The sequence below is a fragment of the Triticum aestivum genome, chromosome 6B (genome assembly GCF_018294505.1).
Source record: "Triticum aestivum cultivar Chinese Spring chromosome 6B, IWGSC CS RefSeq v2.1, whole genome shotgun sequence".
NCBI classification, from domain to species: domain Eukaryota; kingdom Viridiplantae; phylum Streptophyta; class Magnoliopsida; order Poales; family Poaceae; genus Triticum; species Triticum aestivum.
Window position 1 is genome coordinate 380,084,160 of NC_057810.1, and position 63,522 is coordinate 380,147,681.

At 45.4% G+C, this 63,522-nt stretch overlaps 1 long non-coding RNA gene across 1 annotated transcript; it reads left to right on the forward strand.

Annotated features, from left to right (window-relative positions):
• The first annotated feature begins 41,145 nt into the window (after nucleotides 1-41,145).
• LOC123134154 (uncharacterized) lies at nucleotides 41,146-41,759 on the forward strand. The gene is made up of 3 exons (XR_006465541.1): nucleotides 41,146-41,295; nucleotides 41,374-41,470; nucleotides 41,553-41,759. It is a non-coding gene; the product is annotated as an uncharacterized lncRNA (long non-coding RNA).
• Nucleotides 41,760-63,522: the final 21,763 nt, after the last annotated feature.

The window sequence follows — 63,522 nt, forward strand, 5'->3', positions numbered from 1 at the left end:
GTTAGCAGTCGTAGTGCATGCATTGAAGACATGGAGACATTTTCTCATCGGAAACCATTTTGAGGTGTACACGGATCACAAGAGTTTGAAGTACATCTTCACACAGAAGGAGTTGAGTCTCAGGCAAAGGAGATGGCTGGAGCTCATCAAGGATTATGATATGAGATTGCATTATCACAATGGAAAGGCTAACGTAGTAGCTGATGCTTGAGTCGCAAGATCCATGTGAACACACTCATGACCGGAGGGTTACCAAAGGAGTTAGCTGAGGATCTTCACAAACTATGTTTGGAGATAGTTCTGAGAGGCTATGTAGCAGCATTGGAGATTCAGTCTACTTTGATGGATAAGATCAGAGAAGCCCAGAAGACTGACAAGGAGATTGCCGAGATAAAGGTGAAGATGAGCAAGGGAAAAGCTAAGGGATTTCGTGAGGATGAGCACGATACCTTATGGTTTGAGGACCGCATTTATGTGCCTAATGACCCGGAGATCAGGAAGTTGGTTCTGCAAGAGGCCCATGACTCACCGTATTCGATTCACCCAGGAAATACCAAGATGTATCTGGATTTGAAGGACACTTTCTGGTGGACCGGAATGAAGAAGGATATTGCAGAATATGTAGCAGTATGTGATGTATGTTAGAGAGTGAAGGCAGAGCATTAGAAGCCAGCAGGATTGCTACAGCCATTGCTGATACCCGAATGGAAGTGGGATAAGCTAGGCATGGATTTTATCACCAGATTGCCCAGGACTCGTTCAGGCTATGACTCGATATGGGTTGTAGTCGATCGTTTGACAAAGGTAGCTCATTTCATCCCAGTGAAGACCACTTACACCAGTGCTAAGTTGGCAAAGATTGACATGACCAGGATCGTATGTATGCATGGAGTTCCGAGGAGCATTGTATCAGACAGAGGAACCCAGTTTACCTTAAAGTTCTGGAATCAGTTGCACGAAACTTTGGGTACCAGGCTAGAGTTCAGTACAGCCTTTCATCTGCAGATAGATGGACAGATCGAGAGAGTCAATCAGATTCTGGAGGACATGCTGAGAGCTTGTGCGCTAGATAATGGATCTAGTTGGGACGACAATTTGCCATATGCGGAGTTCTTGTACAACAATACTTATCAAACCAGTTTGAAGATGGCCCCTTTCGAAGCTCTCTATGGGAGAAGGTGCAGGACACCATTGTTGTGGGACGAAGTTGGAGACCGTCAGTTGTTTGGACCAGATTTGATTAAGGAGTCTGAACAGAAGGTGAAGTTGATTCTCGATAGGCTCAAGGTAGCCCTGTCCAGGTAGAAGAGCTACGTGGATTCTAAACGTAAGGAGACTATTTATGAAATCGGAGACAGAGTTTATCTTCGTGTATCTCCACTTCGAGGAGTTAAGCGATTTGGAGTTAAGTGGAAATTAGCGCCACGTTTTGTGGGACCATACAAAGTTTTGGACCGTATGGGAGAAGTTGCTTACAAGTTGGAATTGCCAGAAGGATTGTCAGGAGTTCATGATGTGTTCCACGTTTCCCAGTTGAAGAAGTGCCACGCAGAGATGGCTGATATACCGCTGAGAGATACAGTGACGCTGGAAGCGATTCAGTTGGATAGTGATTTGATCTACGAGAAGAAGCCAGACAAGATTCTCGAGTATGCCAGCCGAGTCACCCGCATCAAGGTTATCAAGTTTTGCAAAGTTTGGTGGAGCCACCATACCGAGGATGAAGCCACCTGGGAGTGAGAGCAAGATCTACTGAAGGACCACCCTCACCTATTTTATAGCCAACCCGAATCTCGAGGACGAGATTCATCTTAAGGGGGGTAGGTTTGTAACATCCCAAATTTTCAATTTGGAATGTTATACATTAGATCATCATGCATATCATATTTATTGCATTTTGGCTCGATCCTAGAAATTCTACGCAACTCGAGGACCCACGGAGAGAGTTGGGGATTTCGTTATTTTCATATTTGAGTTTCCTCAAATTTTGAAAATAGGATCATTTGATTTTATTTATTTTATCTTCAATTATTTATATTATAAAAATATGAGAGAGGGAATAAAGTGACTTTCCCAAAATAAAGAAATATTGAGGATTTTATAATAAAATCAAATAAGGTTTTATTTTGGAGTTTATTGCTATTTTATTTGAATTTAGGAAAAATGCGTGTTTTTCCAAAATTGCATTTAGGCCCCAAATAAATGTTCATCTTGTCCGTCTTGATTTTAGAAGCCGGGGAAAATTTATTTCAGGATTTTTGGAGTCCGTTTAGTATTTCTTTTAATTGTTTTTCTGTGCGTAATGTTTTAAAAAAAAAGAGGAAACCGACTTTGTGCCATGTCCGAGCGGGACTCCGCCCGGGGGGCTCTATAAGCTGCCACCCCAGCGCCCGCCAGCCCAACCCGCCATCCCAAACCGCCACCGCCACTGAAACCCTAGCCGCCGCCGCGGCCGTCGCACGCCGCAGCCGCTGCTGCCGACGCCGCCGCCCTCGCCGCCGGACCCCGCCGCCGCCAACCGCCGCCGCCCCGCCGCCCCTCGCCGGAGTAGCCGCCGCCGCTGGAGCCGACCCGCACCCCAAGGTAGCCGCCGGTTTTTCTTTTAAAACCGATCGGTTTTTTTTGAAACCCTAGATCAGTTTTTTTAGATCTGGTTCGGTTTATTTTTTTTGGTTTAGTCTATTTAGCCGACGTTCGTCCGTACGTTCGTTTCAACGAACGGTTTTCATCGTTTAGCCGCAGACAGTGAACGTTCGTTCGTTAGCATGTTCGTCCTTTTTTCTTTTTCTCGGATTTTCCGCGATTATTTCTGATCGCGATTTCTGATCCAATTTTCGTTTTAGTATAACTTTTCGCTCGTTTATCGGAATCAGGAGATTCAAGAGCCTAGAGTTTCGTCTGGAAACCCTCTTTCCGTTAACCAACTCAAATAAGTTTTTGCTACTGTAAAATTTGACTTAGGTCTAGATTAGCAAACGAAGCTTGTTTCTTTTGCCGTTTGAGTTTCGTTGCTTTGTTTGATTTGATTCTTTTTGGAAACCGGAGTTCTTAAGTTGAACTTTCTGGTTAGACCTCTTATTTGAGTTTTACCTGTGCATTAGATGAGTGATTATTGTATGCTTGTTTTTTGCGATAGAGTACTCGGAGTGCGCCGCTTGCTACTTCGAACCTCTAGGTTTCACGGATCATCAGCAAGGCAAGTAACACTTTGATCATACCTCTTTATTACCCAGTTTTATTGCATTAGATTAAACCTCAAACAATTTCATGATTAGGATTTGATTAATATGTGGGTTTTGGGAAGTAGATGAGGTAGAACCTATTACCTGTTTATTATCAAACCTTTGGGAGTTACTTCTACGTTTGCTTATATTGCCATGCTATGCTAGTAGACGTGGATTGGGTGAGTGTTTCCATGATAGATGTGAGATTGTTCAATTAATGGTTTACTTAAGGTGGCAACTTAAATTCACATCTGGGTGGATTGAGGCACCTGGGGAAACCAGTGTTGCCTGTACTTTTGGAAATCCTGGGGTACCGTGTGATTCTCCTATGGACCGCCATCCAGGCTCAAAGGGATCATGAGATTATTTCATCCTAGGACCTTCTGTGTGCAGCCGCAAGATACTATGGGCTCTAGCATAGTTTATTAAGTTGCGTGAGCTCTTGAAGAGGTAGACTAGCAGATGTAGGGGATGTAGGTTGGTGCTATCTACCCGGAGTAGAGAGTTAATGTTTCTGAAAGACTATGTCTCGGTCATCCATTTCTCAAACACCATGTAGTGCGAGAAATCAAGCGGAGGAGATCGAGTCTGGCGGGGAAAAGTGTGCAAACCTCTGCAGAGTGTATACACTAATCACGGTTAGCTGTGTCCCCGGTTATGGACGTTTTGAGTATCTAGTACCTAGATTATCATGTGAATCTCATCATGTTACTCTAATTAAATTTTGTTGGGTTTAATGATGATGCTTAATTGGTATTGAGTTGGAGTACCCTTCTCAACGTTTAACAACCACCATGATAGTTAAATAAAATTTATTCCTTTGTAGTAGGGAAAAATTGGCTTTATGCAAAACTGTAACCATAGAGCTTTATACCACCCATATATGCATGTAGTATAGCATTATTCTTTCATTACTCTGTATGTGTTACATTGCAGGCATATTCCATGTGCTGACCCATTTTCGGGCTGCAATGTTCATGTTGCAGACTTTTCAGACGACGAGTAAGGTGCCTTAGGTTGTGATCTTATACTTAGTGATGCCGTTGGAGTTGATGGACTCGCTTATCTTCCAAGCCTTCCGCTGTTATCGTTATTAGATGGCCTTAAGCCATATTTATTGTAATAAGTTCTCATTTGAGACATTCGATGTAGTAAGTGTGTGATTGCTACTTTGTTATAAATCCTTCGAGTACTGTGCGTGTCAGCATTACCGATCCAGGGATGACACTAATGCACAGAGATCGGACTGTTTGAGGTCTGGTCGCTACACCCTCTGGTTGACCTAGCCCGACTCCTTCCTCGATATCTCTCCCCTTCCCTCGATCCCTTCCTTCGAGCGCCGCCAGGAGCCTCGATCCCCATCCCCCCCTCTCGATCCTCCACGCGCACCACGAGTCCCCCTCCATCGTTCCGTCCATAGCTCTCGACTCCATGGCCTCTTCCCCGACCGACCCCAAGCCCTCCTACGTGAGGCCCGAGCGCTCCTGCTTTGCTCTCCTGCACCACCCGATCTCCTTTCCTCTGCTCCGTTCGAGCCTCTGCCGCCCGTCGACCCCCCCTGCATCCACCTCCAGTGCCCCTCGCCTCGTCGGCTTAAGCCCCGACCAGATGCGCCCGAGGAGCTCCCCGAGCGAGCTTGCCCATGACCCCGGCATCATCCCACAACACCATCACCATGACGACCGTGTATCTCCACCATCACCTTTTGTTGCCACAAGTCATCACACCGACGCCCACTTGTTTTGCCCTGCTCGTAATCGATCAGGTAGAGTCCCTCACCTCCTCTGTTCACATCGTCGCGCCTGGACCCGCCCCGCATCTCGCCTGCTTCCTCCGGCGCCCGTTCCAAGCCACCATGGTTCGGCCGACCTCGCAGGCCACTCCATGCTCCTCTTGGATGCCCTTGTTTCCTCCTATGTTTGGCCACAAGTGCATCCATCATCGTCCATAGCACCAGGCATTGGTTGCCTCTATTTGCGAGTGCTTCATTTTGGGCTTCATTGAAACGTTGCCAAGTACCTCTATGTTCGCCTATCGCCAAGTACCATGACGCCTGGAGCCCTTAGATCCGTCAAGTTCCCCGACAACCATATCAAGTTCCCCTACAACCATATACAACCTCGGGGATTCACCAAGTACCCTTCGGATGCGCCAAGGTTGACTACATGGACCGCCAAGTTCCTCTACCGATGACTCGAATGTCTACGAACCATGTATGTCTACCGTCGCCGTGTACCACTACTTCCACTACGACCGTTCCGAGAACGCCTACTTCCTCTACGCCGCTTCGATCCTGATCCGCTCCAAAAATGCACGCTTCAAAGGTACAACCAATGAGACGATCACCCGTGGACGGAATGCATGTGTGTTGTATGAGGTGCTCGTGTTTGCACCGTGTCCGAGTTGATCCTTGCAAGTTCCTCCTCGTTGCCATGTCGTCGACCCGTGGGACACCCAGTAGCGGGATCACTCCCCATCATATTTTGCATGACATGCTCGCGCCCACACTTTCTTTTGCACCGGTATCTCAACGAGTTGCCGGATCATCAAAATGTTGCCGTGGCACCATTTTCATAGTCGTTGTTGTGGCACCCCTTTTGTTTCGCCATGGTGACCAAATGCTTCATAACATGTTATGTCAACATTTTCATAAAATTGCATATAACTTGCATATGTCATCCACATCATGATAGCAACTTTTAAATACTTAAAATTGTTGTTTGCCTTAAAACTACTAAATGACATGGGGACTTTCCGGAATTTTTGTTTGTTATTTTCGGCCTCATTTAAATTGCCTAGCTAGGTAGTTTTATTATGCTTCACCTCTTTCCATGTTAATTAACATTTAATAATTGTTGAGTATCTTAACCAAGAGTGAACTGAATAATTGCATGTGGTGTTTTGTCAATATGCAACTCATTGCATATTCGGCTCCACTTAATTTGTAGTTTGGCTTGTTGCACTTTGCCATGTCATGCATATTTAAACCGGACAAGCATCATACTTGATTGTGCATCATGCCATGTTTATGTGGTGGTTGTTTACTATGTTGTTTGCTTCCTTCCGGTTGTTCCTCTTGATAGTTCCGGTTACGTTGTGTTTGTGAGGATCCATTTGACTATGTTGGTTCTTCTACTTCATGGACTCATTCTTCTTCCTAGCGGGATTTAAGGCAAGATGACCATTACCCTCGATATCACTTGTATCTTTGCTTGCTAGTTGTTCGTTCTATCGCTATGTCGCGCGACCTACCACCTGTTTATCATGCCTCCCACATTGCCATGTTAAGCCTCTAACCCACTGCTACCTCTTAAGCACTGCGTTGGTTTTTCCCTTGAAGAGGAAATGATGATGCGGCAAAGTAGCGTAAGTATTTCCCTCAGTTTTTGAGAACCAAGGTATCAATCCAGTAGGAGGATCCTCAAAAGTCCCACGCTCCTACACAAACAAACAGGAACCTCACAACCAACGCGATAAAGGGGTTATCAATCCCTTCACGGTAACTTGCGAAAAGTGAGATCTGATAGAGATAATAAGATAAGATAAGTATTTTTGGTATTTTTAGGATATAGATTGGAGAGTAAAAATGCAAATAAAAGTAGATGGGGAACTTATATGATAAAAGATAGACCTGGGGGCCATAGGTTTCACTAGTGGCTTCTCTCAAGATAGCATAAGTATTACGGTGGGTGAACAAATTACAGTCGAGCAATTGATAGAAAAGTGCATAGTTATGAGATTATCTAGGCATGATCATGTATATAGGCATCACGTCCGTGACAAGTAGATGGAAACGATTCTGCATCTACTACTATTACTCGACACATCCACCGACTCCTGCTTGCATCTAGAGTATTAAGTTGATGAAGAACAGAGTAACGCATTAAGAAAGATGACATGATGTAGAGGGATAAACTCATGCAATAAGATATAAACCCCATCTTTTTATCCTCGATGGCAATAATACAATACGTGCCTTGCTGCCCCTGCCGTCACTGGGAAAGCACACCGCAAGATTGAACCCAAAGCTAAGCAGTTCTCCCATTGCAAGAAAGATCAATCTAGTAGGCCAAACCAAACTCGTAATTCGAAGAGACTTACAAAATAACCAATCATACATAAAAGAATTCAGAGGAGATTCAAATATTTTTCATAGATAAACTTGATTATAAACCCACAATTCATCAAATCTCGAAAAACACACCGCAAAAAGAGTTACATCGAATAAATCTCCAAGAAGATCGAGGAGAACTTTGTTTTGAGATTCAAAGAGAGAGAGGAAGCCATCTAGCTAATAACTATGGACCCGAAGGTCTATGGTAAACTACTCACAACTTATAGGAGAGGCCTTGGAGATGATGTAGAGGCCCTCCATGGTCGATTCCCCCTCCGGTGGAGCGCCAGCGAAGGCTCCAAGATGGGATCTCGCGGATACAGAAGGTTGCGGTGGTGGAAAGAGTTTTTCGTGCTGCCCTCCGATGGTTTCAGGGTACGAGAGTATATATAGGAGGAATAAGTAGGTCGGTTGACGCACGAGGGGCCCATGAGGGTGGGGGCGCGCCCACACCCAAGGGGCGGGCCGGGCACCCTTGTGGCCGCCTGGTTTGTTGCTTGACGTCCACTCCAAGTCTCCTGGATTGCGTTTGTTCCAAAAAGATCGCTGCCGAAGGTTTCATTCCGTTTGGACTCCGTTTGATATTCCTTTTCTTCGGAACACTGAAATAGGCAAAAAAATAGCAATTCGGGCTGGGCCTCCGGTTAGTAGGTCAGTCCCAAAAATGATATAAAAGTGTAAAGTAAAGCCCGTAAACATCCAAAACAGGTAATATAATAGCATGGAACAATCAAAAATTATAGATACGTTAGAGACGTATCAAGCGTCCCCAAGCTTAATTCCCGCTCGTCCTCGAGTAGGTAAATGATAAAAACAGAATTTTTGATGTGGAATGCTACCTAGCATAATTCTCAATGTAATTTTCTTTATTGTGGCATGAATGTTCAGATCCAAATGATTCAAAATAAAAGTTCATATTGACATGAGAAATAGTAATACTTCAAGCATACTAACAAAGCAATCATGTCTTCTTAAAATAGCATGGCTAAAGAAAGTTATCCCTACGAAATCATATAGTCTGGTTATGCTCTATCTTCATCACACAAAGTATTTAATCATGCACAAACCCAATGACAAGCCAAGCAATTGTTTCATACTTTAGTATTCTCAAACTTTTTCAACTTTCACGCAATACATGAGTGTGAGCCATGGGCATAGTACTATATGTGGAATAGAATGGTGGTTATGGAGAAGACAAAAAAGGAGAAGATAGTCTCACATCAACTAGTTGTATCAGTGGGCTATGGAGATGCCCATTAATAGATATCAATGTGAGTGAGTAGGGATTGCCATGCAACGGATGCACTAGAGCTATAAATGTATGAAAGATCAACAAAAGAAACTAAGTGGGTGTGCATCCGACTTGCTTGCTCATGAAGACCTAGGGCGTTTTGAGGAAGCCCATCATTGGAATATGCAAGCCAACTTCTATAATGAAAAATTCCCACTAGTATATGAAAGTGACAACATAGGAGACTCTCTATCATGAAGATCATGGTGCTACTTTGAAGCACAAGAGTGGTAAAAGGATAGTAGCATTGTCCCTTCTCTCTTTTTCTCTCATCTTTTTTTGGTGGGATTCTTTGGCCTCTCTTTTTTATGGGCTTCTTTGGCCTATTTTTTTTGTAAAGTCTGAAGTTTCATCCCAACTTATGGGGGAATGATTGTCTCCATCATCCTTTCCTCACTTGGGACAATGCTCTAATAATGAAGATCATCACACTTTTATTACTTACAACTCAAGATTACAACTTGATATTTAGAACAAGATGTGACTCTATATGAATGCCTCCTACGGTGTACCGGGATATGCAATGAATCAAGAGCGACATGTATGGAATTATGAAGGTGGCTTTTCCACAAATATGATGTCAACTACATGATCATGAAAGAGCAATATGAAAATGATGATGCATGTCATAATAAACGGAACGGTGGAAAGTTGCATGGCAATATATCTCGGAATGGCTATGGAAATGCCATAATAGGTTGGTATGGTGGATGTTCTGAGGAAGGTAAATGATGGATGTATGGTACCGGCGAAAGTTGCGCGACACAAGAGAGGCTAGCAATGGTGGAAGGTTGAGAGTGTGTATAATCCATGGACTCAACATTAGTCATAAAGAACTCATATACTTATTGCAAAAATCTACAAGTCTTTGAAAACAAAGTACTACACGCATGCTCCTAGGTTGGTAGATTGGTAGGAAAAGACCATCGCTCATCCCCGACCGCCACTCATAAGGAATACAATCAATAAATAAATTGTGCTCTAACTTCATCACAAAGCGGTTCACCATACGTGCATGCTACGGGAATCACAAACTTCAACACAAGTATTCCTCAAATTCATAATTACCCCACTAGCATGACTCCAATATCACCATCCTCATCTCAAAACAATTATCAAGCATCAAATTGATCATAGCATCCAATTCACTTTCTATGATAGTTTTTATTATACCCAACTTGGATGCCCATCATTCTAGGACAAATTTTATAACCACAGAAAATACCATGCTGTTCTAAAAGTCTCTCAAAATAATATAAGTGAAGCATGAGATATCAACAATTTCTACAAAATAAAACCACCGCCGTGCTCTAAACGATATAAGTGAAGCACTAGAGCAAAAGTTATCTAGCTCAAAAGATATAAGGGAAGCACATAGAGTATTCTAATAAATTGAAATCAAGTGGGTCTCTCCCAAAAGGTGTGCACAGCAAGGATGATTGTGGTAATCTAAAAAGCAAAGATGCATATCATACAAGACGCTCCAAGCAAAACACATATCATGTGGCGAATAAAAATATAGCTCCAAGTAAAGTTACCGATAGACGAAGACGAAAGAGGGGATGCTTTCCGGGGCATCCCCAAGCTTAGGATTTTTATTATCCTTGAATATCTTGGGGTGCCATGGGCATCCCCAAGCTTAGGCTCTTGCCACTCCTTATTCCATAGTCCATCAAATCTTTACCCAAAACTTGAAAATTTCACCACACAAAACTCAACAGGAAATCTCATAAGCTCCGTTAGTGCAAGAAAAAAACCACCACATAAGGTACTGTAATGAACTCATTCTTTATTTATATGGGTGTTAAACCTAATGTATTCCAACTTCTCTATGGTTCATACCCCCCGATACTAGCCATAGATGCATCAAAATAAGCAAACAACACACGAAAAACAGAATCTGTCAAAAACAGAATAGTCCGTAGCAATCTGTAACTTTCGAATACTTATGGAACTCTAAAAATCCTGACAAAATAGGATGTCCTGGGAAATTTGTCAACTGATCTATAACAAAAATAATCAACGCAAAATCACGTTTCTGTGATTTACTAAAATTATTCTCGTGCGTGCAAAATTTCTGTTTCTCAGCAGAATCAAATTAACTATCACCGTAGGTTATCCTATTGGTTCAACTTGGCACAAACTCTAATTAAAACATAAAACTACAGTTAAACAGAAGCTAGATGAAATATTTATTACTAAACATAAGCAAAAATCAAGGAACAAGAATAAAATTGGGTTGCCTCCCAACAAGCGCTATCGTTTAACGCCCCTAGCTAGGCTTAAAAGCGAGAATAGATCTAAGTAGTGCCATCTTTGGCATTCAATTCATAAGTAGCTTGCATGATAGATTCATAAGTTAATTTAAATTTCTTTCTTGGAAAGTGTTCCATGTCTTTCCTTAATGGAAATTGGAATCTAATATTCCCTTCCTTCATATCAATAATTGCACCAGTCGTTCTAAGGAAAGGTCTACCATGTATAATAGGACATGAAAGATTGCAATCTATATCAAGAACGATAAAATCTACGGGCACATAATTCCTATTTGCAACAATAAGAACATCATTGATCCTTCCCATAGGTTTCTTAATGGTGGAATCCGCAAGATGCATGTTTAAGGAGCAATCATCAAAATCATGGAAACCTAGCACATCACATAAAGTTTTCGGAATCGTGGAAACACTAGCACCCAAATCACACAAAGCATAGCATTCATGGTCTTTATTTTTAATCTTTATAGTAGGTTCCCACTCATCATAAAGTTTCCTAGGTATAGAAACTTCCAAATTAAGTTTTTCTTCATAAGATTGCATCAAGGCATCAACAATATGTTTGGTCAAAGCTTTATTTTGACTATAAACATGAGGAGAATTCAACACGGATTGCAACAAGGAAATACAATCTATTAAAGAACAATTATCATAATTAAATTCCTTGAAATCCATAATAGTGGGTTCAATGCTATGTAAAGTCTTGACCTCTCCAATCCCACTTTTACCAAATTTAGCATCAAGATCTAAAAACTCTGAATCATTGGGACGCCTTTTCACTAAAGTTGACTCATCTCTAGTCCCATTATTATCAAGATTCGTATTGCAAAACAAAGATTTAATAGGGAACACATCAATAACTTTTAGATCTTCATCATTATTTTCAGGCAAACTAGAAGAACATGCTTTTATAAAGCAATCTTTGTTAGCAGGCATCCTAGCGGTTCTTTCTTTGCACTCATCAATGGAAATTCTCATCGCTTTGAGAGACTCATTGATATCATGCTTAGGTGGAATAGGTCTAAGTTTCAAAGAATCAACATCAAGCGAAAGTCTATCAATGTTCCTAGCCAAATCATCAACTTTCACTACACCATGCACCAAAATTCCCTACCGGTGTGTGTTGGGAAAAAGTCACCATTGCCGACCGACAATATGTCAGAAAAATTTCTAACGGACTGTGGGTCGGGAAACATCTGTTCAGTGACACACTATCGGTCGGGAATGCTGTAACATATATCATCAAATAGTCGGTCGGGAAATCCGTTATGGCCCACGGACCATCAGTCGGTAAATAACGCCGACCGGCATTCTGAAGCTAACTGGGTGTCACATCCCTAGTTCTGGTATGCTCAAGGCTAGCTAGTCATGTGTGCATCATGTTTAAATTCCATTTAAATTTGAAATGAGGATCTGTGAAACCCTCAGAATCATTTCTGGAAATGACCCAGATAAAAAAATTGCTCCAAAAAGGTCCAAGAAAATGTTCATGTTGCTCTCTGAGAATATTGGACAGAGATAAAAATCAAACCAATATTTTTAGGAGCTCATAAGTATTTATTTTGGGCATTTGGAATTAATGCATAAATATTTGCATTGGATATATATTTGGTATATATATAATATATGTCCAAAAATTGTGCCACTTGTTGGGGAGCTCTGGAATAATACCACTAGTTCCTACAAAAATTGGCATAAGAAAAGAAAATGATTTAGTATTTTTATTAAATCAAAACAAATGTCAGAAAAAGTAAAAAAGGAAACAAAACAGAAAGGAGAAAGAGAAGCCCACCTGACTTACCTGCGGCCTGCTACTGTAGCAAAGGCCCAGCCCACCAGGGCGAGGCGGTCGTCCTCAACCTCTGCCAGTAGGCAGAGGCGCGTCGACGCGCGAGCAATCGCCATGGCCACCTCCCTGCTTGCTTCCTCTCCTTCCCCGACCCTTCTCGAGACGCTAGGAGACACGCACGAGCCCCCCTCTTGCTCTCCCCTCTCTCTCTGGTTGTTCTCCCTCCTCCCCCTCGCGTTCCCACAGCCACCCGAGAGCCACCCGTCGCCGCCGACGAGCACCACCGCGGCCATCGCCGTCCCCTCGCCCCTCCGTCGTGCCCAGAAGCTCCGCTGCGTCTCCCTCGTCCTCTCCGATGAGCCAAACAAGCTGTAGCGCCCTGCAACGCCGTCCTCGACGCCTTTTTCAACCGCCGGCCGCCGTGGATCTCCGTCGCCGCTCGCCGCCGTCAGCGCCTCCCCCGAGCTCGCTGTCGTCTCTTCCTGTCCCCTGTGAGCCCTCCCGCATTGGTTCCCCTCCTCTCCTGCCTCCCCGTGCGCTGTAGCCGCGCGCCCGCTTGAGCCGAGCTCCGGCCGCCGCCACGAGTCCCGCTCCGGCGAGCTCCGGCGCCCCGCGGCTTCCCGTCTGCTCCCCTGGATGCGGACGAGCCCGGGCTACGCCCCGGTGCCCTTAGCCGCCGCCCCCGTGGCCTGTAACGCGGACGCCGCCGCGTCCTGAGGTCGCCGCCGACGACCTCGCTAGCCTGAGGGGTGGGCCCTATCAGCCAGGTGATTATCTTAGTGCTAATCACCGCCTAATTAACCACTGACACTGAGCAGCGGGCCCCGGCCCCCTAATCCTTTTAATTAAGCAAGTAACCCCCTGTTTAACCCCGTGTCACTGACGTGTCGACCCCACACGTCAGGTTTGACCCTAGTTAGCCGCAGTTGACCTGCTGACGTCATGCTTACTCAATGCTGACGCAATATGATTTCTGGAATTATTTTAATTCAGGAATTCCAAAAAATGATTTAAACTTCAAAAATTCATAGAAATTCAACCGTAGCTCAGATTGAAATAATTTATATATGAAAAATTATCAGAAAAATGCAATCTTTCCATTTGTACTAGTTTCATGAATGACAAACCAACTTATACATGCTGTATAAGTGAAAACATGTAAATGGCATATATAAGAGCTTAACTTGGAGTTGCCAAGTTCATGCATCATATTGTTGCATATGCTTGAGTATTGATTGCCGACACCGTTCCTTCTCGATAGGTTCTGCTCCGGAGAGTGTTCCAGAGTACCTGTCTGAGGAGCAGTGCCCCCCTGTTGTTCTACCAGGCAAGCAAACCCCCTTGTTCATTCCGATACAATCCTACTCTCTCGCTCCTGCTCTCAGTTATTGCATTAGGACAACAACGATTCATCTGCTACTTTGTGCTGCGGTAGTTGAACCCATTCCTTTGCATGACCTGTCATTGCCACAGTAAATAGTTGAAACCCACTAGCATGTGTAGGAGTTGATTGAAGCCATTGTTGTGTTCCTACCATGCCATGCCTGCTATTGCTTAGAGTGTGTCAGGTCCGATTCATTGGGAATGAATTGGAGTACAGTGCTATGTTCTGATGCTGAGAGTTAAGTGTGTGAACACGATTTGGTAAAGGTAGCGGTGAGAGGCCATGTAGGAGTACATGGTGGGTTGTCTCACTGGAACCGTCCTTAAGCACTGAGTTCTATGTATGTTGTCCAATGACTCGATACTACCACACATTGGGATCCTTAATTGACTCTCTCGACTTATTAACCGACTTGATCTCTGTCCAGGAGTCGCAACTAGTTTCTGGTGTTTGTAGGTAGTGCTATTTTTCTACCAAGTGGCACCCGGCAGGGTGGGCTTGGGACAGACTAGGCACACGTGGCACGGTGTACCAAGTGGCACCCGGATGGTGGGCTTGGGAACCCTGCTCACATCGTTTGGGGCCGTGAGCGACACCCCGGCCGGATCTCCTTGCGGATGGAACCCGAATAGGCGATAAACCTGGACTAGAGTCTTGTGTGGTTAGTCAGGTCGTGGCCGACACCCTCGCCAGGCTTCCGCTTGAAGGTTGCCGAGATACATGACGTGTACATGGCGGTAAGTGGCGAGAGCGTGTGTGAAGAAGTACACCCCTGCAGGGTTAACATGATCTATTCGAATAGCCGGGTCCGCGGTTATGGACTTCTTGGATGCTTACATGGTACATAGACAACTTGAAGTGGATACTCTAAAATGCTCAAGACAAGTGTGAGTGCTATGGATGGCCTTCTCGTAGGGAGACGGGGATGAATCCATAGTAGTGTATTGTGTGGTGATTAGTGGACTCGTGTGCGCCATATCACCTCAAAGAAGTTCTCGTAGTCGTAGAACAGGATAGCCACTGAGTCAAAGCTGGCTTGCTGCAACTAAACCCCACATTACCCTCTTGATACAAATGCATGTATGATAGGATCTGATGTAAGTCTTGCTGAGTACCTTTGTACTCATGTTGCTTTATTTATGTTTTTGCAGCGGAGACTTCGGTCTTACTAGTGTTCTCGTGGACTTCGACGAGTAGCTTGTACCTCAGCTACGATCTTGATCGGATGTTGTAGATAGTCAGGCTCTTCAGCCTTTTTCATTTGTAGATGTCTGTACCCAGACATGTAATGCTTCCGCTTGTTGCTTGTATGCTCTTATGATGGGTCGTGTGACCCCTGTTTGCAATAAATGCTATGATGGCTCTTTGAGCCTTATCTATATGAGTTGTTGAGTTATGCTGTGATGCCATGTTGTACAACACATACTTGCATGTTATGCGTACGTGTAATGTGTATTGCTATGTGTGGGATCTGACTATCTAGTTGTTTATCCTTAGTAGCCTCTCTTACCGGGAAATGTCTCCTAGTGCTTCCACTGAGCCATGGTAGCGTGCTACTGCCCCGAAACACTTAGGCTGGCCGACATGTGTCCTTCTTCGTTCCTGTGCCTGTCCCTTCGGGGAAATGTCACGCGATGAATACCGGAGTCCTGTCAGCCCGCTACAGCCCGGTTCACCGGAGTCCTGTTAGCCCAGTGCTACAGCCTGGATTCACTCGCTGATGACCGACACGTTTGATGCTGGGTCATGGATGCCTGTCCCTGTAAGTTTGTGCCACTTTGGGTTTACGACTAGCCATGTCAGCCTGGGCTCCTTATCATATGGATGCTAGCGACACTATCATATACGTGTGCCAAAAGGCGGAAACGGTCCCGGGCAAAGGTAAGGCGACACCCGTGGGGATACCGTGCATGAGGCCGCAAAGTGATATGAGGTGTTACATGCTAGATCGATGTGGCATTGAGTCGGGGTCCTGACAGCTTTGGTATCAGAGCCTGACTGCCTGTAGAATTACCAAGCCAAACTGGTCAAAGTTGAGTCTAGAAATTCTTTAGTTATATAAGGGAATTGATTGTGGGAACGAACGTAAGGCTCTTTTTACTCCTTTACCTCATGGCCTTCTGATCTGAGTCATCCTATCTTTCCTATGGGGTTAAGGATCTAGGCTCTCTCTTCCGTCTCTCAGGATCACGTGTTACTACTCCGTAGTCCCATAGGATTGGTTGATCAGAGTCATACCCCAGTTTTCGAGTACTTCCGGTGTAGCCTGTTTAGTATGATCTCAGAACCTTGAGCGGTGATGTTGAGTATGTTGCTACCCCATTGTTGGCAGGATGTCTCATTTTGAGCATTTTACTGCCGTTATGCTGCTGGAATTGCCCTAAGAGTTCGAGAGATACTAATTTCCTTGTCCTACATTCTGTAGCCTTTAGTTGATGCTGATTCCGTCCTTGGTTTCGTTTCTCAGGATGTCATCAGTTAAGCAAAGTTCTGTTGCTCGTAGCCAGAACCACAGAGATGGTAGGGATGAGGATCCTCCCGACCCGTCTTTGTTGACCGAGTTCATGTTAGAAATGGAGAGGAACAAGCGTGAGTCTAACCGCTTGTTGGCACGTATCGAGGAGAACACCGCACATCAGTTCAAAGGATCTGTGACCATTCATGACTTCATCCGCTTGCACCCACCCACCTTTCATCATTCCATTGAGCCACTCGATGCAGATGACTGGCTCCGTAGCATCACTCATAAGCTGCGTTCCGCGAACGTAGCTGAAAATGACAAGGTCACCTATGCCACATACCACCTGGAAGGTCCTGCTAGTCTTTGGTGGCAGAACTATGAGGCTATGCTTCCAGCTGGCCAGATTCCTACCTGGAGGGATTTCACTGAGGCTTTTCGCGAGCATCACATTCCTGAGGCCCTCATCGATCGCAAGAGAGAAGAGTTCTGTAGTTTCACCCAGAGTAAGATGGCTGTTGATGCTTACAGTAGAGAGTTTGAGAACCTCGCCCGCTATGCCACAGAAGAAGTGTCCACGGACGCCAAGAAGCAGGCTAGGTTCCGGAAGGGTCTCAACCCCAAGTTGCATCGTCATCTCCACCTACATCATTGTGATACATTCCAAGCTCTTGTGAACAAGGCCATCAATGCAGAGACAGCTCAGCTCACTTATGAGGAGTCTCGTAAGCACACCCGTGATTTGGGATCTTCCTCCGGCTCCAGTTCTCAGAAGCGTCGGATTTGGATTCCAAATTCCGCTCTTCCTTCAAGTTATGCACCGAGGCCATCCCATGTGGTGCCTTCCCCAGCTCAATTGTATGTTCCACCCAGGCCTACTGGTAGACCGCTTGTCAGTGCGGGTCCACGTCCAACCTCAGGGACTTGCTTCACATGCGGGAAGCCAGGACACTATGCACGTGACTGCTCTCAGACTAGCTATGCTCCACCCCAGCCCGAGGAGTCTATTGGCCATGGTAAGCCATCACGCAAGATGATCAGTGTCAAGTCAGCCCCCACTGAACGTGGACACGTGCATCACGTCTCAGCTAAAGACGCTCATGATGATCCAGATGTTGTTCTTGGTACACTCCTTGTCAATTGTCATCCAGCATCGGTTTTGTTCAATACTGGAGCGTCTCACTCCTTCATGTCTGAAAGCTATGCTAACTTGCACAACATGTCATTTTGTGATATGCCCTCTCCACTGGTCATTCAAACTCCTGGATCCAAATGGCAAACCTCTAGTGTAAGCCATGGTAACGAAATCCTTGTTGATAGACTTGTATTTCTTGCATCACTTGTAGCCCTCAAGTCCTCAGATATTAACATCATCTTGGGTATGGACTGGATGACAGCTCATCATGCAAAGATTGATTGTTACATAAGATCTGTTTAGCTTACACACCCATCTGGCAAGATAGTCACTGTCTCCACTAGAGTTGCAAAGCGTCAGCTCTATTCTCTTAATGCCAGCCCTCTTCCAGACCTTGAAGATATCCCGGTAGTCCGTGACTTTCCGGATGTCTTTCCAGAGGAACTGCCAGGTGTTCCACCTGACAGAGATGTAGAGTTCGTCATAGATCTTATCCCAGGAACAGCTCCAATCTCTAGGAGACCTTACAAGATGGCACCCTTAGAACTAGCCGAGCTTAAGAAACAACTTGATGAGTCCTTGCAAAAGGGTTTCATCCGTCCTAGTTCTTCTCCTTGGGCTTGCCCCGTCCTCTTCGTCAAGAAGAAGGATGGTACGGACCGGATGGTTGTAGATTATCGTCCCGTTAATTTGGTCACGATAAAGAACAAGTATCCGCTCCCCAGGATCAACGACCTGTATGATCAGCTCGCTGGATCCTCAGTCTTCTCCAAGATGGATTTGAGGTTAGGCTACCACCAAATCAAGATCAGAAATGGGGACATTCCCAAGACAGCCTTTGTCACTCGTTATGGCCAGTACGAGTACACCGTCATGTCCTTCGGTCTAACCAACGCCCCAGCCACTTTCTCCCGCTTGATGAACTCGATCTTCATGGAGTACTTAGATAAGTTCGTCGTGGTTTACCTCGATGATATTCTTATTTACTCGAAGAACGAGGAAGAGCATGCCGAACATCTTAGACTTGTGTTAGAAAAACTCAGAGAGCACCGCCTTTATGCCAAGTTCTCCAAGTGCGAATTTTGGTTGCCAGAAGTGACCTACCTAGGCCACGTAATCTCTGGTAAGGGCATTGCTGTCAATCCCGAGAGAGTTAAGGCCGTTCTCGATTGGACTCCACCTGAAACCGTTAAACAAGTTAGGAGTTTCCTTGGTCTAGCCAGCTATTGTCGCCGCTTTGTTGAAAACTTCTCCAAAGTAGCCAAACCCCTCACGGAACTTCTCAAGAAAGATAAAAAGTTTGAGTGGTCCCCACAGTGTGAGTACAGTTTTCAGGAACTGAAAAGACGCCTGTCTTCTGCTCCCATACTTGTGTCACCAGATTTCACAAAGGACTTTGTTATCTACTGCAACGCCTCACGATAGGGACTAGGTTGCATTCTTATGCAGGATCGTCATGTGATTGCCTATGCATCTCGAAAGTTGCATCCACATGAGGAGAATTATCCTACACATGATCTAGAGCTTGCAGCCGTAGTCTATGCACTCAAGACCTGGCGACATTACCTCCTTGGTAAACGTTGCGAGATCTACACCGATCACCAGAGTCTCAAGTATATCTTCACCCAACTGGATCTGAACCTTAGGCAAAGACATTGGTTGGAAGTGATCTCAGATTATGATCTAGGGATTACTTACACTCCAGGCAAAGCCAATGTCATGGCTGATGCGCTAAGTCGTAAATCCTATTGCAACAGTCTCATGTTGCAGCATGGCCAACCACTTCTCCATGAGGAATTGTGTAAGCTTAATCTTCACATTGCTCCTCATGGATTCCTTTCTACCTTGGTGGTGAAACCTACTCTTGAGGATCAGATCATAACTAGCCAGCAGTACGATACGGGTATTTCTCGAATCAAGGATAACGTGAAGAAGGGAGCTGCTGGTAGTTTCTCTGTTGATGATCGAGGTGTTGTTTTCTTCGAGAACCGTCTGGTGGTTCCCAAGAAGCAACATCTTCGACAACTGATACTTAAGGAAGCTCATGAATCCCCTCTCACGATTCATCCCGGTAGTACTAAGATGTATCAGGACCTACGCCAGAGGTTCTGGTGGACTAGGATTAAGAGAGAAATTGCTCAGTTTATTGCTAACTGTGACGTTTGTTGTCGCGTTAAGGCAGAGCATCAAAGACCTGCTGGCACCCTTCAGCCTTTAGCTATTCCTAAGTGGAAATGGGATAAAGTTGGTACGGATTTCATCACCGGCTTTCCCAGGACCAAGAAAGGGAATAACGCTATCTTCGTAGTCGTTGATCGTCTCTCCAAAGTGGCGCACTTCCTACCTGTTCGAGAGAGTATCACTGCTAGTCAGCTCGCTGACTTATACATTTCTCGAATAGTGTCACTTCATGGTGTTCCACTAGAGATCAATTCAGACCGTGGTAGTCTTTTCACTTCTCATTTCTGGGAGAGTTTCCAAACTGCCATGGGAACCCATCTTTCCTTCAGTACCGCTTTCCACCCTCAGTCGAGTGGTCAGGTGGAAAGGGTCAACCAAATTCTCGAAGACATGCTTAGAGCTTGCGTTATCTCATTCGGTATGGATTGGGAGAAATGTCTTCCTTTTGCCGAGTTTGCTTATAACAATAGCTATCAATCCAGTCTCAAGAAAGCTCCTTTTGAGATTCTCTATGGACGAAGATGTCGAACACCTTTGAACTGGTCAGAAACCGGTGAAAGACAATTCTTTGGACCGGACATGATCCAGGAGGCAGAAGAGCAAGTTCGCATCATTCGTGAGAATTTGAAAACAGCCCAGTCTCGTCAGAAGAGTCAGTATGACCGCCATCATAAGGATATGACTTATGAAATTGGCGACAAAGCTTACCTTCGGGTCACTCCTTTGAAGGGTACCCATCGCTTCGGTATCAAGGGCAAGTTGGCTCCTCGTTACATTGGTCCTTTTCGCATTCTCGCTAAACGAGGAGAGGTTGCCTACCAGTTGGAACTACCCCCACATCTTTCTCGAGTTCATGATGTCTTCCACGTCTCTCAACTCAGGCGTTGCTTCTCGGATCCTATCCGCGGAGTGGACCACGAAACGCTTGATCTCCAAGATAACCTCACATACCGAGAGTACCCGGTTCGCATTCTTGATCAAGCAGAGCGTGTCACTCGACGTCAGAACATCAAGTTTCTCAAGGTTCAGTGGTCTCATCATTCCGAGAGAGAAGCTACTTGGGAGCGAGAAGATCGTCTTCGACTGGAGTACCCCACTTTCTTTCCGTCGACCCCTGAATCTCGGGACGAGATTCTTTCAAGTGGGGGCGAGTTGTCACATCCCTAGTTCTGGTATGCTCAAGGCTAGCTAGTCATGTGTGCATCATGTTTAAATTCCATTTAAATTTGAAATGAGGATTTGTGAAACCCTCAGAATCATTTCTGGAAATGACCCAGATAAAAAATTGCTCCAAAAAGGTCCAAGAAAATGCTCATGTTGCTCTCTGAAAATATTGGACAGAGATAAAAATCAAACCAATATTTTTAGGAGCTCATAAGTATTTATTTTGGGCATTTGGAATTAATGCATAAATATTTGCATTGGATATATATTTGGTATATATATAATATATGTCCAAAAATTGTGCCACTTGTTGGGGAGCTCTGGAATAATACCACTAGTTCCTACAAAAATTGGCATAAGAAAATAAAATGATTTAGTATTTTTATTAAATCAAAACAAATGTCAGAAAAAGGAAAAAAGGAAACAAAACAGAAAGGAGAAAGAGAAGCCCACCTGACTTACCTGCGGCCTGCTACTGTAGCAAAGGCCCAGCCCACCAGGGCGAGGCGGTCGTCCTCAACCTCTGCCAGTAGGCAGAGGCGTGTCAACGCGCGAGCAATCGCCATGGCCACCTCCCTGCTTGCTTCCTCTCCTTCCCCGACCCTTCTCGAGATGCCAGGAGACACGCACGAGCCCCCCTCTTGCTCGCCCCTCTCTCTTTGGTTGTTCTCCCTCTTCCCCCTCGCGTTCCCACAGCCACTCGAGAGCCACCCGTCGCAGCCGACGAGCACCACCGCAGCCATCGCCGTCCCCTCGCCCCTCTGTCGTGCCCAGAAGCTCCGCTGCGTCTCCCTCGTCCTCTCCGACGAGCCAAACAAGCTGTAGCGCCCTGCAACGCCGTCCTCGATGCCTTTTTCAACCGCCGGCCGCCGTGAATCTCCGTCGCTGCTCGCCGCCGTCAGCGCCTCCCTCGAGCTCGATGTCGTCTCTTCCGGTCCCTTGTGAGCCTTCCCACATTGGTTCCCCTCCTCTCCTGCCTCCCCGTGCGTCATAGCCGCGCGCCCGCTTGAGCCGAGCTCCAGCCGCCGCCGCGAGCCCCGCTCCGGCGAGCTCCGGCGCCCCTGCGGCTTCCCATCTACTCCCCTGGATGCGGACGGGCCCGGGCTACGCCCCGGTGCCCTTAGCCGCCGCCCCCGTGGCCTGTAACACGGACGCCGCCGTGTCCTGAGGTCGCCGCCGACAACCTCGCCGGCCTGACGGGTGGGCCCTATCGGCCAGGTGATTAGCTTAGTGCTAATCATCGCCTAATTAACAACTGACACTGACCAGTGGGCCCCGACCCCCTAATCCTTTTAATTAAGCAAATAACCCCCTGTTTAACCCCGTGTCACTGACGTGTCGACCCCACACGTCAGGTTTGACCCTAGTTAGCCGCAGTTGACCTGATGACGTCATGCTTACTAAATGTTGACGCAATATGATTTCTGGAATTATTTTAATTCAGGAATTCCAAAAAATGATTTAAACTTCAAAAATTCATAGAAATTCAACCGTAGCTCAGATTGAAATAATTTATATATGAAAAATTATCAGAAAAATGCAATCTTTCCATTTGTACTAGTTTCATGCATGACAAACCAACTTATACATGCTGTATAAGTGAAAACATGTAAATGGCATATATAAGAGCTTAACTTGGAGTTGCATTTGAATCTTTGGTTCAAATGGACTCCATCCAAATAACAGCTAGTTGCATTAGCTCAAACAGCATCACATCTTCATGCCATGTTCATGCATCATATTGTTGCATATGCTTGAGTATTGATTGCCGACACCGTTCCTTCTCGATAGGTTCTGCTCCGGAGAGTGTTCCAGAGTACCTGTCTGAGGAGCAGTGCCCCCCTGTTGATCTACCAGGCAAGCAAACCCCCTTGTTCATTCCGATACAATCCTACTCTCTCGCTCCTTCTCTCAGTTATTGCATTAGGACAACAACGATTCATCTGCTACTTTGTGCTGCGGTAGTTGAACCCATTCCTTTGCATGACCTGTCATTGCCACAGTAAATAGTTGAAACCCACTAGCATGTGTAGGAGTTGATTGAAGCCATTGTTGTGTTCCTACCATGCCATGCCTGCTATTGCTTAGAGTGTGTCAGGTCTGATTCATTGGGAATGAATTGGAGTACAGTGCTATGTTCTGATGCTGAGAGTTAAGTGTGTGAACACGATTTGGTAAAGGTAGCGGTGAGAGGCCATGTAGGAGTACATGGTGGGTTGTCTCACTGGAACCGTCCTTAAGCACTGAGTTCTATGTATGTTGTCCAATGACTCGATACTACCACACATTGGGATCCTTAATTGACTCTCTCGACTTATTAACCGACTTGATCTCTGTCCAGGAGTCGCAACTAGTTTCTGGTGTTTGTAGGTAGTGCTATTTTTCTACCGAGTGGCACCCGGCAGGGTGGGCTTGGGACAGACTAGGCACAGGTGGCACGGTGTACCAAGTGGCACCCGGATGGTGGGCTTGGGAACCCTGCTCACATCGTTTGGGGCCGTGAGCGACACCCCGGCCGGATCTCCTTGCGGATGGAACCCGAATAGGCGATAAACCTGGACTAGAGTCTTGTGTGGTTAGTCAGGTCGTGGCCGACACCCTCGCCAGGCTTCCGCTTGAAGGTTGCCGAGATACATGACGTGTACATGGCGGTAAGTGGCGAGAGCGTGTGTGAAGAAGTACACCCCTGCAGGGTTAACATGATCTATTCGAATAGCCGGGTCCGCGGTTATGGACTTCTTGGATGCTTACATGGTACATAGACAACTTGAAGTGGATACTCTAAAATGCTCAAGACAAGTGTGAGTGCTATGGATGGCCTTCTCGTAGGGAGACGGGGATGAATCCATAGTAGTGTATTGTGTGGTGATTAGTGGACTCGTGTGCGCCATATCACCTCAAAGAAGTTCTCGTAGTCGTAGAACAGGATAGCCACTGAGTCAAAGCTGGCTTGCTGCAACTAAACCCCACATTACCCTCTTGATACAAATGCATGTATGATAGGATCTGATGTAAGTCTTGCTGAGTACCTTTGTACTCATGTTGCTTTATTTATGTTTTTGCAGCGGAGACTTCGGTCTTACTAGTGTTCTCGTGGACTTCGACGAGTAGCTTGTACCTCAGCTACGATCTTGATCGGATGTTGTAGATAGTCAGGCTCTTCAGCCTTTTTCATTTGTAGATGTCTGTACCCAGACATGTAATGCTTCCGCTTGTTGCTTGTATGCTCTGTATGATGGGTCGTGTGACCCCTGTTTGCAATAAATGCTATGATGGCTCTTTGAGCCTTATCTATATGAGTTGTTGAGTTATGCTGTGATGCCATGTTGTACAACACATACTTGCATGTTATGCGTACGTGTAATGTGTATTGCTATGTGTGGGATCTGACTATCTAGTTGTTTATCCTTAGTAGCCTCTCTTACCGGGAAATGTCTCCTAGTGCTTCCACTGAGCCATGGTAGCGTGCTACTGCTCCGGAACACTTAGGCTGGCCGGCATGTGTCCTTCTTCGTTCCTGTGTCTGTCCCTTCGGGGAAATGTCACGCGATGAATACCGGAGTCCTGTTAGCCCGCTACAGCCCGGTTCACCGGAGTCCTGTTAGCCCAGTGCTACAGCCTGGATTCACTCGCTGATGACCGACACGTTCGATGCTGGGTCATGGATGCCTGTCCCTGTAAGTTTGTGCCACTTTGGGTTTATGACTAGCCATGTCAGCCCGGGCTCCTTATCATATGGATGCTAGCGACACTATCATATACGTGTGCCAAAAGGCGCAAACGGTCTTAGGCAAAGGTAAGGCGACACCCGTGGGATACCGTGCGTGAGCCGCAAAGTGATATGAGGTGTTACATGCTAGATCGATGTGGCATTGAGTCGGGGTCCTGACACTGGGCCTCGCGCATGAACGGCCAAATTTTGGCGCCAACAAATGGCCCAACCCGTGAACATTTTCCCCCAAAAACCCAATGTCCCTTAAAAAAACCCAATCTCTCCTTCGTTCCCCTCGCACGTACGCACAGGACAGCCAAATCCCTAGCTAGCTTGATCTATTCGTTCCCCACGCACGACGCTAGGCTCCCGCCGGTCGATCCCACGCTCCCACTGCCGGCCCACGCCACCCCACCCCCGCCCCATGCCGCCCTCCCTTAGCAGCGCCGCTCCACCATCGCCCCACATCGCCCTCCCACTATGGCGCCGGTCCACCGCCGCCCTCCTCTGCAACGCCGCCCCACGCCGTCCTGCCCCGTCAACATCGCCCAACACCGTCCTGTCTCTCCACCGCCGGCCCCATGCCCTAGTGCTCTCTCTCTCTCCGGGCGCCTCTCTTCAACCAGCAGTAGGCGTGTGAGCATCTCGGGAAGCGGCAAGCCACCCTCCCTGGACTGACTTCCCCCATCTCCACCGTCCAGCTCTCGAAGACACGCAGCGGCAGCGGCAATGGTCAATGCGGCTGAGGTACAACTCTTCCCTCTCTGTCTTTACCTCCCTCCCCCCTCTCTCTCTCTCTCTAGGCTTTGTTGTGAGAGTGGGCTAGTGGGGAACGGGGAGCTCCGGGAGTAGGGAACGGCTACGCCTCTTGCTTTTCTTCAGTTTGATGTGTACTGCAGCTAGTCTGATTGTGAGATACTATGCAGGCAGAAAATGTGCTAATCAATGTACAAAGTAGAAGCTTGGTAGTAGCAATATGAACATATTCTAGAAGTTGAGATCTTGTGTGCAAATTTTGTTTTTTCCCATTGCAGTTCTATCCTTGAATTCCACCGTCCCGATAGAAAGGAATTTGTAGTCATCAGTATCGAGTTTTCTTGTCTGGATGATCTGAAGACAAATGAAGAAGAGTTTAACTATAAAGTTAATACACAAAAAGAGCGCTGAGGAGCTAAATATTGTCATGCATATGGATTGACCTTGCCAACAGTATGTATTACTTCATTAAAAAGCATCATCTTGACTTTTAGAATCATGTTTCCTTTAAAAACATGCAACTCAGACATACATCCAAAAAACTGGAGTCTCTGAAAACATACAACTTAACTGACATGATGTTATACCTAAATTTCAGTAACAAAAATTTTGAACTTGAGTTTCTCTTTTGTTTACTAAAGTAGATTTTGCAGTGAAAGAAAACATGGCAGAGAGCTGTAAATATATAAAGCACAGCACCTCAAAAGTTGTAGTCTACTTGTTCATCTGTCTTGTTTTTTCTACAGGTAACATAGAGGAGCACTGCTGGTAACATTGAGCCGACAAAGAGAAGTTGTAGAATATTTGCTGCAACCACTAGGTGAGTTTCTCTTCCCCACTCAAGTCCAGAGGCCCTCCATATGTGTGGATGTCATGAATATGTAGAGATGCCTCCTCATGTTTGACACTGACTTTTATATTGTCTAATTATTTTGGTTATTAGGATTCTTGGTGCCAACGACTCAGCTTCCAACAGTGGTGCAGCAATCTCCCTCCCGTGCTTGTCGCTGCATCCTCCACCAGTTGGCGAGTCAACCACAGCTTTGATCCATTTTATTTATGGTGGTATCTGACTTTACTATGTGTACTACCATTGAATTGGTTCTATGATTCTTTGTTTCTTTTCCGCGCCAATTTATTTACAATACTTAAATTGATTCCTTGCATTCTCTGGTTTTGATATTATTCATTCAGGATTTAGTGTTGACCGCATATATATTTTGTTTTGCTTATATGCTGAAACTATATATAAAACATTACACATGTACACTTGCATGTAGGCATACAGAGAAGTACTTACATGGGCTCGCCAAATTCCTAGGCTATGCATTTAATAAATCATCGGTTGAGAATAAAATCTTATGTCCTTGCAAAAACTATGTGAACTCGTGAGAAGATTCCTCAGTCTGTGAGCACCTAGTTTGCGAGGGATTTGTAGATGGCTACAAAAGGTGGATGTTTCATGGAGAACGTGTCTCTTCTTCTTCCATTCCTCCAAATCTAGATGAGTGTGACGATAGGGATGAGGGCGATGATATATCTGATTTGCTAAGAGACCTTGCTGCTGGTTTGGATAAAGGGGGAGATCTTGAAGATGATTGTGGTTTAGTGTCAGGACCCCGACTCAATGACACATCGATCTAGCATGTAACACCTCATATCACTTTGCGGCCACACGCACGGTATTCCTACGGGTGTCGCCTTACGTTTGCCTGGGACCGTTTGCGCCTTTTGGCACACGTATATGATAGTGTCGCTAGCATCCATATGATAAGCAGCCCGGGCTGACATGGCTAGTCGTAAACCCAAAGTGGCACAAACTTACAGGGACAGGCATCCATGACCCAGCATCGAACGTGTCGGTCATCAGCGAGTGGATCCAGACTGTAGCACTGGGCTAGAAGGACCCCGGTGAACCGGGCTGTAGCGGGCTAACAGGACTCCGGTATTCATCGCGTGACATTTCCCCGAAGGGACAGACACAGGAATGAAGAAGGACACATGCCGGCCAGCCTAAGTGTTCCGGAGTAGTAGCAAGCTACCACGGCTCAGTGGAAACACTAGGAGACATTTCCCGGTAAGAGAGGCTACTAAGGATAAACAACTAGATAGTCAGATCCCACACATACCAAGCATTTCAATAACATACACACAATATGCTGGATATGTGCAAATACAACATGGCATCACAACATAACTCTACAACTCAAGTATTTTATTCAATAGGCTCCGAGGAGCGAGATATTACAAACATGGGTCTCATGACCCAACATTCAGAGCACACAATCAAAGCACAAGCGGAAGCTTAACATGTCTGAGTACAGACAACTATAAATGAAAAAGGCTGAGAAGCCTGACTATCTACCAGATCCTGCCGAGGGCACAAGATCGTAGCTGAGGTAACAAGCTAACGTCGAAGTCCACGTGGAACTACTAGCGAGACTGAAGTCTCTCTGCAAAAACATAAATTAAGCAACGTGAGTACAAATGTACCCAGCAAGACTTACATCAGAACTAACTACATATGCATCATTATCAACAAAGGGGTGGTGGGGTTTAACTGCAGCAAGCTAGCTTTGACTCGGTGGCTAACCTGAACTACGACTGCAAGTAACTCTTTTGGGGTGGCGCACACGAGTCCACATATTCACCATATCAATACACCACTATGGATCCGCTCCCGTCTCCCTACGAGAACGCCATCCATAGCACTCACGCTTATCTTGCGTATTTTAAAGTATCCACTTTCACTTGTCTATGAACTGTACAGGCAACCCAGAAGTCCTTTACCGCAGACACGGCTATTCGAATAGATCATATTAACCCTGCAGGGGTGTAATTCTTCACACACGCTCTCACCACTTACCGCCGTTTACATGACATGTACTCGGCAACCTTCAAGCGGAAGCCCAGCGAGGGTGTCGGCCATGACCTGACTAACCACACAAGTCTCTCGTCCAGGTTTATCGCCTATTCGGGTTCCATCCACAAGGAGATCCGGCCGGGGTGTCGCTCACGGCCCCAAACGATGTGTGCAGGGTTCCCAAGTCCACCATCCGGGTGCCACTTGGTACACCGGGCCACTGTGCCTAGTCCGTCCCAAGCCCACCTGTACCGGGTGCCACTTGGTAGACTACTAATACTACCTACAAACACCAGAAACTAATTGCAACTCCTGGACAGAGATCGAGTTGATTAATAAGTCGAGAGAGTCAATTAAGGATCCTAATGTGTGGTAGTAGCTGTTCATGGATCACAAACACAGAACTCAGTTCCTGAGGACGGCTGCAATGAGACAACCCACCATGTACTCCAACATGGCCTCTCACCGCTACCTTTACCAAATCGTGTTCACACACTTAGCTCACACACAGTAGGACATGTTCACACACCTCCAATTCATCCCCGATGAATCAGACCAGACTCAACTCTAAGCAGTAGCAGGCATGATAAGCAAGCATGAATGAGTAGGCACATCAGGGCTCAAACAACTCCTACTCATGCTAGTGGGTTTCATCTATTTACTGTGGCAATGACAGGTCATGCAGAGGATAAAGGGGTTCAGCTACCGCAACAAGTAACAGATGAATCGTTGTTGTCCTAATGCAATAAAAGAGAGCAGGAGCGAGAGAGTGGGATTTTATCGGAATGAACAAGGGGGTTTTGCTTGCCTGGTACTTCTGAATATAATATAGTTCTTCATCGGTGTCATCGATCTCATCGTCGGTATCACATCTATCGAGAGGGGACAATACCGGCAACACAGAAGGAAACACAATCAATGCAATGCACAATATGATGCATGATCATGACATGGCAATATACTGTTGATTGGCCTAATGCAACTAGCAACAAGTTAAATGAGTTGGGTTTGAATCAAAGATTCAAATTCAAACTCCATATGTGATTTATTACATGCCATTTAATTGAATTGTCCTAAACAGTAGTCATAAGTTGATCTAACATGCATGAAAATGGTACAGATGGATAGATTGGATTTTTCTGATCATTTTTCATATATAAATTATTTCATTCTGAGTTATGGTTGATTTTATATGATTTTTAGAAGTTTTGGATATTTTCTGGAATTTCCTGAATTAGAATTAATCCAGAAAATAGCTTATTGCGTCAGCATGACAGCAACATGATGTCAGGAGGTCAACAGGGGTTAGTCCAGGTCAAACCTGACGTGTGGGGTCCACACGTCAGTGGTTAACTAACTAATCTAACTTAATTAGTGTTAAACTACTACTAACAAAAAAATGTCAGTGGAGTTAATTAATCTTAATTAAAAACTAAACTAAGATTAGCTGGGGCCTGGGCCCACTTGTCAGCGACCCATGGGAGGTCAAACCCCTGGTCAATCGGGGCTAAACCACCAGCGTTGAGTCACCGGCGAGGCCGAGACGGCGGAGGGCATCGGGGTTCCTCCTCCGGCGACCAAATGGCCGGTAGAGGACATCTACGCGTAGCCCGGGCTCCCGCGCATCCAAAGCAACAGGTGGCGGCAGCTGGGGTGGCCAGAATCTTCGCCGGCGACGACCCTGGCGGTCACCGGAGTTCGGCCGAGGTCGAACACGGTGCTAATGGGCACGGCGAGGCGCGTGGGGTGGCGTTTTGGACTCCTGCGAGTGCGGTGAGGGCGGTGGTGTGCTCGGAAGCGAGCTTGCGCGGCTGTGGCCACGGCTACGCCATGGCCGGCGGCAAGGAGCAATCGGCTCCGGTGACCAGGGCGGCTAGAGGGTGCGTACGGGCACGGGGAACAGGGGAGAAGAAGGCGGAGCTCACAGCGGGGTCGGAGACGGTCTCAGCGAGCTCGGGGAGGCGGAGACGGCGGCATATCGACGGCGGCGATTCTCCGTGGCCGAGGAGGGGAACGGCGGAGCTGGCAGCACCCAGGGCTTCCGGCGCCTTCCGTCTTGGTGAGGAGGAAGAGGGGGACGAGGCGGGGCCTCTGGGCGCAGCGGCAGGGCGAGGGGTGGCCGATGGCCACGGGTACGGCGACGATGACGCCGAGCTCCGCTCGGTGGTGCGCCCGAGAGGGGAGCAGAAGAAGGGATGGGTTCCAGGGGGAGAAAGGAGAGGTGCAGGGGGGCGAGGGGGGGTGCGTGGCACTCGGGGCTGGCTCCAGAAGCGGCGGAAGCAGGAGGTGGCTCGGGCGCGTGCTGGCGCGCGGTGGCCACACGCCCTCCTGCCTACTGGCAGGAGGTTGAAGACGGTGGCGGCTGCGGTGGGCTGGGCCGCTGGAGTTGGGCCAGGTGGGCTGCGAGGCGAGTGCCATGTACTTCTCTCTCTATCTCTCTTTTCCTGTTTTCTATTTTTCTGCAGCTTTGTGGCTTTATTAAAAATACTACATCAATCCCAAAATTCATGCAAATGCTCATGACCACTATTAGAAATATATCCTACAGTAAACATTTCAGTTTGGGATTATTTGAGCATTTAAAATATTTTATAGTATTTAAATGCCCAAAAGCAAATAAGTAATGATTTAATTCAAAAATCCAGAATGGCCTAAAAATATGTGCATCATTTTTGGCAGAGGTTTTCACCTTTACCAGAAATCATGAACATTTCCAGAGGGCATTTTGGGTTTATTGAAAAAGATTTTATTTTGACCCTAGTTGAATTCATTAGCTGCTAGGGTTTATCAGCCCCCATTTCAAGTTTCATAAAAAATTTAAACATGATGCATGGATGCTAAAGCAAAAACAAGCAAGGCCTGAACTGGGGATGTGACAACTCACCCCCACTAAACAAGAATCTCGACCCGAGATTCAAGCGTAGGGTAAGACGAAGGGGAACGCAACCTAACACAATCTTCACGATCCAGGTTGCCCTTCATAAGAACATTGATTCGATCACCATCATTGTCTCGATGTCTTCCTCTGAGAACTCCAACTATCAAGACAAGAAGGGGAAAGGAAAACTCTAGAAGAATTGATCTTCTCGAAGACCGAACAACTCAGGATCAACTCATGGGATGAGACATAGCACCATCTCTCAGACTGAGACACGAAGCACACATCTAGAGGGATGGAGTGGAACAGATGATGAGGGTTCACTAGGTAGACAACAATTCCACACCTAAGAGGGTGGTGAACAGTTGTCAACGTGGCGAGGAGTTGAGTTGTCATGATACCACAACGGGGCACCTTAGGGAAGGTGACTTGTAGAAATATCCCCTTAAGTGGCAAAAAGAATTACCTTTGATTCAGAGATCATTGAAACTCTTTATACCAGCTTAAGGCAAATCACAATCGATCATTTGGAGGAGTTCGGTAGAATAACATACTCGGACTAGAATGGATGATGTGGACTACCTTGTTGAAGACAACGCAAGGGATGATTTTGCTTGCGCGTGCTCTCCGGAATTTGAGCATTTCCATATTCATCAGGGTTTTACCAATATCCGTGTCAAGGATCCTGGCAACACAACTTACTACCATGATGAATGGTGATGGAGGATGCAGATGCAAAGGAAGATAACACCTTCTCAAATTTCACCTTAGCGAGGCCAAGGATTTAAAATCTGGATGATCGACCAAGAGACATTTAGCACTCCGCTTCTAATGTTCTCCTTGATGTGCTAGCATAACCCATTCATAGATATGGTTTGGTATCTAGAACATCAAGTAAAAGGTCAGACTTCAGGAGCACAAAAATCCATAAGGAACAACTAGGGAGTATATCCTACGAAATCCTTATGGGGTGGTGGTCAACTTCCTCAAACAAGATACTACAATAATAGGTCTTCCGGCTGGGTATGTTGGCCACGACATCCACTTTACCGGTTATTGAGGGACCAATATTATAGTTCTTGGGAAAACATTCCAACCATCATATCTGCCTGAGATTCAAATCTGGTTGGTGTCAGGATATTCCAGACTCATCGAGTCTAGAAATAAAAATGAAAGCTTGCAACACAAATCGACGAGATGATGTTGCGAGATTCTCGGGAAATGAACTATGATAGTAAGCTCCAAAACATGAGCTGGTTCTGCTACACACATGTGAACATGTTGTCCCAGACAAGCATGACCACATGGTAGTCTTACAACAAAACACTACCGAGTTCTGGTTGGGAACCATCATCGAGGATATCGGAGTCTTGTGCATGATCTAGAATTAACACAACCAATTCCTTTTCCTTGAGCAAATCAATCAGTGGCTTGGGGTGCTAGGGAATACATATGGAATGAAGGTTGCAAGTCTCCAAACCACAGAATACTTCACACGTATGCATGACTGATTCGGGATGATTCCAGAGGAAGCAACATTGAATTCCTCGGCTTCACGGCGGCAACTTGCATCAAATGCACGTGGATCTAAGAAAGTCACTTCTTTCATCCAGCACATGCTTCATGAACAGGACATGAAGATAATGCTTATAGAAGTTTCCAACACTGGCTTAATGTTCAACAAAATCATGGAGGAGACAAAATGCTACTAATGGGCTCAACAACAACTCATCAGAATTTCCATATCATTGGAATTCCGCCATTATGTGAACAAGGTGATAGTATTGGTCAGACCAAAAGATATAATGGTGTATGCTCGAGGGACAGCCACGAGTAAGACAACATTACGAGCATCGTTGGTTCTGATTTGATTTGATGATAGCCCATACTCAAATCAAAGTTTTTATAAGACAATAGGTCCAATAACTGATCACAGGGACCAATCAATGAAGATATCATCTTTCTTCAACTAACACACCAACACGAGGATATCCCTTTGAAACGAACTAAGTTAGGTAAGCTTTTATCTTCCACTCTCCAAGTTGTCGTTTAGCTTAACCTACTAGCTCAAGGGTATCCAACACGGATTCTTGGAGAAAGGGTGGTTTACAAGAATAAACCAACTTGGTCACAAACTCAACATAGCGGTCAGGTGACAACCTGGTAATACTTCCGAGAAGATATATGGAAAATCACGAACCACCGATATGTCACTAAGCTCGAGAACAATCTTGCTTTTCAGGGCAAGACGATATGATCAAATGAGCGAGGATTTGACAAAATCCTAACTCATCAATCAAAGAGTGCATCAGGAAATAAGGACTAGGTAGCACAATCTATCTTAGAATGATGATTCAAGAATCAACACGCTAAGAATGAAATTATTGTCCATTAATCACTATGCAACATGGTTGCTAGGAATATAGATTTCACACATCACGATTCACTTGTCAGCACTCCGGTTGCGACAACACAGAACCGAGGAATGAACAATGATGGCGAGAAGTATCACTACGTCAAGAATCCATAAGAGAAGGTGCAATCCTCATGACATTCCTGACATAAAATGGGTAATACTTCAGGGTAAAACAGAACAATAGCTGGATTGGCATTTTGATCTGCGGAATACAACTACTTTGACCCAATCCTGGATATGGATGATGTACTGGAGTTTGTTTCTCCTAGTCATTCTGGAATAGAATGGCTTGACGAACCACAAGAATAATAGGCATCGATGAACGATTGCACGCATACTCTTGACTATCAATTGGTAGACGAAGGTCGGAAGACAACTAAAGCGGGACAACTCAAAGGAACATACAGTTTTCTGAGTTGTGTATGCATAGATTAGTATGTCGAGCAAAGCTCAACATTTCTTCCGGATAACCCATGCAGAACAGGTAGGACTGGCAGGGTCACAATATAGAATGGAGAACTCATCGAGATCACTCTGGTTGTGATCTTTTGGTTCAAAGAACTTCTGCCATAAACGGTTCATAGTATTGGAAGAAGGAAATACCACGGACCTCGAGGACTAACGCAAAGGTTACTAATAACCTAAGGGAGCTAGCAATTCCTATCAACATGAAGTAAGTAGGGTGAATCTCGGGTTCAAAACCCAGGAATAGAATACCTACTACTAAGTGGCATCACGGGATGCTTTCGAGAATAAAGGCCAGAATCATCACACTAGGATCACAAAACATGGCTAGACTACTAGATGATCCCCTAAGACACCTAGGGTCATAATAAAAACTCCAACATATATGTCGAGGCAATAGAGTACCTCAGCTCAACAATTTGTGTGATTAACCTGGCATAGAAGAACATCGAAACCAGAGGGAAAGGATTTTGCAAGTGCATCAGATTGTTTAGAAACCTGGGATGACTCGGACAGCATAACGGCTGTAAATGCTCGAAAAGATTTGAGACATGCTGCCTATATGGTGGCATAACCACTCAGAAGCACAATATCAAGGTTTCGAGATAAAAAATTATCATACGGAAGTAGTAGGAACTGAATCGAGGCTTAAATCCAACAATTCTATAAGTCTACAGATTAGTAACACGTGATCCTGGTAGAAGAGGAGAAAGCCTAGTTTCTTAACCCCGCAGGAAAGATAAGATGACTCAGATCAGAAGGGCATGAGATATAAGGAGTAAAAAGAGCCTTACATTCCATCCCACAATCAATTCCCCTACATATAACTAAAGCATTTCTAGACTCAACTTCGACCAATTTGGCTTGGTAATCCTACAGGCAGTCAAGCTCTGATACCAAAGCTGTCAGGACCCCGACTCAATGGCACATCGATCTAGCATGTAACACCTCATATCACTTTGCGGCCTCACGCACGGTATTCCCACGGGTGTCGCCTTACCTTTGCCCGGGACCATTTGCGCCTTTTGGCACACGTATATGATAGTGTCGCTAGCATCCATATGATAAGGAGCCGGGCTGACATGGCTAGTCGTAAACCCAAAGTGGCAGAATCTTACAGGGACAGGCATCCATGACCCAGCATCGAATGTGTCGGTCATCAGCGAGTGGATCCAGACTGTAGCACTGGGCTAGCAGAACTCCGGTGAACCGGGCTGTAGCTGGCTAACAGGACTCCGGTATTCATCGCGTGACATTTCCCCGAAGGGACAGACACAGGAACGAAGAAGGACACATGCCGGCCAGCCTAAGTGTTCCGGAGCAGTAGCAAGCTACCATGGCTCAGTGGAAACACTAGGAGACATTTCCCGGTAAGAGAGGCTACTAAGGATAAACAACTAGATAGTCAGATCCCACACATACCAAGCATTTCAATAACATACACACAATATGCTGGATATGTGCAAATACAACATGGCATCACAACATAACTCTACAACTCAAGTATTTATTCAATAGGCTCCGAGGAGCGAGATATTACAAACATGGGTCTCATGACCCAACATTCAGAGCACACAATCAAAGCACAAGCGGAAGCTTAACATGTCTGAGTACAGACAACTATAAATGAAAAAGGCTGAGAAGCCTGACTATCTACTAGATCCTGCCGAGGGCACAAGATCGTAGCTGAGGTAACAAGCTAACGTCGAAGTCCACGTGAACTACTAGCGAGACTGAAGTCTCTCTGCAAAAACATAAATTAAGCAACGTGAGTACAAATGTACCCAGCAAGACTTACATCAGAACTAACTACATATGCATCATTATCAACAAAGGGGTGGTGGGGTTTAACTGCAGCAAGCCAGCTTTGACTCGGTGGCTAACCTGAACTACGACTGCAAGTAACTCTTTTGGGGTGGCGCACACGAGTCCACATATTCACCATATCAATACACCACTATGGATCCGCTCCCGTCTCCCTACGAGAACGCCATCCATAGCACTCACGCTTATCTTGCGTATTTTAGAGTATCCACTTTCACTTGTCTATGAACTGTACATGCAACCTAGAAGTCCTTTACCGCGGACACGGCTATTTGAATAGATCATATTAACCCTGCAGGGGTGTACTTCTTCACACACGCTCTCACCACTTACCGCCGTTTACACGACATGTACTCGGCAACCTTCAAGCGGAAGCCCAGCGAGGGTGTCGGCCACGACCTGATTAACCACACAAGTCTCTCGTCCAGGTTTATCGCCTATTCGGGTTCCATCCGCAAGGAGATCCGGCCGGGGTGTCGCTCACGGCCCCAAATGATGTGTGCAGGGTTCCCAAGTCCACCATCCGGGTGCCACTTGGTACACCGGGCCACTGTGCCTAGTCTGTCCCAAGCCCACCTGTAGCGGGTGCTACTTGGTAGACTACTAACACTACCTACAAACACCAGAAACTAGTTGCAACTCCTGGACAGAGATCGAGTTGATTAATAAGTCGAGAGAGTCAATTAAGGATCCCAATGTGTGGTAGTAGCTGTTCATGGATCACAAACACAGAACTCAGTTCCTGAGGACGGCTGCAATGAGACAACCCTCCATGTACTCCTACATGGCCTCTCACCGCTACCTTTACCAAATCGTGTTCACACACTTAGCTCACACACAGTAGGACATGTTCACACACCTCCAATTCATCCCCGATGAATCAGACCAGACTCAACTCTAAGCAGTAGCAGGCATGACAAGCAAGCATGAATGAGTAGGCACATCAGGGCTCAAACAACTCCTACTCATGCTAGTGGGTTTCATCTATTTACTGTGTCAATGACAGGTCATGCAGAGGATAAAGGGGTCCAGCTACCGCAGCAAGTAACAAATGAATCGTTGTTGTCCTAATGCAATAAAAGAGAGCAGGAGCAAGAGAGTGGGATTTTATCGGAATGAACAAGGGGGTTTTGCTTGCCTGGTACTTCTAAAGATAATATAGTTCTTCATCGGTGTCATCGATCTCATCGTCGGTATCACATCTATCGAGAGGGGACAATACCGGCAACACAGAAGGAAACACAATCAATGCAATGCACAATATGATGCATGATCATGACATGGCAATATACTGTTGATTGGCCTAATGCAACTAGCAACAAGTTAAACGGAGTGAGTTTGAACACTAGGTTCAATTTCAAACTCCATATGTGATTTATTACATGCTATTTAATTGAATTGTCCTAAACGGTAGTCATAAGTTGTTCTAACATGCATGAAAATGGTGCAGATGGATAGATTGGATTTTTCTGATCATTTTTCATATATAAATTATTTCATTCTGAGTTATGGTTGATTTTATATGATTTTTAGAAGTTTTGGATATTTTCTGGAATTTCCTGAATTAGAATTAATCCAGAAAATAGCTTATTGCGTCAGCATGACAGCAGCATGATGTCAGCAGGTCAACCGGGGTTAGTCCAGGTCAAACCTGACGTGTGGGGTCCACACGTCAGTGGTTAACTAACTAATCTAACTTAATTAGTGTTAAACTACTACTAACAAAAAAATGTCAGTGGAGTTAATTAATCTTAATTAAAAACTAAACTAAGATTAGCTGGGGCCTGGGCCCACTTGTCAGCGACCCATGGGAGGTCAAACCCCTGGTCAACCGGGGCTAAACCACCGGCGTTGAGTCGCCGGCGAGGCCGAGACGGCAGAGGGCATCGGGATTCCTCCTCCGGCGACCAAATGGCCGGCGGAGGACATCTACGCGTAGCCCGGGCTCTCGCGCATCCAAAGCAACAGGTGGCGGCAGCTGGGGTGGCCATAATCTTCGCCGGCGACGACCCTGGCGGTCACCGGAGTTCGGCCGAGGTCGAACACGGTGCTAGTGGGCACGGCGAGGCGCGTGGGGTGGCGTTTTGGACTCCTGCGAGTGCGGTGAGGGCGGTGGTGTGCTCGAAAGCGAGCTTGCGCGGCTGTGGCCACGGCTACGCCATGGCCAGCAGCAAGGAGCAATCGGCTCCGGTGACTAGGGTGGCTAGAGGGTGCGTACGGGCACGGGGAACAGGGGAGAAGAAGGCGGAGCTCACAGCGGGGTCGGAGACGGTCTCAGCGAGCTCGGGGAGGCGGAGACGGCGGCATATCGACGGCGGCGATTCTCCGTGGCCGAGGAGGGGAACGGCGGAGCTGGCGGCACCCAGGGCTTCCGGCGCCTTCCGTCTTGGTGAGGAGGAAGAGGGGGACGAGGCGGGGCGTCTGGGTGCAGCGGCAGGGCGAGGGGTGGCCGGTGGCCACGGGTACGGCGACGATGATGACGAGCTCCGCTCGGTGGTGCGCGCGAGAGGGGAGCAGAAGAAGGGATGGGGTCCAGGGGGAGAAAGGAGAGGTGCAGGGGGGCGAGGGGGGTGCGTGGCACTCGGGGCTGGCTCCAGAAGCGGCGGAAGCAGGAGGTGGCTCGGGCGCATGCCAGCGCGCGGTGGCCACACGCCCTCCTGCCTACTGGCAGGAGGTTGAAGACGGTGGCGGCTGCGGTGGGCTGGGCCGCTGGAGTTGGGCCAGGTGGGCTGCGAGGTGAGCGCCAGGTACTTCTCTCTCTATCTCTCTTTTCCCGTTTTCTATTTTTCTGCAGCTTTGTGGCTTTATTAAAAATACTAAATCAATCCCAAAATTCATGCAACTGCTCATGACCACTGTTAGAAATATATCCTACAGTAAACATTTTAGTTTGGGATTATTTGAGCATTTAAAATATTTTATAGTATTTAAATGTCCAAAAGCAAATAAGTAATGATTTAATTCAAAAATCCAGAATGGCCTAAAAATATGTGCATCATTTTTGGCAGAGGTTTTCACCTTTACCAGAAATCATGAACATTTCCAGAGGGCATTTTGGGTTTATTGAAAAAGATTTTATTTTGACCCTACTAGGGTTTCTCAGCCCCTATTTCAAGTTTCATAAAAAATTTAAACATGATGCATGGATGCTAAAGCAAAAACAAGCAAGGCCTGAACTGGGGATGTGACATTTAGATCAGGATGATTCTTTTCTAGAATCTCTCCACAAACTTGAAGCTGATTCTAGACAAGAGCTATATCCAGGCTGTAAGAATTTCTCAAAGCTTCGTTTACTAGTGAGACTTCTTCACACCAAACTGCTTGGAGGGTGGGCTGATAGAAGTCTTGATCTGCTGTTAGATCTACTAAAAGATGCTTACCCTCAGTCCACATTACCCCAAAACTCCAATGAAGCTAAAAACTAGTCAAATGCCTAGGACTTGGGTATGTTAATATCCATGCATGTGAAAATGATTGCATTCTATTTTGGAAGAACATTGCCAATGCCAATTCATGCCCAGAATGTAAGGCTTCAAGATGGAAACCTGAAACGAAGAGTGCAGATGGGAAACGTGTCCACAAGGTTCCTAAGAAGGTTCTTCATTACTTCCCAATAAAGAAGAGGCTTCAAAGGTTGTTTGTGTGTTCCAGAACTGCGTCTCTCACAAGATGGCATGCAGAAGAGAGCACACAAGATGGCTTGATTAGGCATCCTAAAGATTCCCTCCTTAGGAAAGATTTTGATGAAAAAAATAAAGATTTTGCAAAAGACAGCAGAAATCTTAAGCTTGTAGTATGTGCCGATGGTTTTAATCCGTTTAGATCCATGAATCTCAGCTATAGCATTTGGCCAATATTATTGATTCCTTATAACTTTCCACCCTGGATGATTATGAAGCAATCAAATTTCATCCTGGCAGAAATTCTCCTGGTAGTGATATTGATGTCTATCTTGAGCCACTAGTTGTTGATATGGTAGATATGTTTCTTGATGGTGTTAGGACCTATGATGCTTCAACCGGAGAGTATTTTCAGTTGCATGCTGCCATAATATGCACAATTACGAATAAACCGGGTCTTGGGTCTTTGGTTGCCTGTGCTTCCTCTGGAGAAGGAGCTTGCCCTGAATGCCACTCTCAATTATGTTCTCTTAGGCTAAAAAATGGTAGCAAGACTTGCTATATGGGGCATCATAGGTTCTTACGTGCAAATCACCCCTTGAGGTATGATACACGCACATTTGGTGACATAGAATGTGGGACAGCACCCGTTCCACTTTCCGGTCGGCAAATCTTAGAGCTGACAGAAAATATGCAAACCAAGTTTGGGAAGGATCCTATAACAAAGAAGCCTAGAACTAAGAAACGCAAGAAAGGGGATCCGCTGATCATTTGGAAAAGAAAGTCTATTTGGTTTAAACTACCATATTGGAAGGATTTGAAGATGCATAATAACTTTGATATCATGCACATAGAAAAAAATGTGTGTGAGAACATAGTTAACACCTTGTCGGCATTCAGTGGAAAAACCAAGGATAATATTAATTCTCGATATGACCTTCAAGCACTCAATATTAGAAAGGATCTTCAACCTATTGATCTTGATGATGATGAAGTTTTTTTTCCTCCGGCACCTTACACAATGAAATCTGATCAGCAGAGGACATTTTGCAAAGTATTTAAAAATGCCATGTTTCCTAATGGTTATGCATCTGAAATACGCCGTAATGTGCACGTTAAGGAGAAAAGGATAACTGGGCTAAAGAGCCATGACAACCATGTCCTTTTGCAAGACTTGCTGCCACTTGCAGTGAGAAGAACATTACCAGAAAGAGTGAGTGCGGTACTGATTCGTGTGAGCAGATTTTTCAAGCGAATGTACACATAGGTTATTAGCATAAGTGACATGCAAAGGTTGCAGGATGAAATAGCTGAGACCTTGAGCCTTCTTGATGCCATATTCCTCCCATCATTTTTTGATATTATGGTGCATTTGATGGTTCATCTTCCAGCACAAGCAATGATAGTTTGCCCAGTACATTTTCGCAGCATGTGGGCTGTAGAGGGTATATAGGAAAGCTCAAGGGACATGTCCACACCAGAAGTCATGTGCAGGGATCAATTGCAGAGGGCTATTTGTTTGATTAGAGCTTGACATTTTTCTCACACTATTTGGATGATGAGAGTCGGTTGAATCGAGCTAGGAATGATGGAGGTTTGGATATGGAAGTTTATGATACAACTCCTTTCTTCCACAACATTGGTCGAGGGCTGGCTGGCAAGTGCATGGTGATGTTAGATAACAAAACTTGGCTGCAAGCCCACAGATACTTCTTGTTCAATTATGACAACATAGAACCATACCTAGAGTAAGATATCCCTACTATGTATTGCTATTAGGTTATTTCTCTCCTCCTTGTCAATTGATAAATATAACCTATATGCAGCAAACATATGGATTACCTTTATTCTATTGGTGTTCGAAGTCATCGAGAAGTCAAGCGTGTGCATTACGAGACCTTTCATGAGTGGTTTAAATTGCACGTAAGTGGGCATGTGACTGTCAACCTATAAGACATATAATTCCATCCCATTGTAGAGTAATAATAGCATTTCATAATCACAGGTGGCAGAAATGGGCGATGAAGCACCTCATGAGATAAAAATATTAGCTAAAGAGCCAAACTTGGTTGCTATGAAGTATAGTAGCTACACTATAAATGGGATAGACTTTCATACACAATCATATGATGAGGGTCGGTCATTTCAGAGTAGTGGAGTAGCTCTTGTTGCACAAACCACATCCTTTGCAAAAGGAAAAGGTGACAATATTAGTGTAAGAAACAAGACCTATTATGGCATTATAAAGGAAATTCTTGAGTTGAATTATCAACATAAAGGGAAAGTAGTGTTGTTCAAATGTGACTGGGTTGATAATCGTGTAGAAGATGAATGGGTGCAAACTGATCAGTTTGGAATCACTTCTGTGAATTTCAAGCATTTTTTAATACCGGTGAGAAAATATCAGACGAGCCCTTCATATTAGCCACACAAGCAACTCAAGTTTACTATGTTGAAGATCCCATTGATGCTGAGTGGTCTACTGTTGTTGTTCCATCATTATATGACATAGAAGAATCTAAAGATGACAACGATAATGTTTTACGTGTGACGTTGCCTGATGCATGTACTGCTATACGTGTGAATGTTGCGGATGGATGCATTGGTTCTGCTAGGACAGATATAGATGGACTAGTTCTTAAAGCAAGTGATAATAAAAAAAATTAAGTGTTGTGCTCTAATGTTTTGTATTTCAGCGATGTACTCACATAGTGTGTCTTTTGCAGGAGGAAAAATGGCAAGCGCAAACGGAAGAGCTAAAGATGGTGGGGTCACGGAGGAACAACTGAAAGCGGTAGAGTATGAACTACTGAGAAGCAAGACCATTGAACAGAATGATAAACAGCTAGCAGCGGTACGAGCAACAAGAGCTTCTATGCAGGAAGATATGGAAGCGAACCAAGCCCCTAAAAAGAAAAGAAAGGTATGTAGCTTCCATCACATTCATGTTCTACCAGAAGCAAATTTAGCTTGCAACACTAACCTATATATCTATGCAGGCACCCTCCAGCACACCTGTAAGCGCGAATGAAGGACGTGTTTTGAGGTCTAGGGTATCAAAAGATCAAGATCATGTTGATCCTGAGCATCGACCTTCCAAAGGTAGCCTAATGTCACTTGCTAGAATTGTTCATATTCTGTCACTTGCTAGAATTGTTCATATTCTGTCACTTGCTAGAATTGTTGTATGACTATGTTAATTTTCTTGCATGAAGAGATTACTCATGAGCTTGATGGTGATGGTAGTTAAAAGAAAGCTGGAAGAAAAATTACTCGAAAGGCTAACATATATGCAAGGCTGAATCAACCCAAAATCCATATTCCACCTAATGGGGATGGCCAGCCTGTTGGGCCAGATGCAACTGAATTTGCCAATTTCATTGGTACTTTGGTGAGGAAGCATATACCACCTGCAGAGTTAGAATGGCGAGATGTTGATGTAGAGAAAAAGTTGTTAGTGTGGGAGACCTTGAAGGTAGAAATGAGCATAATTTATAACTTACACATTCTTTTTTATTGCCATCTAACTGAGTGTCCCGTTTCTCTCATTTTAATAGGCATTTTATGAGCTGGACTCAACTGCTTTGAGCTTTGTTATCAACACTTCACACATAAAATGGAAGGATTGGAAGTCAGATTTAAAGAGGTACAAGTTTGATGTTGCGCTCACTGATGCACAACTTACGAAAAGACGTGACAGCAGAATTAGTGAAGCTGACTGGAAGACCCTTATTACTTATTGGAGATCTTCGGCATTTGAAGTAAGTCATCCTGCTAATCAAAACTGTAGTATATCTTTGCATCACACTCTGTCCTGGACATAGATAAACAAATATGCATGTAATGATTCTCAAAACACAAACAATATGTGTGATAAATCTCCTTTACTTTTTGCTTGTAGTCTCGTAGTGCTATCGCCAAAAAGAATCGTGCCAATGCAGTGCCTCATACATCTGGCAGCAAGAGTCATGCCCGTGTTGCCAATGAAATGGTAAAAACAACTACCCAAATTATAAATGATATGCCACTGTGATTCAGTGACTAATGCATATTGAAATAAATAAATGACTGTAGGCTGTCAAACTTGGGCATGATCCTCGGAGAGATGAAGTTTATATCGAAACACATACATGCAAGAAAGGGGAGAGGGAAGGGAGTTATGTGCCGCAGGCAGCAGCAACAATTGTAAGTCTCTTTTGCCATGTTTTTCAGTATTACTCAGAAATTGTACAAGTACAATTTATAGAGCAAGTAAATATCATTTTGCACAAAGAACTCATAGAGAGTGCTGAAAAGCACCCTAAATGGAAGGACAAAAGCATTAAAGAAGGTGATCTATTTGCACGTGTATGTGGACTGAAGGAGCCCAGGGGTCGTGTTCGTGTGTTAGGTCTAGGGCCAACACCTCAAGATTTGGGCACACCGGGTACACGCGGTAAACTGAGCACAAGAGTTCTAGTTGCAATGGAAGGGCGCCAAGAAGCTGAAAATCACTTTAACATGCTCCAGGGGCATGTGCAACAAATGGAGGAACAAGTGAACCGAATGGAATTAATGTTAGCTTCAGAAGGAAGGCATAATCTGGAAACTCCTAGATCACACAACGGTTCCAATTCTCGACAAGTAATGAACTATTTTCAGCTCTTTTCATTGCATCATTAATCCATATTGCATGCACTAACTCTATTTCCATATTGTTGTTTGGTAGAACTCTGGAGTTGAAGCTGAGGAAGATAACGATGCTAAAGAAGATGTTGAACAGGATGATGAAAAGCCATTTGTTCATAGAAGAGTTGTTGCAAAGACCCCTGCAAGAAGCTCATCAGCCCATGAAGATGAAAGCCTTGTAATCTTCACATCCTTACCTATATGTTTAAATCCCGTTTCATTTTCATGTTTCTAAAATAATCATTGATTCAGATTGGTATGGATGTGATTCTATATGCATGGACTGGTCCTGAAACTCCTGTTGCCAAGGCAACGATTATCTCAGTGGACCCAGACACTATTGTGGGTGGAGAGCTCCTTGGACCAGCAACTTATGAGGTTGTCAATGTTGCTATCAGAAGGGATGCCACTATGCCTTATGAATATGATGGTTTACAAATTATCGCCGATGCTGTCACAAGGACCATTGTGTGGCCATCTAGCAAGGTAATCACCTACAATATGTGTTCTGTCCACTTATCTCAAATTGTTTGATTTGTGATACTGACTCATGATCACTTTGCTAGATGAAACCCTACAAACTAGGGGCATCTTCCTCATCCTGTCACTAAGATACTGTAAAAGAGATGCTTCTTGGTGCTTTCTTTTGCTCAAAGTACACAAGTTGCTAAGGTACTTTCACACACCAAAAAGTTATAGCACAGCCATTGTGACCCCACAAATTAGATACCAAGATACTCAAATAGCACCAGCGATGTACTAGACAGTAATGCATAAAGTTGTAGGAGATGTACAAGTGTACAATAAATTTCTAAATTTAATTTAATTTGTGCACTAAAGTACGTCTACTATTCTGAATATAATGGTCAGGTGCAATCCAAGTTTTGGATCTTAAAGTAGTCATACAATTTTTTAGTTATGCCACGAGCAATAAATTAGATTCATGTCCATATAGTACATTGTATCCTTATACCAAATCCTAATTCATGTCCATAAAGTAGTCATACAATTTTTTTATAGTTTTGCTATTTTCTAAATCCTGTTTCTAGGCCCATATATTACATTCTATCTTCTTTATTTCTCTTATGCATAACCTGATGGTTTTACAGGTTCTGGCTCTTATACCTATAAAGATTTGTATGTACAGTACATATGCTTCTCTGAAATTAAACATGTTGTCGCATTATTTAGCACTTGCCCTGTTTTTTATAACACTAAAACCCCACTGCCATTGATGCTTTATGCAATTATTATTTTCACCATTGTCTCTATGAATGCATGAATTCACCGGTGACTTTGTATCCTTTGTAGGTAAGACATACAAAAGGACCATGATGGAACCATGAAGATGGTAGTTCGTGTTCGCTAGACATCTTGTGTAATGGAGCAAAAACAGTGTCTTTTAGGATCATTTTGTGGACCTATATGGCGGGGTCTTGTCATCTGGGTATTTTGTGTAATGGAGCAAACAATGAATCGATGGACATGAATCTATCATTTTGTAAACCTATCGAGTGATTCGGTGACTGGAACATATAAATATTGGAAGGCTGATGAGAATGAATTACTATTTTATCCTTCTTGGGTCATGATTTTTTTTGTGAGTACATGCAAGTTAGTTAACTTGATTGATATTGTGTTGTGATGAGATATGCAACTTGATTGATATTGTATAAAGCAGATGAGAAATATATAACAGGTTCATATTTATTGCTCGGTTAAACTAAACACTGACGAACTGTTGGATGGGAAAAGAAAATAACATCCTATTATCGGTCGGCAAAGGGTTATGCCAGAGCCAACAAAGAGTTGGTTGGTAAAAAACAACACCATCCAATTGTCCGTCGGGAAAGATACATAGCAGAGCCAGCAGAATATCGGTCGGCAAAGATTGCACCGTCAAACAGTCGGTCGGGAAAAGATCTAGGACAGTACCAACGGAAATCGGTCGGGAAAGGTTCATAGTAGTGCCAAGAGATGTTCGGTCGGCAATGTATTGTATCGCCATCCAACTGTCGGTCGGCAAAGATATGTCAGTCGGCAAAAGGCTTTCCCATCTGGACTTTGCCCAATAGACGCGGTCGGTCGGCAATACTCTTTCTCGACCGACTGCCTGTCGATGAATGCTATTTTTCCGACCAACCTGTCTATCACAGATGCAGTGCTGTGGTGTAGTGTTTAAGCAATTTTTCTTCAAGCAAAGCATTAAAATTCTTTTGAGAGATCATAATTTCTTGAACACTATTCTCAAAATCAGAGGGCATCTTATTAAAATTTCCATAAGAGTTGTTGTAGGAATTTCCATAATTATTAGAGTAACTACTAGGGAAAGGCCTAGGATTAAAGTTTCCTCTATACGCGTTGTTACCAAAATTATTCCTACCAACAAAATTCACATCCATAGATTCATAATTATTCTCAATCAAAGTAGACAAAGGCATATCATTAGGATCAATAGGAGCACTCTTAGTAGAAAACAATTTCATATGTTCATCCATATTTCCACTCAAAACATTAATTTATTCTATAGCATGAACCTTTTTACTAGTAGATCTTTTGGTGTGCCATTGAGAATAATTTGCCATAATGTTATCAAGGAGTTTAGTAGATTCTCCTAAGGTGATTTCCATAAAAGTGCCTCCCGCGGCCGAATCTAAAAGATTTCTAGAAGTAAAATTCAATCCAGCATAATTTTTTTGTATGATAATCCATAAGTTCAAACCATGAGTAGGGCAATTGTGAATCATTAATTTCATTCTTTCCCAAGATTAGGCAACATGCTCATGATCAAGTTGCTTAAAATTCATAATATCGTTCCAAAGGGAGATGATTTTAGCGGGAGGAAAATACTTAAGAGATAAAAGCATCTTTGCACTTATTCCATGAATCAATACTATTTTTAGGCAAAGACGAAAACCAAGTTTTAGCACGATCTCTAAGTGAAAACGGAAATAACTTCAATTTAACAATATCATTATCCGTATCTTTCTTCTTTTGCATATCAAACAAATCCACAAAGTTGTTTAGATGAGTAGCGGCATCTTCACTAGGGAGGTCGGAGAATTGATCTTTCATAACAAGATTCAACAAAGCAGCATCGATTTCACAAGATTCAACATCATTAAGAGGAGCAATCGGAGTGCTAAGGAAATCATTATTATTTGTATTGGAGAAGTCACACAATTTGGTATTATCTTGCGCCATTGTGACAAGCAATCCAACACACAAGCACACAAGAAGGCAAGCGAGAGAGAGAGAGGAGATTGGGAAAGAGAGGGCGAATGGAAAAGAGATGGCAAAGAAAACGGCAAGGGTGAAGTGGGGGAGAGGAAACGAGAGGCAAATGGCAAATAATGTAGTGCGAGGGAGATGAGTTTGTGATGGGTACTTGGTATGTCTTGACTTGAGCAAAGACCACCCCGGCAACAGTGCCAGAAATCCTTCTTGCTACCTCTTGAGCACTGCATTGGTTTTTCCCTTGAAGAGGAAAGGGTGATGCAGCAAAGTAGCATAAGTATTTCCCTCAGTTTTGAGAACCAAGGTATCAATCCAGTAGGAGGCTCCTCAAAATTCCCACGCACCTACATAAACAAACAAGAACCTCGCAACCAACGCGATAAAGGGGTTGTCAATCCCTTCCCGGTAACTTGAGAAAGTGAGATCTGATAGAGATAATAATATAAGATAAATATTTTTGGTATTTTTATGATATAGATTGGAAAGTAAAGATGCAAATAAAAGTAGATGGGGAACTTATATGATAAAAGATAGACCCGGAGGCCATAGGTTTCACTAGTGGCTTCTCTCAAGATAGCATAAGTATTACGGTGGGTGAACAAATTACTGTCGAGCAATTGATAGAAAAGTGCATAGTTATGAGATTATCTAGGCATGATCATGTCTATAGGCATCATGTCCTTGACAAGTAGACCGAAACAATTCTGCATCTACTACTATTACTCCACACATCGACCGACTCCTGCCTGCATCTAGAGTATTAAGTTCATGAAGAACAGAGTAACGCATTAAGAAGGATGACATGATGTAGAGGGATAAACTCATGCAATATGATATAAACCCCATCTTTTTATCCTCGATGGCAACAATACAATACGTGCCTTGCTTCCCCTACTGTCACTGGGAAAGGACACCGCAAGATTGAACCCAAAGCTAAGCACTTCTCCCATTGCAAGAAAGATCAATCTAGTAGGCCAAACCAAACTGATAATTCGAAGAGACTTGCAAAGATAACCAATCATACATAAAAGAATTCAGAGGAGATTCAAATATTTCTCATAGATAAACTTGATCATAGACCCACAATTCACCGGATCTTGACAAACACGCAGCAAAAAGAGTTACATCGCGTGCCATGTCAAGCCTCTAACCCACCTTCCTAGCAAATATTTGTTTGGCTAAGTTACCTTTTTTGCTTAGCCCCTTTTATAGCGTTGTTAGTTGCAAGTGAAGTTGAAGATTGCTCCATGTTGGAACATAATTATGTTGGGATATCACAATATCTCTTATTTTAGTTAATGCATCCATATACTTGGTAAAGGGTGGAAGGCTCGGCCTTATGCCTAGTGTTTTGTTCCACTCTTGTTGCCCTAGTTTCCGTCATACCGGTGTTATGTTCCTTGTTTTTGTGTTCCTTACGTCGTTGGGGTTATGGGACCCCTTTACAGTTCGCTTTGAATAAAACTCCTCCAGCAGGGCCCAACCTTGGTTTTACATTTTCCTAACAACCTATAACTTTCCCTTGGGGTTGCAAACCCGAGGGTCATCTTTATTTAACCCGTATGGTCCAGTGCTCCTCTGAGTGTTGGTCCGAACCGAGTAGACTGCGGGGCCACCTCGGGGAAACTTGAGGGTTGGTTTTACTTGTAGGATGTCTCATCCGGTGTGCCCTGAGAACGAGATATGTGCAGCTCCTATCGGGATTTGTCGACACAGTCGGGCGGTCTTGCTGGTCTTGTTTTACCATGGTCGAAATGTCTTGTAACCGGGATTCCGAGGCTAATCGGGTCTTTCTGGGAGAAGGAATATCCTTCGTTGATCATGAGAGCTTGTGATGGGCTAAGTTGGGACACCCCTGTAGAGTATAAACTTTCGAGAGCCGTGCCAGCGGTTATGTGGCAGATGGGAATTTGTTAATATACGGTTGTAGACAACTTGACACTTGACTTAATTAAAACGCATCAACCGCGTGTGTAGCCGTGATGGTCTCTTTTCGGCGAAGTCCGGGAAGTGAACACGGTTTGGGTTATGTTTGAACATAAGTAGTTTTAGGATCACTTCTTGATCACTTCTAGCTTCATGACCTGGCGTAGTTTCTCATCTTACTCTTGTACTCGTAAGTTAGCCACCATATCTGCTTAGCGCTTGCTGCAACTCCACCTCATTACTTTATCCTACCCATAAGCTTAAATAGTCTTGATCTCATGGGTTTTGAGATTGCTGAGTCCTCGTGACTCACAGATACTACCAAAATAGTTACAGGTGCCGATGATACCAGTGCAGGTGATGCTGCCGAACTCAAGTGAGAGTTCGACGAGAACCTTGGTCGTTACTGTGTTTCGTTTCCTGATTATTAGTAGTGGAGCCCAGTTGGGACGATCAGGGATCTAGCATTTGGGGTTATCTTCTTTTCATTTGAATTTGTCTGTTGTCGAACTATGTGTGTACTCTGAATAATGTATGAATTATATGATCTTTGTGTGAAGTGGCGATTGTAAGCTAACTCTATTTATCCCATTCTTGTTCATTACATGGGATTGTGTGAAGATGACCCTTCTTGCGACAAAACCACAATGTTGTTATGCCTCTAAGTCGTTCCTTGACACGTGGGAGATATAGCCGCATCATGGGCGTTACACTCTGGCAGGGGACTGGCCGACGCGGCTCTGCAACTCGAAGACGAAAACCGCTCGGGGGGCATCCAGCTGCCAGCAGCGACCAGAGGGAGAGCCGGAGACACGACCCTCACTCCTGAGGCTGGGTCACGGAGGAAGGGGGTAGGAGTCTCGGGGCTGGGGGCCCCCTGCGGCACCCCGATGGCTGGAGTCAGCCCCATGCCCTGGGCGGATCCAGGGCATGGGGGGCTATGCGCTGGGATCGAGCCAGGATCCCTGGAAGGGCTCCCTTCCTGAGGCTTCACCGTCACGGGGACCCTGCGAGACCCTGGTCAGAAAAGAGCATGGCGCGGAGGAATCGTAAATGAAGGTACTTACTCATCCGCAACCATGTATTTCCTCAGCTTCAGTGGTCGGCGGGCGCCGCCACTACGGCACAGAGATCCCTTTTGCGGAGCGATTCAAGATTCAGGCGGGGCCAGTCAGGCCTCGAAGGGTGATCCTTGGGAGGAGGAGCGCTCGGTGGGGCACCAACGGCAGTGGCCTCAGGAGCAGAAGCACTTGACGGGGTTTCCTGGGTGGCGGCCGCGAGCCATCAGTGGGCGCCTCACCATCAGTAGCCACCTCGGAGCTATCGCCTCGAACTTCAGGAGCCACTGCCTCCGGAGCGTCGGGTTGCGCCGACCCCGTAGTGGCCTCTTCTGGGTCTCGGGAGCCCCGGCCTTCGGAGCCCCTAGTGGTGCACGCCGCAGAATCAAGAAGTAAGGGAGCCACGAGGATGGGATTCTCACGAGGCCCGGCAAGGCCCACCGGGAGTAACCCCCACTCGTCGAAGAGGAGCATCTGCTCCATGAAGGCCACCTTGTTTGAGCATTGGTAGAGGAGGCAGCCATTTCCTGGAAGATCGACGGGTTTGGAGTTGCCTGTCAGAAGCTCAAGAACCTTATTCAGGGTCTTGGAAGGCAGCGCCGGCTCCTCGAGCCTCATGGAGTCCTTGGCGCCGGTGAAGGCCCACATTAGGCAGGAATGGCGCTGAAGCGGGGCGATGTGCCACTGGAAGAATTCCTTCACCACCATTGGCGCTGTCACCCTAGCTTCTATAGCCTGGCTAGCCTCATCCGGACGCGGGTAAGCTGACGATCGACAAGTTCACATGCCCCCAGCCGGAGCTGGGCTCCGCAGGCACCCGAGGGGTCAGAAGAAGGGGACTACATGTACCAGCGTCTATAAACAGCCATTGCTTCCGGAACCCATTCGCGTCTGGCGATAGCTCGAAGTCGATCCCCGAGCCAGCAGTCACCACAACAGCTTCGAAAGTCACACACCCCGAGCATTGGCGGGCGTCGACTAGACGGAGCAAGAAGAAATGGCGAAATAGGGCCACAGATGGAGCAATGCCGACCATGGCTTCGCAAAGGAAGGCGAAGACAACAAGGAGGATGATGGAGAGGGGATCCAAATGCAGCAGATGGATCTGGTAGTGCGAGATTATGGCGTTCAAGAAAGGAGAGAAAGGGGGAATCAGGCCCACAAAGAGGGCATGAAGATGGATGGGAATCTCACTGGTGCTCATATCATCCACAAGCCAAGACGCGGGCCGGGCGGCTGCTACGTCTTGAGCTTGAGTTGGTTTTCCTCGAAGAGGAGAGGGTGATGCAACAATAGTAGCGTAAGTATTTCCCTTAGTTTTTGAGAACCAAGGTTTCAATCCAGTAGGAGGCTCCTCAAAAGTCCCACGCACCTACACAAACAAACTGAGAACTTGCAACCAACACAATAAAGGGGTTGTCAATCCCTTCACGGCCACTTGCGAAAGTGAGATCTAATAAAGATAGTAAGATAAGATAAATATATTTTTGGTATTTTATAACATAGATGCAAAAAGTAAAGTTGCAAATAAAAGTAGATTAAAAGCAAATATGATAAGAGATAGACCCGGGGGCCATAGGTTTCACTAATGGCTTCTCTGAAGATAGCATAAATATTACAGTGGGTGAACAAATTACTGTCGAGCAATTGATAGAAAAGCGCATATTTATGAGATTATCTAGGCATGATCATGTATATAGGCATCACATCCATAACAGGTAGACCGACTCCTGCCTGCATCTACTACTATTACTCCACACATCAACCGACTCCTCCCTGCATCTAGAGTATCAAGTTCATAAGAACAGAGTAACACATTAAGCAAGATGACATGATGTAGAGGGATAAACTCATGCAATATGATATAAACCCCATCTATTTATCCTCGATGGCAACAATACAATACGTGCCTTGCAACCCTTTCTGTCACTGGGTAAGGACACCGCAAGATTGAACCCAAAGCTAAGCACTTCTCCCATGGCAAGAAAGATCAATCTAGTAGGCCAAACCAAACTGATAATTTGAAGAGACTTGCAAAGATAACTCAATCATACATAAAAGAATTCAGAGAAGATTCAAATATTATTCATAGATAAACTTGATCATAGACCCACAATTCATCGGATCTCGACAAACACATCACAAAAAGAGTTTACATCAAATAGATCTCCACAAGAGAGGGGGAGAACATTGTATTGAGATCCAAAAAGAGACAAGAAGCCATCTAGCTAATAACTATGGACCCATAGGTCTGTGGCAAACTACTCACAACTCATCAGAGGGGCAAGGATGTTGATGTAGAAGCCCTCCGTGGTCGATTCCCCCTCCGGCAGAGTGCCGACGAAGCTCCAAGATGGGATCTCGCGGATACAGAAGGTTACTACGGTGAAAATTGTGTTTCGTGGTGCTCTTGGATTTTTTTGGGGTACGTAGGTATATATAGGAGGAAGAAGTACGTCGGTGGCCGCCCAAGGGGCCCACGAGACAGGGGGCATGCCCTACAAGGGGGTGCGGCCTCCTATCTCGTGGCTGCCTTGGCTGCTTCTTGACTTGCACTCCAAGTCCTCTGGATCACGTTCGTTCCAAAAATCACGCTCCCAAAGGTTTATTCCGTTTGGACTCCGTTTGATATTCCTTTTCTTTGGAATACTGAAATAGGCAAAAAAACAACAATATGGGCTGGGCCTCCGGTTAGTAGGTTAGTCCCAAAAATGATATAAATGTGTAAAATAAAGCCCATAAACATCCAAAAGGGATAATATAATAGCATGGAACAATCAAAAGTGATAGATACGTTGGAGACGTATCAGCGACCGTCGCCTTCCACTCGTTCGAATCGGCTGCGAGAGCGTGGCGGACCTTGTTCAACCCCTCCCGATTGATCACCGTCGACCGCTCGAGAGCTGGCTCCAAGGCTGGCGGGGGTCAAGCCGGGGCGCACGACCTCCCCTTCTTCTTCCTCTGCTACGGGGCCATGGCGGAAGCTAGGAAGGGGGAGCAGTGCCAACACCAGATCTACGCAGAGGATTGCAAGCCTGGGAAGAGAAGGAGCAAGGGCCAAGCGCGACAATCTACAGGGGCAGACTGCTCTGGCAACGGGCGATGGCTAGGCTTGGCGGATTTCAAGGCAACATGGGGAAGTGGAGACTCCCACGTCCCATCAGTCGCCATGCGTCGTCCAAGGCCGCAGGTGGTTAGGGCCCGTGGTGCTCTGCACTTGCCCTTTGGCTTCACCTAGAACCCAAGTCCGAGCACGCCTTGGGCCCGGGGGCTACTGCCGGCATTCTGGATATGGCGGTACCCATACTTGCCTTCCTGCGGCCCACTGCGTGGCTCCACCGACGACCTGGTATGGTCCATCTTCAGCATCGACAACTCGAGACCCTCGTGATGGGCCAAGCCTCGCGAGGCGGATGACCCCAAGACCTCCAAGGGGATCGGCCTCCTCAGGTTGGCTCACGAGGAGCGTAGACTTCTATGCAAAGTGCACCTCACGAGGCTCAGCTGATGTGAGCCATGACGACCAAGGCAAGGCAGGCGCCAGTGGGCCCAAAGTACCAGTTTCCTCTTTGGTGCAAAGGAGGCAAGCAGCAGGTGCAGAGTCCCGAGGAACCAGCCAAAGGATTCCATTCTGGTGCAACAAGACCAAGATCGCCAGGACGGCAGGATGGAGGTAATCGCCGAGCCCACCACAGCATCACGACCAGAGGCTTTTGCAAGCGAAGACCACTTTAATCAGGATAGGATGTACTTCTTGTTCCCCTTCAAATCTGGCCATTGTTTGATCCCTTCCCACCAACATTTGGGAAGAGGACCAAGGCCAACAACGTAGAAAGCGAGATATCTGAATGGAGTGAAGCCATTCCTCCTTCGCCAACTCTCTTGAGCTCAAGAACACCTCATCTCCTGAGGTTGTTCATCCACCGCACTAGTTCATCCTCAGCCCCTCGAGGTAATCCACCAAAAGACTGGAGTAGGGTATTACACCGCAAGGTGGCCCGAACCAGGATAAACTGCTGCATCTCTTTGTCCCTTTGAGCTCGACGCGCTACGCGGTGAGGATCGTGAGTAGGCAGGCTGGGTAGGTTGAGATCTCCGCATGCATGTAACATCCCAAATTTCCAATTTGGCATGTTATACATAGATCAACCATGCATATCATATTTTATTGCTTTTTCGTTTGCAATCCTCGAAATCCTAAGCAACTCAAGGACCCTCGAAGAGAGTTGGGGATTTTCTGATTTTCATATTTGAGTTTTATCAAATAATGAAGACGAGGATTTTGATTTTGATTATTTTTCTCTCCGGAAAAATATGTTATTTCAAATAAATAAATGAGGGGAGATAATATGACTTCTCCAAAATAATTGAAATATCGGAGGAAAAATGTTAAAATCATTATTTGGTTTTTATTTGATTTTATTCGGAATTTTATTTGCCCTAGAAAAATTTGCATGTTTTAAAAAGTTGCATTTTAGGGGCCAAGAAAAGTTCATCTCTTTCTAAATATTCCATTTAGACGGAGAAAACTTGTTTTGGAATTTTTAGATTTTCATTTATTTTCCTAGGATTTTTCTAAGTCGGCGGAACGCTTAAAAAAAAGAACCCGCGCCCGACCGAGCCAAGGGCCCAGCCAGGCCGGCCCGCCTCGCCGCCGCCTCCCTGCGCTCGCCGCCTTGCGCCGCACAGACGCCGAGGGGAGTCCGAGCCAGACTCCTCCCCGGGCGCCCCCTTCCCCAAGCCGGAGCCGCCGCCCCACCTTAAATACCGCCGCCCCGCCGCCCTCACCACCACCCGCCACCACCGCCGCCGCCTCCCGCCCGCCGAGCAGCACCCGAGCCGAGCCGCCGCCGCCCGCACCCTGCCCGAGCCACCGCCGCCACCTCCCGCGCCACCCGGCCTCTCGCCGAGCCCCGCCTCCCCTCGCCGAGCCCCGCCGGAGCCGCCCGCCCTGCCGGACGACCTCGCCGGAGGTAGCCACCCCGCCGCCAGTTTTTTTTCCGAATAAAACCCCTTCGGTTTTTTTTAGAAAACCCTAGTTCGTTTTTTATATAGATCAGTTTTATTCTTCGGTTTATTTACTTAGCGAGCATTCGCTCGTTCATTCGTTTTAACGAACGTGTTCATCGTTTAGTTTCTTCTAACGAACGTTTGTTCGTTTAGCCGTTCGTCATTTTTCTTTTTATCGGATTTATTCCGCGATTATTCTTATCGCGATTTCTGATCCGATGTTCGAACCTATTTATCTTTTCGCTCGTTTATAGGAATCAGGCGATTCAAGCGCCTGGAGTTTCATCTCGAAACCCTCTTTCCGAATAATCAACTCAAACTAGTTTTTGTTTCTGTAAAATTTGACCCTAGTTCAGATTAGTAAACGGATCTTATTTCTTTCGCCGTTTCAGTTTCGTTGCTCTGTTTGATTTGATTCTTTTTGCGAACCGGAGTTATTAAGTTGAACTCTCCGGTCAAACTCTTTTATTTGGAGTTTTACTTGTGCATCTTTGCTTGTTCATTATGTAGGTTATTGTTTGTTTGCGATAAAATTCCCGGAGTGCGAAACGTGTTACTACGAGTCTCTAGGATTCACGGATCGTCAGCAAGGCAAGTAACACATTGATCATACTCTTTCCATACCAAGTTTTTATGCATTAGTTTCAATCCTCAAACATTGCATGACTAGGATGTCTTTAACTTGTGGGTAGGGAAGTAGTTGCTGAGGTAGAACCTATTGCCCTATTTATTATCAAACCCTTGGGAGTTACTTCTACACGTTGCTTATATTGCCATGCTATGCTCGTAGGCGTGGATTGGGTTTGAGTGTTTCCATGACAGATGTGAGATTTTAATTAATGGTTTACTTAAGGTGGCAACTTTAATACACATCTGGGTGGATTGAGGCACCTGGGGTATCCAGTGATTGCCTTTTCTTTGGAAATCCTGGGGTTACCGTGTGATCTTCCTATGGACCGCCACCCAGGCTCAAGGGGAACTGAGTTTATTCATGCTAGAAACTTCCGTGTGCAGCCACAAGCTATTATGGGCTCTAGCATAGTTGAGTAAGTTACGTGAAGCTCTTGAAGAGGTAGATCAGCAGGTAGTGGGTTTTGTAGGTTTGGTATGGTCTACCCGGAGTAGAGAGTTAATGTTTCTGAAAGGCTGTGTCTCGGTCATCCGTTTCTCAAACACCATGTAGTGCGAGAAATCAACGGAGGCGATCGAGTCTTGTGGGGAAAAGTGCGCAAACCTCTGCAGAGTGTACAATCTAATCATGGTTAGCCGTGTCCCCGGTTATGGACAATTCTGAGTATCTAGTACTTGAGTATTCACATGTATCTCATCACTCTAAATTAATATTGCTGGGATGTTAATTATCTTAATTGGGATCATTGAGTTGGGGTTACCTTCTCAATGATGTTTCAACCACCATGATAGTTAAATTAGAAATATATTCCTTTGTTGAAGGAAAAAATGGCTTTTCACAAAAATTGTAACCATAGAGCTTTCTACCAGCCAAGTATGCATGTAGTGGTAGCATTACTCTGTTATTGCTCTTTTGTGTTACATTGCCAACATATTCCATGTGCTGACCCGTTCTCCGGCTGCAATGTATTATGTTGCAGACTTTTCAGACGAGGAGTAAGGTTCGATAGGTCGTTGCCGTGCAGCTCAGCTATGCCGTTGGAGTTGATGGACTCACTTTGTCTTCCAAGCCTTCCGCTGTTATCACATTAGATGGCCTTAAGCCATATTATTGTAATAAGTTTTCTTTTGAGACATTCGATGTAATAAGTGTGTGATTGCTACTCTGTTATAAATCCTTCGAGTACTGTGTGTGTCAGCATTACCGATCCAGGGATGACAGGGAAGCACAGAGACTTGACCATCTGAGGTCGGGTCGCTACAAGATGGTATCAGAGCACACACTGAGTGTAGGACACGACCACTAAGATAAACCATAGGTCACTCTTCTCTACTCATTTCTGACTCCTCTCCATTTTCCACTCTTTAGGATGAAGGAGATGAAGAACAGGTTTGCACAACCGGATGAAGACACACCTTTTGGACGCCACGTGAAGGAAGTCACTAGGTACTTGAATATTGGAATACCAAGCTTCACTGGGACGTACAACGCCACTTTACCAGAAGAAGAGCGCTGGATGATTCAAGTACGAGTTCCGGGAAGGACATTCTCGCCAACTTCCAAACCCATAGAGTTTTCTTTCAAAGCACCCACTTGGAGCCTTGGCAAGAGTATGGCAGCTCATATTACCATGGGGCGCATTGGAGAAGTCTACAACAGGGACCTTAAAGACACCACCTATCAAATATGTGGGCGCCGAGATGAACAATGGGAGATGACCAGCACCACGAAGGATAGATCTGTCGCAGCTTTTATCCAGGAGCTAAACCAGCACATTCGATGTCAGGAGAACCAGATGTGCGCAGACATGATGGAGATGAAGAAGGCGAAAACTAGGATCATCGAGCTGGAGGAAGAACTCAAGTTTACACGCAATGGATATGAGGAGGAAATCAAGACCCTACTTGAGAAAAATGACGACCTAGTCGAGAAGATCGGAGACTTCATGGGAGGACCAGCCCCAGGAGAAGAGGAAGGAGATCCCACTTGTCCGGACAATTACATCATCATTGACGACACCGATTCAGATCCAAGTGATGATGACTACGAATATGAAGCTGGAGCAGACATCATGGAGTCTTCCACCGATCAAAATTTTTAGATGACCACCATATAATAGTAGTATTCCCCCATGTAACTACTAGTAGTTGAGCACTTTTGTGATAGTCCCAGACCGTTTTGTATGCCCTTGCTTGATTGATTGAATGAATGCTTGTGTTTGCCTCATATGCATATGGGTAGTGTTTCTCCCCTAGATCTTTTTCTATTCTAATCTCTTCCATCTAAACCCATCAGATGCCTCCGAGAAGAGACCCCGATTTTGTTTTTCCACCGGAGATCACCCAGTTGATCCAGCAGCAGAATGCCTTGATGCAATTGCTAGTTCAGAACCAAGGCAATGCCAACAACAACAATGCCAACAACAACCCGCCGCCAATGGATAACCTAGCCCATTTCTTAAGGTTACAGCCGCCGGTGTTTTCCAGTAGCACCGAGCCAATAGTTGCAGATGATTGGATACGCCGTATTGGAAGGGAGTTAACCACCGCAGGATGCACAGATGCTCAGAAGGTGCATTTTGCCGCACACCAACTGGACGGACCTGCAGCAGCATGGTGGGAGAATTTCACAGCCACCTATCCTATCGACACTGTCACATGGGCCCAGTTTCAGCAGGCTTTTCATACTGCCCATGTCTCGACTGGAGCTATGCAGATGAAGAAGCGTGAGTTTCGCAATTTACGCCAGGGGAACCGTACTGTTGGCCAGTACGTGGGTGAGTTTAGCAAGTTATCACGCTATGCCCCTGATGATGTGGCCAGAGATGCCGCGAAGCAAGAGAAGTTTATAGAAGGGCTTAATGATGAGATGAGCATGCAGTTGATGGTGGCAACCTTCAACAACTACCAGGAGTTGGTAGATAAGGCTTTAATGATTGAAGGAAAGCAGCAGCAAATTGAGAGCCGAAAGAGGAAGTATGGACAAGGGAAATACAACTCAGGAGCTCACCAGAAGCCTCGCTTAACCCCAAACACGGGAGGACTTGTTCATAACCATGGAGGTCATAACCATTCTGGAGGAGGATCGCATAACCATAATGGTGCGAAGAACGGGAATGGGAACGGAGCCAACAATAATCAGAATCGCTCTAACCCATCTACACCCGCAAAGAGGGACTTAAGCCAAGTTATTTGCTATAAGTGCGGGAAGACAGGGCACTATGCCAATGACTGCCCTAAAGGAAAGAATGGAAACAGAAATGGGAGCGCTGGGAAGAAGCCCAATCCATTCAACAAAGGACAAGTGAACCACGTTAACATGGAGGAAGTTGAAGAGCAGCCGGACGCGGTAATAGGTAAGTTTTTGGTACAGTCGTTTACCGCTATTGTTCTTTTCGATACTGGTGCATCACATTCATACATATCAAGGGGATTTGTGGAAAAGTTTAAGTTACCAACCCAAACCCTTAGGACCCCTCTTTTAGTGAGCTCACCTGGAGCAGAGTACATGGCTAGCAGATGGTGCACCCAGATACCCCTAATCATATGCACGCATGTTTTTCCGTCTGACCTAATCATCTTGGAGTCGCAAGGATTGGATGTGATATTAGGTATGGACTGGATGTCAAAGTATGGAGGAAGTATTGACTGTGCTAGCCAGTCAATTTATCTTACCACCCCAGAGGGAAAAAGGATTAAGTATGTATCTAGGCATGTGCCTAGGAGGAGCCAAGTAAACGCCCTCACGGGAGTTGTACAGGAGGAAGTACCTGTAGTAAAGGATTTTCCGGATGTTTTCCCCGAAGAGTTACCGGGTATGCCACCGGATCGAGACATCGAGTTTTTGATAGAGCTATTGCCAGGTACAGGGCCAATATCCAAGAGACCCTATCGGATGCCAGCAAATGACCTGGAGGAAATTAAGAAGCAGATCAAAGAGTTGTTGGAGAAAGGTTACATTCGTAGAAGTTCATCACCTTGGGGAGCCCCAGTACTTTTGGTGGAGAAGAAGGATAAATCCCTGAGGATGGTTGTTGATTACCGAGCTCTGAATGAAGTAACGATAAAGAACAAGTATCCCTTACCGATGATTAATGATCTATTTGATCAGTTACAAGGAGCTAAGGTGTTTTCGAAGATTGATCTACGATCAGGATACCATCAGTTGAAGATCCGAGAGAAGGATATACCAAAGACAGCGTTTACCACACAGTATGGATTATATGAGTATACGGTCATGTCATTTGGACTGACTAACGCCCCTGCCTATTTCATGAGTATGATGAACAAGGTGTTCATGGAGTATTTGGACAAGTTTGTTGTGGTATTTATTGATGATATTATGATATACTCAAAGAACAAAGAGGAGCACGCGGAACACATGCATTTGGTTCTCGAGAAACTCAGGGAACACCAGTTATACGCCAAATTCAGCAAGTGCGAGTTTTGGTTGAAAGAAGTTGGATTTCTTGGGCATGTTATATCAGGAGAGGGTATAGCAGTAGATCCCAGTAAGGTTCAGTCGGTCACTGAATGGTTGGCACCCACTTCAGTTGGCGAGATCCGCAGTTTCCTTGGACTGGCAGGATATTATCGGAGATTCATTGAGAATTTTTCCAAGATTGCTAAGCCAATGACTGAATTGTTAAAGAAGGATACTAGGTTCAAATGGACGGAGGATTGCGAGATAAGCTTTCAGGAGTTGAAGAAACGATTGACTACAGCCCCAGTGCTGACCTTGCCAGATATACAGAAGGAGTTTCAAGTGTATTGTGACGCCTCTCGCTTGGGACTTGGATGTGTGCTTATGCAGGACGGAAAAGTTGTTTCGTATGCCTCACGACAACTGAAGCCACACGAGTTGAACTATGCCACGCATGATTTGGAGTTAGCAGCCGTAGTGCATGCGTTGAAGACCTGGAGACATTATCTTATTGGAAACCGTTGTGATGTGTACACGGATCATAAGAGCTTGAAGTACATTTTCACACAGAAGGAGTTGAATCTCAGACAGAGGATATGGTTGGAACTTATAAAGGATTACGATATGAATCTACACTATCATCCAGGAAAGGCCAACGTCGTAGCAAACACTTTGAGTCGGAAGAGTTATGCTAATATCCTTGAGAGCAAAGGATTGCCAAAGGAGTTAGTTGCGGAGATCATGGAACTTCGATTGGAGATTGTTCCAAGAGGTTTTCTTGCAACAATGGAGGTTCAGTCGACGTTGTTGGACAAGATTCGAAAAGCTCAGAAGGAGGACAAAGAGATTGCTGAGATAAGAGAGAAGATGGGCGAAGGTCAAGCCAAAGGTTTTCACGAGGATGAGCACGATACCTTGTGGTTTGAGGACCGGATTTATGTGCCCAACAATTCGGAGATCAGGAAGTTAATACTTCAGGAGGCCCATGACTCACCATACTCGATTCACCCCGGAAACACCAAGATTTATTTGGACTTGAAGGAACGTTTCTGGTGGACTGGTATGAAGAAGGATATTGCCGAGTATGTAGCCGTATGTGATGTATGTCAAAGAGTGAAGGCAGAGCATCAGAAGCTAGCAGGACTGTTACAGCCTATGCCAATACCCGAATGGAAGTGGGACAAACTTGGTATGGACTTTATTACTGGATTACCTAGAACCAAGGCAGGATATGATTCTATATGGGTAGTTGTGGATCGTTTGACCAAAGTAGCTCACTTCATCCCAGTGAAAACAACATATACAAGTGCAAAGTTGGCCAAGATATATATGTCCAGGATCGTATGTTTGCATGGAGTTCCGAGGAGCATCGTATCAGATAGAGGAACACGGTTTACTTCAAAGTTTTGGCATCAACTACACCAGACTTTGGGTACCCGATTGGAGTTCAGTACCGCTTTTCACCCGCAGACAGATGGACAGACAGAGAGAGTCAATCAGATTCTGGAGGACATGTTGAGAGCCTGTGCGCTAGATTATGGATCTAGTTGGGATGACAATTTGCCGTACGCAGAGTTCTCTTATAACAACAGCTACCAGGCCAGTTTGAAGATGGCACCGTTCGAAGCTCTGTATGGACGCATGTGTAGAACACCATTGATGTGGGATGAGGTAGGAGACCGTCAGTTGTTTGGACCAGATTTGATCAAGGAATCAGAGGAGAAGGTTAAACTGATCAGAGACAGACTAAAGATTGCTCAGTCCAGACAGAAGAGTTATGCAGATTCAAAACGCAAGGAAGTAACCTATGAAATTGGAGACAGAGCCTATCTGCGAGTATCACCCTTGAGGGGAGTAAAACGTTTTGGAGTTAAGGGAAAGTTAGCCCCGAGATTTGTAGGACCGTATCATATTTTGGAACGGATGGGAGAAGTTGCCTACAAGCTGGAGTTACCTGAAGGGTTGTCAGGAGTTCACGATGTGTTTCACGTATCACAACTGAAGAAGTGCCATGCTGAGATGGCCGATATACCGTTAAATGATACAGTGCCTTTGGAGGCGATTCAGCTGGATAATAATCTGACCTATGAGGAGAAGCCAGTAAAGATTCTTGATTTTGACAGTCGAGTCACTCGCAAATAAGTTATCTAGTTTTGCAAAGTTCAGTGGAGTCACCATACCGAGGAGGAAGCCACCTGGGAGCGAGAAGAGGATATTCGCAAAGACCATCCGCACCTATTTTCTAGCCAACCAGAATCTCGAGGGCGAGATTCATCTTAAGGGGGGGTAGGTTTGTAACATCCCAAATTTCCATTTTGGCATGTTATACATAGATCATCCATGCATATCATATTTTATTGCTTTTTCGTTGGCAATCCTCGAAATCCTAAGCAACTCAAAGACCCTCGGAGAGAGTTGGGGATTTTCTGATTTTTATATTTGAGTTTTATCAAATAATGAAGACGAGGATTTTGATTTTGATTATTTTTCTCTCCGGAAAAATATTTCATTTCAAATAAATAAATGAGGGGAGATAATATGACTTCTCCAAAATAATTGAAATATCGGAGGAAAAATGTTAAAAACATTATTTGGTTTTTATTTGATTTTATTCGGAATTTTATTTGCCCTAGAAAAATTTGCATGTTTTAAAAAGTTGCATTTTAGGGGCCAAGAAAAGTTCATCTCTTTCTAAATATTCCATTTAGACGGAGATAACTTGTTTTGGAATTTTTAGATTTTTATTTATTTTCGTACGATTTTTCTAAGTCGGCGGAACATTTAAAAAAAACCGTGCCCAACCGGGCCAAGGGCCCAGCCAGGCCGGCCCGCCTCGCCGCTGCCTCCCCGCGCGCGCCGCCGTGCGCCGCATGGACGCCGAGGGGAGTCCGAGCCGGACTCCTCCCCGGGCGCCCCCTTCCCCAAGCCGGAGCCGCCCCCCCCTCCTTAAATACCGCCACCCCGCCGCCCTCACCACCACCCGCCACCATCGCGGCCGCCTCCCGCCTGCCGAGCAGCGCCCG